General features: G+C 41.1%; 3 protein-coding genes across 4 annotated transcripts; all 3 read right to left on the bottom strand.

Annotated features, from left to right (window-relative positions):
* Positions 1 to 424: 424 nt before the first annotated feature.
* Positions 425 to 2263, bottom strand: LOC124408783. Its single transcript, XM_046885972.1, has 5 exons — positions 1779 to 2263; positions 1381 to 1682; positions 1159 to 1280; positions 865 to 1036; positions 425 to 724 (listed from the first exon to the last, which is right to left on the bottom strand). Exons 1-5 carry the CDS (start codon positions 2230 to 2232, stop codon positions 572 to 574), a joined length of 1203 nt encoding a protein of 400 aa, XP_046741928.1. The 5' UTR covers positions 2233 to 2263; the 3' UTR covers positions 425 to 571.
* A 7257-nt stretch (positions 2264 to 9520) lies between these two features.
* On the bottom strand, positions 9521 to 32775 carry LOC124408782. Its single transcript, XM_046885971.1, has 6 exons — positions 32395 to 32775; positions 15193 to 15584; positions 14353 to 15062; positions 13698 to 13852; positions 10256 to 10475; positions 9521 to 10160 (listed from the first exon to the last, which is right to left on the bottom strand). Exons 1-6 carry the CDS (start codon positions 32425 to 32427, stop codon positions 9826 to 9828), a joined length of 1845 nt encoding a protein of 614 aa, XP_046741927.1. The 5' UTR covers positions 32428 to 32775; the 3' UTR covers positions 9521 to 9825.
* An 8368-nt stretch (positions 32776 to 41143) lies between these two features.
* Positions 41144 to 71836, bottom strand: LOC124408712 (mucin-2-like). Of its 2 annotated transcripts, XM_046885849.1 has the most exons (15): positions 71575 to 71836; positions 69648 to 69747; positions 54845 to 57034; positions 54210 to 54269; positions 50367 to 51578; positions 50138 to 50287; positions 45874 to 49503; positions 44939 to 45208; positions 44785 to 44865; positions 44491 to 44685; positions 43910 to 44386; positions 43713 to 43787; positions 42194 to 43180; positions 41864 to 42091; positions 41144 to 41722 (listed from the first exon to the last, which is right to left on the bottom strand). In XM_046885849.1, exons 2-15 carry the CDS (start codon positions 69744 to 69746, stop codon positions 41654 to 41656), a joined length of 9723 nt encoding a protein of 3240 aa, XP_046741805.1. In that variant the 5' UTR covers position 69747; positions 71575 to 71836; the 3' UTR covers positions 41144 to 41653. The 2 variants fall into 2 exon arrangements, with proteins under 2 accessions (XP_046741805.1, XP_046741804.1); XM_046885848.1 differs by lacking the exon at positions 71575 to 71836 and having other exon boundaries at positions 69648 to 69810.
* Between the last annotated feature and the right edge of the window lie 253 nt (positions 71837 to 72089).

Raw genomic sequence — 72089 nt, 5'->3', positions numbered from 1 at the left:
TTTTCAAATTTTTTTGGAGAACTTCTTTCAGTCTTACAACGGAATAACTTATCGGACTAACAGGAATTTTTGCTCAATTCCAAGAAGCTTTAATTTTTTGTATCACAACATCTGTACTCTATGGAATGGTCAGTTTTAGCGAAGTATGATGGTAGCATACATATCGTTGTAATTTTTTTTATCACGCTATGCAAAAACTTGCGTTCGCTCCGCTGTTAAAGAAACTAATATGTGAACCTCGAGAAAAAACACCCGTTTTCGCTCTCGGTGTATGATGTACTATTTCAGTGCATAGTCCGCTGCGTTCATTTTTTAGGAGAGCATTATCATGTTAAATTGTATTTTCTGGTTGCGCACAAGCAACTCAACACGATATCGGTATATGTATGTATGTTGAGCTGAACACAGTCATGGAGTGCCGCTTCATCTGTCGTCTATACAGAATGTAGTATTGACCATCGCATCACAACATTGATCTGTATGTGTGAACTAGAAACTGCTGTGCCATAGCTGATAGTTGAATGTTTCAGCTTAATTGCTTGTTCAATCTTAGGAAGCTTCGATCTACATGTTACTTGGCATATTCCAGTAGAGTTTCCAAATGCGTTGTGGTCATGTCATTAGTCGGCCCAAATGCAATGCAGACCCAGGCCACGATGCAGAGTACGTATTTCCAAGTGTACATTTTACTTTGCATGGAGTGTTCAACATCGACAGTTCGATTCTAAGGTAAAAAACCGGAAAATTTTCGTCAAGTGACATGCAAAAAGGTCGCTAAATTTTTGAAAATATTTCAGGCATGCTCGTGGTAACACGAAATATTTCAAACCCCATGCCAACTGTGTAAACTACGCTAAAGCTCACCGTGTCAATTTCGGGTTTTCCATGATCAAGAGTTGTTGAATTTTTGTATTGGTCTGTCGCTGTCAAGTGAATACAGATCGCTACAAGGTACAGCAGGAGTGTAACAATGGACAACCAGCAGCGATAAGAAATCATGCGAAATTCGTCCAGGTCAAAATGTCCAAAATCAATTCTAAAATTCACAAGTATTACTTACAGGATCATACACGCTGCTGAAATGAAGGTCGACGTGGAACATAAGTCAATTTATACAGCGAACATACGTATAATGAATATTGTTGTACACTTTCGTACCTGTCCATCGCAGAGAGAAGACATATTGTGACGAGAAATAAAAATATCCCTGATATTATCTGGGGGTAGTTGGTGGCGTTTATTAGCGCAAGTAGACTGGGATCAGCCTCCATTTTTGCTACCTAGAATTATCAGATCAGCCGCAAAGTTATTTCCTTCTCTGCACATCTGAAAAATTTTATATCTAACGGTAAATAAACTTTAATCAACTTTCCTACTCACCAAGAGGACCTGAGTCAAGGCGATGCCGCCGAGAAGTCCCTGGCACCACATCATCACACATTTGGATAAATTGTGCATTTTGATTGCGACGTGTATAGGCTTCAAAAATTTTTCAGTGGCGTCTTCTACCCTATTAGTTTTCCGAATTTTCACTGCACTGAACCCGTTTCTCCCCTGAACGTAAATGGTGTCAGTTGTCAACTCCAGCATGGGCGATGGCTCCTCATACTTTGTTTTGTTCTTACGATTTTCCTGCGCATGTTGCAGTAATTCGGCAATCGGTAGTTCAGCAGCTGCTTCCCCTGGAGTATTTCAAGATAAAGAGAACGAATCGGCACCCGAGAAGCCGAATCTTCATTATTAGGTTTAATGAAAAAATGTGCAAACAGATCACTCACTTTGTCTCTGAAGATTTTCCACTCTCCTGCGGCCTTCTGACTCCGCATTGCCGTCTGTGGAAGGAGGTCTCCTTGTCGTCGTTTTCTCGTCAACATTCCCGCGATCATCGTTCCTGCTTTCATGTGTTCTTCGCCTCTTCGACCGTATTTGTCTTTTCCGGGGCTGTTTCTCAATCCCACTTCTACGAGTGCTGGGAACCTGTTGCTTCTTCAAAATTTGGCCGCTTCTCTGCCTGGGTAAAGGTCTCGGCACGGAGGTCATGACATCCGTCGACTCTTCCGAGTCACAATTAGAAGGGGCCGATATTTTTCGTTTATTTTGTACTGGATCGACTTCTTTCAGTGGGGTGCTGGTATATTTGATGTCGGAATCCGACTCATCGAAGTTTAGTGATCCGTCGTCACCGGCTTCATACATGATTTCTGAACTGTATCTCTGCTCTCTTGCAGACATTCTCTCTCTTCAATTTCTATCCCGTGAATATCGCCAGTCTGTGATACCTTGATACGGACTTGAAATAATAATACTCAGCCAGGTACATGTCTACGGAATTTCCACGAGGTGATCATCTCTTAGACGTTAAAAGCACTGCAACAGCCGCAGCGAGTCACAAGTTGAGATTGCTATCGGTTTTTCAACGTAACATGCTTCATTCATTGCCTGACTAAATTACTCATATACAGAGTGAATTGCTAACAACTGCATGAACCGTTGTCTGCTAAAAACCGGAGAACGGCTGCCGCAGAGCGACCAACCTTCATAAATGTAACCTGAAATTTTTTTTCAGTTATTACTGACAGTTGTGCTCAACAACGACAGCTGTCAAAATTTTGGAGACGGACACCGCGGTGAACTTTTGTATAAATTTATGACGGCTGGTCGCACGGGAAAACAGCCGCTCTCGTATGTAGAGCTTGCGCCTTAGACGACGGACCATGCAGTCGTTAGCAATTCACTCTGTTTACACGACGTTTACTTGCGTTATTAAGGAATCACTGCTACTGGATACGAACAAAAGCGAAAGCTACTGCATACTTTACCCAAACGCAGTATAAGGTTATTTCTCGTCAGAAAATTCACAAAATTTGGAATGTAAAATACGGGTTCCTCCACTATGTAACTGCGTCACATCCCGATCTACACTTGACGGCGTCGTTAGCAACGAGGCGCTGGCTATGTTGTCAGTTTCACCATGCTTAACAACGCTCGATAAGCTGTGTTCAAGTCTTACAAACGGCTTAGACCCGATTCCCCAAAAGTTAATCGAAGTTAAAACTGAGTTTGCCTATCTCCAAACCATACAGAAATAATTGAACGCCGTTTAAGCTGTGTCGAAGGAAATGGGCGTTATACAGGGTGACCCAGCCTCAAGTGCACAAACCGATAGGGGTTATAGAGGAAGTCGAACTGAGTGAATTAACCTAAAGAACATATGGTCTCCGAAGTAGCGTTCGCGAGATACGACCGGTAAAGAAAGTCCCGCTTAGCGCCGGCATGTAGGCAACTGAGTACACATCAGGCAGCGGTTTGCGGTCTTGTTGATGTGCACTTGACTATCAATGTGAAACATAACGCGTTCAAATTCACGAGTTTCAAACGAAACCGCTCCTGACATTGAATTTTGGCCAAACATGCCGGCGCTAAGCTGGACTTTTTGATCGGTCGTATCTCGCGAACGCGACTTCGGAGGCCACATGTTCTTTGGGTTAATTCACTCAATTCGACCTCTTCTATAATCCCTATAAGTTTGTACACTTGAGGCTGGGTCACCCTGTAGAGCTGTACCGGAGATTGAAATATGCAGGCACATAATGACATAAATTTTTGGCGCAGTGTCAGTTGATAACCTTCGAGTCGAAATGATTTCATTGTCATTTCTGACCAAATGGTAATACGATTTTTGCGATAATACTATATATTTCGCTTCCTGCAGCACTGGGAGTCTCCTCGTCCCATCTAGGGATTACAAAAGGAGTTTGCGGCAAACTTGGTGAGTAGGTGGGGCATTCCACGTCAGATTAACCTAACCGAAAGCCTGACCCTCTCAGAATCAGTTTAAATTCGTAAAAACTTTCTGTTACTTGCAGAGAATATAGGCAACTGTGTTTAAATTTTTATTCGACGACGGAAACCGAGAATGTCCAAAGTTCAATTAAGTATAACTCGAAAACTATTCATTATATAAAAAAAAAGTTACGTATAAAAAAGCTTCAGTTTTGAGCGAACTTCAACGACAAAATATCCAAAAATTTATCGAGGTGGCTGAAAGTTCTTAAAATCTCAAAAAATATGAGTTAGTGAGATTTTTCAAAGATGGTTTAATTTTTTTCGCTTGAAATTCAAAGGATATTTAAAAATTTCAGTAAATTTCATCATGGGCTGGGTTTGATTTCGAAGCTATGCATTTTTTTCTGAACAGTACTCTAAAAAAAAAAAATTTTTCAATGACGATCCGGTGCGTTGATTTCTGTCACTAGAGGCCTCATCGGACATTATATGATGCGAATCGCGGTGGTCGTTATTCGAGTTTTCTTTGTGCTGAGGCGCTGTTGGTTAAAAAATTATTGGTTATTGGCATATTTTGGTGTTAAAGTTCACTTAAAACCCAAGCTTTTTATACATAACTTTTTCTTATATAATCAACAGTTTTCAACTGATACTTGATTGAATTTCGGAAATTCTCCATTTCCGCATACATCAAGTCCAATGCTAACGTTAAAACGTCATCGAATAAAAATCTAAACAGAAATCACAATTACTTTCGACAGGTAACAGAAATTCCCCATAAAGTTAAAACTAATTCTGAAAGAATCAAGCTTTTGGTCAGGTTGATCTGACGTGGAATGCCCCAGGTGCTGATTTGGATTTATATTCTGCTAGCTGTCGGTGCAGTTAGGACTTTTTGCCTTAGAATTGTCTTACTTATATAGAGCGGCTGCAACCACCGCTGTAAAAATAAGTTACGATATAAGTGCATGAAGTACGTGATTCTTGCACGAGTGTAGTTTGTCGGTTAATCTAAGCAAGAGTGACAAAGCACGAGTGCGAGGACCACGATGCGCACGTGTATCGTATACTATTTTTTGTAATACTTGTAATGGGAAGTTCGACTCGAGAAAATTGTAAACGTAAACACAGCAGCCGCGGTTCTAGTCACAACTCATCACGTCTGTTAGCGCTTATACTTAGACCTGATTTGCTCAGATTAGCATGCCGGAATAAACATTACCTAACAATTTTGGAACTGTTGAGGAAGCCTCTTGGGGCGCAAAGTCGAACTATTACAAAAATGTTTATTGGGACACATATTACCTCGCAGCAGTCTGCTGAATTCCGTTTTTCCAATCGAGACAATTTTCTGAAGCAAATGTACATGTAGGTATCTTTACTCCCACCTGGCAATCCTTTATTTTTATTTTTTCAATTTCACTTTTGTGTGACCTTGTGAATCCTTTTCGACTGTTTTGGGCATGTGAAAAGGTGTTACTTAAAAATTCTTTCAAGCCACCTGCAATGCAATTACTGTGAGTTCAGTTATTTATTTTATCTAACGAACACCTGTCTTTCTTATTTTAGCTCCCAGATTGGATAACAGTGATAATTAAACAGTCAGAAGCTCAGAATGGTGGGCTTCAAACCGATAGGTACATGTATATAATATACGTATATACACCGTACAAAGGGTGGATGGTGGAGGTATATAGGAATGGCAGCTTAAACCGAGTGTCGATAAAGCCAAGTTGAGACCTCGAATCTCAGCGTCTTGCGAGCAATGAAAGTATAAATTGCAAAAGCCGCACGGTAATAAATTTACCGTTTCGTAGATAGAGATAAAGATGCAGATGTGTAGTAGTGCTGTAATGGCTACAGAACGGTGACCATACAGTTGCACGTTGAACACACGTATTGTGTGCAGCCTATACCCTAAGTGTAGATCGACGCACACTAGGAGGCATACGCTGTAGAATGTAAATAAATGCCGGAGGTATTGCGCCCGTGTCGGTTCTGCAGTGTAGGAGGGTTGCAGTGTCGATCCTGCCTGCATACAGTGCCGATTGTAGAAAGATACGTGAACTATGCACTCCTTGTGCGTAGGTATACTGATATAACTATAGCTAGCAATTAGTTTCGAGGAGAATGTTGTCGTCCTTGGTGGAATGGATGCCGGTATCGCGGGGGTGTAACTCCACACGTAGGTGCCGTCGCACTCGCGATCCGCAACCCGGTAGGTAAGACCCGGGTGCAAACGACACCTGGACACCGCGACTTAGAGCCCATTAGCAAAGTCGAATTGACGGTAATTTTATTCGCTGACAAAATCTCGTATGTCGAACCCATTTCGTGCATCAAAAATCAGCAGACGTACGTGTCTATACGGTATAACTAAAAATGTTCTTTGAGAAACGAAGACGGTCGAAAGCATCTTCTCTCGGGCATTTCACGACTCTTATCTCTTCGTCGACGGCATCTCCTTTGCATCTTTATTCTATGCAATGCTCGTTGTTGATGGCGGAGCTCTGCTTGCAAGCTCAGGATATATTGTATGTATTTGTAATACCGGTTTGTAAGCCTTGTTCTTGGTATGATTTCGCTTCGATCATCGTTGCGTGGTCGAGAGGTGTTGTTGCAACAAGCTATTAGATTAATTGTCCGATTAAATCCTCGTAAATCCCGGGTCGGTATCTACGAACCGAAACCGCCCACAAATCGCGCCGCAGAGTTATGGCTATAAACTCGATTCTTTTATTCGTTTCATTTTTTTCAACGTTTTTCTTTTTCATCGCGATTAATATCTCATTCTCCTCACCGTCTGTATAACTATATTCCGTTGAATTCCTTGGAATACGAACAGCATCTCGCAGTTTCTTTCTCATTTAATTACAGTCTATGTGCCCATACCCATAATAATTGATCAACGATTTTTAACGGCAACTCGTGCGACAATTAACAAGAATTTGATGAGGCAAGGTTTGATTTCGCAACGCGGGCAGGAGGAAGAATGTCTTACGTCAAGGCTAAAAAGACGCGTCTGCGTGAGACGACGGCGGTGATTCACGCATTCGAGGGCACGCTTGATCGTGTGCGTGTGTATCCACGTCGTTATGTCTTATAGGACGATTATGATTCATCAATACTTTCACCTGAAACAGTTCCAGCTATTCAGACTTTCACTCCGTATTCGAGTATCTATTGAATGTCACATTCTTGTAATATTTTCCAATCAATTTTGTATCTGCACACACGGACTATAAACAAATAATTTGCGGGTCTGGTATGAGACCCAAGTTTTTTTACTATAGGATATTAGTGGACTCCAAAAACGAAAACAGCAGTACCATATTTCGTTGTTTTTTTTTCTTCTTGAGTTAGTATTCATTATAAATATTTAACAATATTCAAGATTAATGTGTGTATTAGTTAAGATAATAATCTCAATAGAATACATTATATAAAATACATAAGTGTTTACAAATATATAGTTATATATTTAAATAATTAAGAATTCAATTATTTTTGAGTACGTATATAGACAGTAATAAACCGTCGGAAAGTGGGGCAACTGTACTAATTATAAATATATATGTATATATATACATATACATTCACAATATTATACCAAGAAACTCCGACACTAAATATTGCGGAAAGAAAAGCTTATTTCTTTAATCGATGCTTAGGTTTTTCCGAGAAGACGTTAACAATTGGATATTGCAACAATAACGTGAAAATTTATTTCCACTTTAACATAGCAACATCTCTTCGGCATGTATCATGGCATAGTCATACATGACACATTATACACCTACTTGATTAAATAACTTTTACATAAAAAAGTTAGATAAAATTTATAATATCTCTTCAAGTACACAAATTGGCCACAAATATGCACTCGCGATTTTAATATATATATATCTAAAAATTGAGTATAGATCATATAATTGCGGTAGACTGATAAAGCGTAACAAGAAGCTATACTGTACATGCAAAAAGCAGGATAATAAATATAATTTTGCCAGTGCATACATGATGTGTAATACCTAAATCTACAACTATATAAGATGATTGAACGAAACTGGAGCGTTGTATCAAATTGATATATATCTCATATTTCTAAAAGTTTGTTACTACCGCGTTATGCCGCGGCAAAATCAAAAAGAGTATACCTAACACTAAGTATATAGAAAAAAACGACTCGGTTTTTTCAAAGGTACCTTCTACACGTTCATAACTATTAATTAAGTTATATTTATAATTACTGGTAGAATAGATATTCTCCGATAGAAAATTGTTATACATATACATAAATATATATACTTGCATATATAAAACTAAACTCAGATGCGCGCACATCTTATTTTTACATTAATATAATCTAACTTTCAATGTCGGCTCACGTGAGCCTATATCCTTAATTTGTAAATCCTTAAATCCTAATCGTTCATGGAACATACAATGTTGAATATATCATAGATATATGGGACCAAAATCACCAGACTGCATCGTGCTCATAGCTGTATTATATCACCTGCTGTTCAACCCCTTCTACATAATTTCAACGTTTCCAACAATCCTGAAGAGGAAAATGGCAAATAGTGAAAACATCGGAATGTGGATACCGTTAATCAAGGATATAAGATTGATTTCGATGTTTATTTTATTTCCTTAGAACCGTATTTCAAGACTACTTCATAACCAAGTATAATCGATTACGTAACGAAATTTTTAACGCGCGAACAATTTTTCACGGCTCACCGATTTAAAAGGAGCCACGCGCAAATCAGTTTTGAGGCTCGACTAGTGTTCCAAGAAAAACACGCACCTGCAACAATGTGCCACGCCTAGAATTGTATGTCTGTATTTTTTACTTTTTATTGCACAACTTTTTTCTATCCAATTTTTTTCCAAATTATTTCATATTTTCTTTTCATTCGATTTGAGGAAGACAGCGAGACCAGCCAAGCAGCAGCGAACAGTTCCACGCGCTAAGACTGGCCTTTGGTGACATAACAACCGACGATTCAGTCCAGCAAGCAAATACAAGAGGAGGCTTAAATATACATACGTACGTTTTTACTTAAAAAAAAAATTTTTTTTTCGTTTCTTTCTCTCCTTTTTATCTAAGAAAAGGATATGAAACTACCGTAGTAAGAAGAGGATAAAAAGTAAGACGTAGAAAGAAGAGAGAAAGTAAATGTTGCTACATATGTAAGACATCGCATTCACGGGACGTTACCTCCCGGGCGATGCTTATTGCCTTTATATAACAGATTAATTAGAAATCGCCCAATGCGTATGCAAATAAGAACGCGAGAGAATGAGAAAAAAATAGCGTCATACTGACGTTGAAGAAGACAACAACAGAGGACGAAGCTACAATATACAGGACAAAAGGAACAGTAATATCTTAATTAATCGCCGTAATTGGCGTACAGTGATTCAAAAAACACACCCACCTCGACACGTTTCAAATTATTGTCCGACAAACAATAACCGTAACGTTTGATGGATTATTATGGAAGGACTTCCGGTTTTAAACTCTTTACCCTTCTTAACCACCTTTATCCATACGTGATCGGAAAGAGTTGGAAGTCAACCCGACTATAATTTTGCTCGACTCCGATCGAATTTCGAACATACATCAACGTTTCTGCACGTATCAGCTTCTTTCTTGATGATGATGATTATAATTATGACGATGATAATGATGACGAAGATGACGACGATAATATTATTAATAATAATAATAATAATAATAATAGTAATAATAGTAATAGTAATAATAATAAGGTTAAGAATACGCATAAAAATTAAGATAACCGCGGAACGAAGATTCGTCCGATCGTAAGTCGAGCACAAATATCATCGGTAATTCGGCACAGTATACTTTGATACCGTACCTGTATTCTACGCAATAAATCTAAGAAATGAACTATACAGTATACGAATTAATGTGAGGACGGAAGTGTAATTGATTGACTTACGCATACTCGACACATCAGGCCAAGGTATGCGTAAGAAATTTCCTCTTTCACGCATCTCGTTCGCCTAGAGGCAGTAGGGATGGCAAAATTGATAGACGAGTCTCTGACTGCGTTCGGTCTTCTTCATGATGCCTTTCTTGTAGTACTGTCTTATGCTACGGCTGAGCTTGTCGTAGTTCATAGCCGGGCGATTCTTTCGCTTACCCCAGAGCCTGGCGACCCGCACGGAATCCTCGATCTTGAAGACCCCTTTGCTTCGGTCCAACCACCGGATGCACGACCCGTGTAGTCCAGGGCTCTGCAAGAGTTCCTTCAGGAACTGCCAGAGATGAATGTGGGATCCACCGTTACGGATCTTTCCACCGGCGGTCTGCGCGGGACTCGGATCTTCTTCCTCGTCTGTTGAGAGAATGCAATTTACGAAGGCATGTTAGAGGGTCGCGAATTGGGATCAAGAGGAACATTGCACAATTTTGCCGTCCCTGCTAGCTTACCTTCCGAATATTCCTGCATCGCGCATCCCGAACCGCTACCCGCGGACGCTGGTCCAGCAGAGTTTTCAGAGGCCGGCGTCGAGGTAGCGTCGCCTACGTTGTTCGCGGGTGCCGCTGGAACGGTTCCAGGAGGACTCCAAGAGGCCGCGAGGGTGTTTCTCGGGGATTCCTCGACCGCCGCTTTCCAGATCTCGAGTTGAGCGTGAAGCATGCTGCCGCACTGTGGAACATATAAGACGATCGATCAAGAACTGTATTATGCATGTAGTGGAGAGGTGTTATAATAGTGCTAGTCCGTTCGGCATACAGGTACATTTGAAATTGTAATTTTTCGATACCACTTTTTCCTTTTTTTGGTCGTAGCAAAGGGTCATAGGTAGTATAAATCCAGAATTTCAATCAGATTCTGCAGTAGCTTTGGCCACCATCATAAACTTATGAGGGAATAGGTTTTTGGCAAACAACTCACCCTTCTTAATATTTTTACTAAAAATGGCCAGAATCAAACTTGTAGAAAATGGTAATAACAACTTTTTGTCTATGATCGATGTTTCCGGACATGAACCGTAAATTCAAGATGGCGGTCAAGCTGCCGCAGAATCTGGACGAAATTCTCGATTCAGACAATAGTCAGACAGTAAACAAAAAAAAATACTAGTATTAAAAAAATTTCAATTTCAAGTGTTCTTCTATGTGCATAGTGACTGGGCTATACGGGCTGGTGGTAAACAGACGCCGAGTGACTCGCGGTGCCAAAGAGAAAGCTGTCGGCAATAATGCGCAATGCGTGTGTGCGACCCACTTCGGCGTGCTGTGCGTTATGGCGTCGGTCTGGCCAATCGGACAGTCGGGAAGTTCATTACTCGACCAATCCCGAGAAGCCGGAACAATTTCAATAATTTTCTCAGTTAATTATTCACAGAACGAGCAATCACGTGAGAGTTGGATGGACAATTTTTATGTATGTAAATACATATGGATGCGTGTGGAATTGTTTTTTTTTGTTCGCTCTCTCTCTTCCTCAATTATAACTGTTGATGAAATCAAATCAATCCGATTGCGCAACGTTGTGATATCCGCGTGTGTCACGACAGACGTGTCCTTGGTAGTAAATTGCCATTTACCCCCGACGAAAAATTCTCCTTATAATTTTTTGCCATTTCTAAAGTATTCATAGGTATTATTTTTTCATTCATACATACAGTCCTACCGACAGACACATCTATCCGGATGAATCACAAGGTGCAATCTATTCTCTATTGCGGGGCTTTGCGCAGTATTTCGATTCTATTTTCTAATCGTTTCGCGAAAAAATTATTTATCACTCCAACAACGAGAGAGCGTGCGTCCAATTCGTAGGTACCTTACTTTTTTATCCTTCTTTCCTTATGTTGCATATTCTCATACCTAGTCGTAATATATTTGTTTCAAGTGGCAGCCTTTTTTTAGACACAGTTGCAAAGAAAATCATTCTGCACTGCCGGATAGATGAAATGAGAATTTGTACAGAATTTCATGGTAAATTTTTTCCAACAGTTAAAGTTGCGATTGATTTATTCTTTATTTATGTCTCGTTTTTTCTACTTTTGTTGCGAATACTCAGAGTACTCAGAAACTATACAACGAAGTGATGTTGTGTAAATTTTTTGACAATCGCATAGAAAGTTCGTTGAATACATACAGTTATAAAAGTATACGCGCGACAAATAATAATAACGAGTCGAGTCCGCGATTTCAAGGCATGTTCCGCGAATTACTGTAAATATATATTTTTGAATTTCAGTCGCGTATCGGCTTGTCAGTTCAAGTAAATATTGTTACAGCACCGACTTTCTCCGATCGAGCAGGTATACAGGTACATAATAATTACATTGAAGCAAGTTTATGCGAAATGCAATTCAAAGATTATTATTAACTGCATATTATGATGGAAATAAGTTTTATTTTTTACTCATCCAATTTTGTCGTGTACAATTTCTTCTTTCAACGTGTCATGGGTATAAATATTTAATACCCAACTATATGCGAGACTCATATCACGGGCAGCCGCGGTGAGACGTAGTTTTACCAGAAAACCGTTCCACCGCATCATTATAAAAGCGGTAAGAGAAAACAGATTTTCGTTCTTGTAAATTTACACTGTAAGTATCAAGTTACGTGTTATGTATACCTGTAGCCAGCAGTCGTAGCAGAGAGCGAGTACAATTTCCCAGAAACTCACTTTCACTCCTAAGCATATCACTGGCTCATGGCTTATAGATCAGTTCCGAGATATTCTTTCCCGTAATAATCAGTTTCCTTATTACAAACTGTACACGGAACTCTCCGGCAAATATGGTATTATATTTCCTGAGCATCTACAAGTTTGTTAACCGCTTGACGTCAAAGTTACGGACGCATCACGTCATTACTCGCGTGATAACCCTGGCGAAAATAATTTTTATGTCAAACTAGGAAAACTTTCGGGTCGTAAGAAATCGTAGAAAATAGCAGAAAATCGTATAAAAGCGTCAAAGATTGGAAATAATTGTATAAGATTGTAGCAATTTTCTTATAATTATATTATAATTTCTATGTACGTACAGTTTTTTAGGGAGTGAAAACCCCTACTGAAAAGTCCGATAATCTACGACGAATTCTACGACAAAACTATGAAACTGTTTCAAATGACGTACAAAATCGTAGAAAATTGCAAAAAATTTTCACTAGGCAAGTTATTAATAATTGTTATATCTAATTAGTAATGAAGTATCGAGTTTCCGGAAAATGTTAGAATCGGTATATTATGCGGCGGGTAATTCATACTACAATTTATACTCAGTTACAGCTTGATGCCGAGTTAATTTTATTTCGCACGAATATCTACGGCTCGAGAAGAATAGAATTTTTCTAACGAACAAGGTTCATAACTTCACATTCTTTGTCTTCTTCTTTGAACGTATCGATCACATGACGTTAGTTATAGAGGCAAACTGTATAGAAAATAAGGGAGAAGAGCAGATTCTTAAAATGTGTTGTACAGACCATATATCATACATAGGTATATCCGTCTATCTCTTGCGGTCCATTATAATACTAAAATTCCTACAAAACTTTTAATCGCGCAAGTCGTTGGTTGCGTAAGAACGCAATTATCTAAGCGCCATTTTTGACAAATATTAGCATACCTACTGAACATCACGCGTCTACGGATGATGCTGCGCATCTATGTATACTTATACAGACTCCGCCTCTGAGAGAGGAGTCGAGTAAATATTTCACTGTCCGAAAATCTGTGACACGATCGCAGTTTCTTTCCTATCCTTGTCAGACGAATACGCAATCACAGCTCGTGTAAGCGACCTGTACCTATGACATGTGTACACCTATTTCCGTGTATTCGATTCTTCAATCGAGAAATTGTGAAATTGTCCTCATCTGAATGTCAATTCGCGACTCTCACCTGCGGAGCCCTTTGGCAAAAGTCTTCCTCGGTGAGGGACGCGAGGGTGGCACCATCGATATTGAAACTCTCGAGCGGTACCGACGGTAACTGGAGCTGTCTACGAGCCCATTGGACCCAGGCAGCAACATCAGCGGCGCTCCACCGCCTCGGTTCTGAAGGAGGAATTAAAAAATGTAAATAACAGCAAGAAGATGGCGATGCGTCGTTTGAAAAGCCGATTAGTTTTTTCTCTTACAAAATTGACAGGATTGAAAGAAAATGGGGATCATCTATGCATACCCATACGTATAAATTGAAAAAGCAAATTGCACTAGACACGGCCATTGGTGCGTAGGTTATATTCCAAGGCGTGACGTCACCGCTTAGACCAATAGATGAGAACCGGTCTCATCGCCATTAGAAGCAGCGGCACGTTCCTATACCTATATAGATAGGCATAGAGGTATAGCTATTTGGCTCGGGGCAAGGTAGCCGTAGGTATGAACGTACGGGCAGAGAGATGAACGTGAAAAAATTACATCGTTGTACCGCATGTCTGCAAGCAGGTGTATGTCGGATGCATGTGTTCCGTAATGAACGGGAACTCAACGATTGGCGGAACTTCCAATTTTTCGTACCAGTCAAAAAAAAGTTTTCCGCTTTCTCAACTCACCGGGATGAATGCCTAGAGCGACGCAGGTATTGTCAAAGTCCTTCTGAAGCTGCTGTATGGCGAGGCTTAGTACCGGCTCGATTTGCTCTCTGGCCAAATCACCGACGCACTCGCTACCCTCCATGTTCTCGACGAAACCCGTCCCAACGCCTCCAAGGTCTACGGGTCTCAGGTTGTACTTTCTCTGAAAGCTTGTGTCCCTGAGAACCTCCCGGAGAAGCTGGTGATCGTTCTTCGAGTGTTCCTTAAATATCGCCTCTTCCCTTAGCTGGAGATCGCTACCCGCAGGTGAAGCGAGGTGGTGATGTTGCTCCTCCTCGAGCCTTCCGCCAGTCAAATTTTCGTTTATATCACCTGGCTTATTCTGGTGGTGTTGTTGGTGGTGCTGGTGGTGGTGGTGGTGCTGCGGCTGCTGATGATGATGATGATGAAGACTACCGGTTGTACCTCTAAAGAGGAGTTCGCGAAGGGGAGAATTCTCGTATTCTATCGCAGTAGTGTTATGGGATAACGGTGAGGACGAATTCGCCGAAAGCGGTTCCTCCTTAAAGAGTATTTCCTTCAAGAGTGGGTTCGATTCCTCCTCCTTCTTGGCAAAGAAGTCCGTGTCCAGCGAGTTGTATATGTCCTCTTCGGTACGCGGTGGTGTGCAGGGCACCGTGCAGTCCGTCGAGTCCTGATCCTTGTATCCAAGACTTTCGGCGAGAAGCCTAAAAAAGACATGGAAAACCCCAGCTGTCCAATTAGATCCGCCTATTTCTTAAACCATTTCGGTCAGCTATCAAAAGCCAATTTTTATCGAATTTGTGGACCGCTTGCTGGCTGGCGTTGGAAACTTACCTAGACTCTTGAAGGATAGCCAGGAGGTCCAAGCTCTTTTCTCTCTTGACCGGCTGTTTAGAGGCAGGTTCGGGACTCGTCGGGTAAAACTGGGCGCTGAGAGGACTCTGGGGCACGTAGTACGGGCTGGTGGGGTACCCTGGTGATCCCTCGCCGGCCGAATAATTCGGGGAGAGCTCTCCGCAGAGCCCGGGATAAGGTGGGCTCGGGTAGGTGTTCGGCGATCCTGGTCTAGGGGAGCAGGCCTCGCGCTTTATCTGGGGTGGTTTCAACAGGCTACTCTGGGGGTTCAGGGAGTCTTGGTCCTCGGGAAGTAGCGAGAGGTCGAAAGCGAACGGGCTGTAGTCGAAAGACGCCGAGAACCCAGCCGCGGACGGTACTGTCTGTGGCATCTAAAAACAGAGAGAGTGAGGAAAACACTTGATTAATCATCCTCAATTCCGGACGAGTAATTGCATGAAAAGGTGCATGTTTCGCGATATTTCCATTACTTGATGATACATGTACGCATATGCTGTAATGAATATTAATGACAGAGATCAGACCTCCAGAAAGGAAGGAAGGAAGTAAGGGTTAATGATGCGCCTTATAGGTATTTAAGGATAAATGTCAAGTCTGCCTCTTCCTTCCATTCTCCTCCATATTCCGCGTGCTACTCGAGGATCGGGTACAACACTCCGTTTATCTCGCTCCGTGTTTATTGCCTGTCTTGTCTTTGACCTGACTTCACTTTGTTTCGCTTTGTGCGCCCCATTACGGCTATACGTTCCCCTGAAGCGAGAGTACACGTCCAACTACCAACTCTACCCCGATAATAGGACCGGCTCGGGTCGGATCGGGTCGGCTCTGACATCTTGACGTAGTGCACAGCAAAGATCGGAGCGCAATAAACGATAATATACCTTGCACGTAGGTGAATTATAGCTGTGTATACCACGCACACTAAACGCACGCCTTTGGTATTGAGGCAAGCTTTTACTCATTGACAATATATAACATCATTAATAATAATTATCGCGATAATAATGGAATTGAATTGAAAACGGGTGATTCATATGAGTGTAGACTTTATAACATTACCAACAAAAATTTAAACCATAGTGACACGAGAACGATAAAATTATTACATAAACATATATATATATATATATATATATATATATACATATATTAGATTACATAAATATATTACATATTAGATAAATTACATTCCATTTGATTTTTTGATTTTTCCGGTATAATTGCAGAATTTGTTCTTATTTTCATTTTTCACGGGACTCATTCTCGTCGTCTGGTACGTTAGAGAAACAACAAGACATACGAGAGATGGTTTTTTGAAAATGAGCGGCTGCTTAACGTACGAAATATGAAATCCAATTTCTGGGATTAGGTACTTATCGACGGTACATATCCCCAGTAATAAAATACGTATGAAGCGCAATTGATTTCAGTGATATTACAGCGAATCGCTGCATCTGCATCGCCTCGACGCGACGCGTTAATCCCATTGAACAGTTTTTCGTCGTTCTTTTAGATGCTTCAGCATCTCCCCCGCTCTCACAGCAGCATCTCGTTGCCGGTCCACCATCTCCTTCACACGTGCTTCACACGCTTCTGACGTCACGAAGTTCGCTTGTATCCTGAAAATCTCTTGATACATCGTCAACCACATACGCCATGATCACATTTGTTTCTGTTCCGCCTTCCTCGGTTGACAATCATTCTTACACTCCACGTGCAATTCATTCCATTTCTCAAGCGAGGCTTAATAAACGCAGGGGGTATTAATTATTCTACGTAGCAGCATGAGAACGTATTATATGTACATGTGTATATACCCACATACGCACCAAGCGGCGACTGCACGCAGTATGTCGAAAACATTTTCATTAACTTTTAATATAATTTTTATCTTTTTATTTGCATACCAATCTACGGACCTTTCGAATTTATAACGTTGCATGGCATCGAACAAATTATACTTGGTGATTTCACCGCAAGCTTGCGTATATAAGTCGAACGTTGTGAATGATAATCTATTTCAGACGATATTTGTTTTGTTCCAAGCTTTATAAATAGAACAACGCTCAGCTTCTCACGGTTGTATTTAAACTGCGTGCCAGCTTTCGCGCACCCGACTATCAATTTCGTTACCCCAACGTTCGGCCACCAAGAGTTCACATTTATGTATACCCATACCTATGCGTACGTACACACATTCGTGCGTATACTGTGTAGGGATGCGATAGTATAGAGATGAATGAATCTAGACGTGAAACATCTGCCAGCTTCCAAATATAATACCTGTATCATATCTAACGTATACCTGCTACACGAAAAGAAGTGTTCATTCTGTACGGCCATACAAATGAAAAGTGAGCATACACTGCGCGACAAGTATACCGCCAAATAAGTGACATAAGGGAGTCGCAACGAGCATTATCCGAGCCACGGTTGCATAAAGACGCTCGATTCAATTCGTTACATTAAATAAATTGTCTTATAACAATATTTTATACGCACTCTGCCTGACTGGCGAGGAAGCTGATACGGAGAAGGAGATCGGCGATAAAGAGAAAACCGCCAGGGCGCGGGGGGCGGGGGGGGGGGGGGGGGTGAAGATAAAGATCAGTATTGGTATTGATATTGGTATTCGTATCGACATCGGTGAGCTGTTATGTTCGACGGATTCGAGACAAGGCAGGGGCAAAAAATGTAACAAAGCAAAAAAAAAACTCGGTAATAAACGGAATAGGAAGCAAAAACCAGCCACGCCTGTAAAAGTAGACCAAAACAAGATGGCGTGCGGAGGGAAGCAGGGGCGTTTATTATAGCGTGTAACACTAAGGACTGCGACGCGGTTGTTTGTGGGCTGCTGGCTGCCTCATCGCTTTACGGCGTTCGTCGACCCGCGATATAATAAAAATTGAAACGGAAAAAGGTATAAAAAAGAGCAAGCCGAAAAAGAAATCGAGTGGGGAGGGGAAAGAAAAAAAAAAGTTCAAGGACGATGACTTGTACCGGCTTCTTCTGGATGTGACGTCGCAATGGACAGATTCCTTTCTAAATTTAATTGCGTCACGAACTCTTTGTTTAGGCAGCGGCACGTGGACCTCCTTCAAATCTGCGTCCTGCCTTCGCTCGTGTCCACCTTACAATTGTTTTATATGATACAATACTGCGGCCGATGTGTCCCCGGATTACCTATACTATATTATAACGAATTAGTAAACGAATGGAGCATCCTCTGGAAAAGTTCATTTCAAGTACCTGTAAGTAATATCCGCGTGACATCAATGCGAAGATTTGCCAATAATTCAGGTGGGTAAATTTGGATGACGTCAACAGCTCTGGAGTGTAATGACGGTGTTTGACGTCCGTATAATATTATAATATGTGTACACCGCCAATGCCCGTCAATCTATGTGTAGGTATAAATGTGTAGCGTATATACGCAAGGTACCTGTTATGTGTACGTCTTTATACACATTGAGATCCATGCGCCAGTAAGTTTTTCGAATGCAAGGAAAAAATAAGTAGGTATGTATGAAAGATGTTTAAAACCAGATTAAACCGCAATACCCGAGATACTTGTAGTATTAGAAAAAGTGCCGAAAACCCTATTTAACAAAACAAACCCATAAAACCTACGACTGCTTGGATTTAATTGTCACGATAACCTACGTAGTGACATCATAAAATTTTTACGATAACATGTTCAACTCGTGCGAGCAGAAGAAATAACAAACAGATAAATTAACGTATCGTAATCGGAATAATGATCTTAAGTATGAACCATCGTGCAGGCATTAATTGAATAAAAGTACTTTTTTCACGCCTCTAATCTCTGGAGGCTGGTATTAACTTGAGCATCACCGCAAACAAATAATGTTCGAAGTGAAATTGAAGCTTTTGTACCAATTCACACGTGACACAGGCAATAATTCGCAGATGCAAATTTTTTATGCATCTACATTTTCAACGTGAAACAAAATTATATTGCAGTTGAAGTAAACAACTGAAGTAAGCAAACGGGTGTAATACGTACCAAATTAGATGTGCAATCTCTAGCCCCGACTTTGCGTTAGCCACTTTTATTTCCGTGCGTTCCGTACGTATAACACAAGACGAAGAATTTCTTAACCGAATTTCACAAGCTCAGGTACCTTTAGCACACGTACGATATTTGCTTCTTCTTTACGCACGACATTATGTAGGATTACCATAACAGCTATTGTCGTTAATTGCACAAACCGATCAAATTTCATACTGCAAATCACTGTGGGTGATGTGACCAGATATGGTTATGGCATCTATTGCATATATACAGATATTATACGTATAGACAAGTGGACACGTGGTTGATTGAACAAACGATATCTTCAAGCATTAAATGAAAAACAGATGAATAATTGTAGAATGAAAAATAAATAATTTATGCAAATAGTCACAAATATGTGTATGATAGGAATTTGATTTTTGTATTCATATACTTTTGTTTATCACCTGGTAGTTCTATTTGTCTTAGAATTTCTTTTCTCCCTATTATCACAGAGTAGGTTTTGGCCTCATGAGCTTGATACGCGCTCCAACAAATGTGCGAAGAAGAATCTTGCAACTGATTGATTTTATTCAAATTTATTTTACACTGAGATGAATTTCGTAAAAATCCATTTAAAAGCTGCAGGTTTTTAACGTTCAATTTATTTCACTTTAACATTTAAATGATCCTTCTAGTTCAATAAAGTAACGCGACTGAGGGTGCAAAATATCGCGATAATTATCACACGCATGACACATATCGTAGAATTAGAAACATTTTTCCTTAACAGAAGCCACGGTCTATCACACGTTACAAACTACACGCAAGAAGAGCTATTTCTTTCTGAGTTACTTCTTTTGAAATAAATAAGTGAATGAATGGATAAATAAATAAATAAATAAATAAATAATAAATAAACGACTTATAAGACGAACTTGTCGTTCAACTCTCCGGCGTCACGTGTGGCCGCCATGACAGTTGCGTGTCTTATGGCTCGAGGAGCGTGGTGTTGGTTAGTTTCAGCTTCTTCTCTCCCCCCGGTTCAAAAACGAAGCATCGCACCGATCTCTCTACCTATCACTCTCTTTCTCTTTCCTTCTCTCAGGTAAACCAGCGACTCGTCCTCCTCTCGTTACCAAAATCCTCCCCCTGACCCCCCCCCCCCCCCCCCCCTCCGTCCCTCTATGTTGTCACCTTCCCTCGAGCAAATTGTAGCGACGGCGTGGTCCAGCGGATCGGTACATGAAAGAACTGTTCCTGTCCAATTCCCCGCTCGACTTCGCGCCGTGTTCAGCGTATCGCGTTTTCGTCTTTGTCTCTGATTTCGAGACCGAGAGGTGCGCGGATGTGAAGGCGTAGGTACGGCGATTTTACACCATCACTTCTATTCGTCCTTACAGACTTCTACATGCTGATTCGTTCAATAGTTATGCTTGTATCTGTGATTCCCTTTTCCTTTTCGATTTGCACAAGTTGTACGTCCCACCGTTCGACGATGGCGTTGATTAAACGGTGATTGATCACTGGGCCTTGACCCATGAAATATTTTTTCTCCTTCCTTATTTCACTCGCATTTCATGTTTGAGTCAGTTTCCGGTATCACGTGACGAAGCGGACCCCTTGTCGATTCACGTATTATATAATATAGACGTGTAACAAGATCGACTCGCGGAGGATTGTTTAAAAATGTCACAGGTTCACGAGGCGGTCGAGAGAGGGTATGGGCGCCTACAAAATCCTTGAATTTCGATATTGCAAAAGCATAGGCGTACGTAGTATTACATATATGAAGCAGTCTATCTACTGCCCACGTATATAAACGACGTTGTCCGGATGGGTATCTCCGTCGTGCTTGCTCGTATTTCATTCAGTTAAAGTTCAAACCGACGACGATTATTCATAATTATGCTGTTATCGAATTTTAAAACATTTTCTTAATCATTCGTTTCAGACTTAGAACCAGGTACACGTTTTATCAGTTTTAATCGTCGAAGGAAAATAAAAAGAGCTTGATATGGTTTCAAGAAAATAATGTTAATAATAATAATATCAATAATAATAACAATAATGATAATAATCGTTGGATTCAATCGTATTATAATAGGTTCGCATTCCAAGGTTCAGGCCCAGGGAACCGATCGAGCGATAAATATGTACGATGCGCCGGTTTTTCCAACTCATCATTTTATTTCGGAAGGAACGCGCGGTGGCGATTTGCGAGTCATATACTTGCGTAAGGTGTTTGCGTCTTCTTAATTATATGCGAGAGAATCGAGATACCGAGGCGTGTGTTCAGCATACAAGCATGTTACACGTATATTAGTATTGAAAGACAAAGTTTGTATAAACAGTTAAAATAAGACGTTGTTAGCCTGCAGGGTTTCAGAAAGTCACCGTTTCACACGCAATAAGGGAGATGGAGGGAGTCAGCCATCGAAACGCGTTCAACAATTACCCGAGAGAAGTACCTAAGCGTTTTGCGAGACTGTAAAACATTTAATAACGGCAAAAGCTCATCGAGATGTTCGAGCACTGATCCTAATTTTCCTCCTCCAGCTCGTAGAGGAGCGAGGTGCAAGGTAACTGCCTACCCGAAGCCTCGATATGCTCCCATTACGGGAGGATTAAATTGTGTTACTATACTTTTACGCAATATGAAGCAATTCTATCCGTGGCACGTACAACATCCGTCTCGTTTATTCGTCTTCCTCGAATTCCCTTCGGTGCAGCCGCACCCTCGTTTTCTCTGCATCTAGCACAATCGTTTCGAGCTTGACATAATGTCCGAAGCAATGAAAAAGTACTTCAGCACTGGTATTCGCGATTGAGAATATGTGTGTAAGTCCGGAAGTTTATCGTCGTGGAAATTTTTATAATTCTACAATTTCTCAATTCAATTATTAAATATTCGATTAAGCCGGGCCGTGGTACAATAATGAAAATTAACTCTTACAGGGTGCACACAGGTATAATGGTAATAGAAATGCGTCAGTAGGTACGTTATGGTGTGTGAAGCTAGGCGTTACGCCGCGTTACCTCACTCCGCCTGTCGACACCTACACAGGTATAAGGTGAATATCTCCCAGAGTGGCCAACTCATTGTTGAGACATGGCCCTCGACGGCCCGCGTTCAGAGACATTCACCGGTCATGAGATGCAGACGTGTGTCAGCCCCACAAGCTGGTAAGTAAGAGTGGCTTGCCTGCACATAGAGCCTCGCTTCACCTTTAAACCGCCGCGATCTACGTCAAACCTTCTTTTACTGCAGTCTCTATCAACAGCATTAACAGCAGTAGCTGCATACGAAACTTCGCCGAGAAATATCATGACTATCATGAAAAGTAGGCCCAATTGCACCCGACGTATTTCGCCCTTTCCAGCTTGCATTTCTTCGTCACGAAAATTCAGTCGTATGTACAGGTATCGGGTGTGTATAACGTGTGCACTGCCAGGATTCTGTGAGTCTGTCAGTCAGTCGGTCAGTCAGTCAGTCATCGTATGGATTCGGAGGATGAACATGGTCACGGTCTGCACGTGCAGCTGGCATCTCGACGCATGTTTTAAATTGGAATGAGATTGTTCGATTCCACCTTCTCTGGTCGCGATCATCGTCATCTTGTTGGCCGTCGTCGTCGTCGTCGTTGTCGTCATGGAGAGAGAGAAGGGGCCCACGGCACATTGAATTCAAGGCCGTCCACGCCGTTGGGTTTTCCAAACCGTGCTCGCGGGTCTCTCCGGGCCAACAGCTTCCTATCTCCGTCTTCGTCGTACAAAATAAAGACGAAGAAGACGGAGAGAAAAAAAGTAACGTGCCTCAGACAGTCGCGGCGCGAGTGTCCGACCATCCACGGGGAACTACTACTACTACTACACTACTACTGGTACTACTACTACTACTACTACTTCTCATACTCACCGCCTTATACATTCGTATACATATATCTGTAAACCCACATTTGTATGATGCACACATATGTATTGCGTATAAGATATATCGATGTCGCATCTTCTTTTGCACGGCTCGCGGAGACGTCGACCAAAAAAGACGAGCTGCATTTAGCATCGATTTAAAGTTTGCTCTTATTTTCATTATATTGCTAAAGCATTTGACATTTGAGTGAAACGAGACGAATGGCGTCGCAGAAACGTCACGGAAAGGTAACGGTCCATCGCCGGGCTGCATAACTATACCATTCTATTTTCGAATTGGAGATTTCCAGCCGCTTAGCTATATCAAGGTATCCGCGAAACGCTTCTGCTGCTTGGACAAGATAAATTTAGTTTTATTATTGTACACCTGCACGTAGTATGCGTACAATATCTGCGTATAGACTCAGAATCGAGTTGCGTTTGTGTGGATAAAGCAATCCTACCGCATTCCGATCTCCAGCTCGCTAAAAAACGCGCAGCGCGAGATGAAAAAGAAAAAAACACAAAACCCGAAATAAAAAATTATCACTATCTTGTGCGCGTTAATAATAATGAAATAATTGACAGCAAGGCGATCAGGCTGGTAAAAGAAAAAACAAACGCCAATACAATTCGCCTGAATTTTTAACCGTCGATGATCTAATTTATTTACAAGGATCGTGACGTGTGTATAATGTACTCATATACGTGTAGTATACGTATACATACACCATACACGGACACCCGTTATTATAAATCACGAAAATTACGTATCGCATGTATATTGCTCCCGGCGTTGTGTTTATTATTATAGCCCATAATACCCACTCACATGTAGGAATGAAATCACTGATATGCTTGCTAAAAAATACCTTATTTAAAGAAAAAAAACAAGACAAAACTGCCTCAAGTTGCGTCACGTGTCAACTTTGTGCGCAAAGGCGTTTGTTCGATATTGGACACTACCTGCTACACGGTTACTAATGCTTACCACAATGAATAACGTAAATAGTGAAATGTAAAAGAAAGGCTTAAACTGAAAATAAAACGCATAACGCGTATCGCGGTTTTATTAAATGTGACAAGTGCGCGATCGGTTAACTTTCACGCGAATATACAATAACATATCACATGTATAATATACCTATACGACGATAAGTCTGGCGGTAGTTTTCCGATGTTTTGGTACCAAACCGCGTTGCTGCAGGAGTGGAACCCGCGGGTGAGTCTGTCCCGGGGGGCAAAGCGGCCTCCAATTCACTACAAAATTACTACTAGGAATATAACTAAATGCGTATATAACACGCACGTATGTACCGCGGCGCCTCGACTGGACTAGCCTAGCCTAGCCTGGGCTAACTTCGATTCTTCAAACGGTACGGAGGCAATCAAATATTCTCGGGGATTCCCCGGCATACCCTGGTTGGTGGCTGCACCTATAGTACAACCTTACACAAGTCTCTGACTATTCTCCTGCCCCATACACGTTCAAGTACGCTAATCGTATCGTCGGCTGCAGACAGACTTGTACCTCGAGCCTAGACAAACATCGTACTATCATAATTATGACGATATGTCCAAAATAATCCGCGAAATGGACTCGCTGCTTACCGCGCGATACAAGGTCGCAATATGGCAAAGTATTTGTATGTACCTAAATGTTGCTCTGTAACTTCCTCATAGAATGTAAGTAAGTGTATTATATACAGTAGTTCCACTATCTGAGAAAAAATTACCGTCATCATATCATGCAATCGCAACGAATTGCACACTCTTGTAATCAATTCGTCTAGATTACCTGGTACGATGATGTGAATTTTGTGTGTTCAATATTTTTCCAGATAATAGCACTAATGACCACTAAAACCTCGAAGTTACAGATTTTTTTCAACTTTATTACTTTTATAATCAAATATATGCTGAAACCGTGTTCGAAATACGTATATTTTAAACGAGGCATCCACGCTGTTGTCGGGACGGGTTAGAGTTGATATAAGAATCTGGAAAAATGAGGAAATTGTTTTTGAATTATTTGGTATTGATTTGGTGGGTATGCTTGAAAAATTTTGTCAACAGCTTAAACATGGGACACCCTAAGATACAGACATGTGAGCGCCCCACCTCGCGATACGTTCATCGTCATTTTTCCGTTCAACCATTGCAGTCGCGGGTGTGAGGCGTTCTTCACCTAATACTTATAAGATACTGCACATGCCGTATATCCACGCTTTGAGCTATGCACATAATACCGTGTGGGCACGTATAACCCCATCCTCCGCATCTCGAAGCTTTGCACGGTATGAGATTTACATACGTATGTATAATGCAAATACGATACGTGTTTGTGCATGTGTGACCGAGTGATTCTCGGAAGAGAAGAGGAGGCCATTACAGTATGTGCCGCGGTGTGCTTACCTTATACCTACTCCGTGACCGACTGATATCTCAATACGCGAACCCTTCGGCTTGAATCTATTATAATACCGAACTGCCAAGCCATACGAGTAGTACGACTCGGTCCTAGCTATGCGCCTAGGTACACTCGTGCATGGATGTATGACATGTATATATACGGCTCGAAATACTTTCGTCTGCTGTACCGATAGGCATGGCTATACATAATATGTGTGGGCATTGTTGGAGAAACGTTTACAATTTGAGATTTCGTGAGGTGTGAAATTTTTCTCTCCTTCTACCCATCCGGGTTTCCAATTGCAAAGAGATGCGTCAGACCCGAAGTTGGGTGTATTACCGATTTTTCCTTCAAGTCGTCGAATATGGCTGTAGAAATTTTCTTTCCGTGTACCGTAATTATTACCTCACTATCAAATAATAATATGATTTATAACGTAAAAAGTACAAACACCATTGTAAGTACGCCAACGCGCAAGATTTATGGCCTGAACCAATTTTGATCGCCAGTCACTGGCCTTGGTGTAAGGTATCGATATAATCCCGAACAAACCGCCGTGTGAATGAGACATGATCATAACCAGAGAATAATTTTCTTTTAGACGAAATTTACCATTCGTGTTTTACAACAAATAATATTTCCCAATAGTAGCCTGTGTTTAATAAAAGTAAAACCATTAAAGTTTCCTCGAAAGTTTAATTCTTGAATGCACAGGATGATAAGAACCAATTTCATATCCCTACAATCTTTTAACATTTTTATTCGAGTGCGTACCATACATTAGTATGCATGTAACCATGCCACTAAATTAAACCTAAGATTAAGAGGCAATAATAAGATAGTAAAAATACAGGCGTTACCAATAAATATTGTGTGCATAGACGTATATACAGAGTATACGGGTACGCGAAACTTGACTCTTAACGGAATACCATAAAACCGTGAACATGAGTATAATATAATTTATACAACAACATGTATTTAAAAATGTGCCTGCTGGGAGGACAAAAGGGTGAGAAAAGATACGCCGCACTAACTATATATATATATATTCGAAATAGGGAGGTGATTTTTACCGACGAAGAGACCTGTTTTATGAACTGAAAGGCCTCGTGGTATCGCCATTATTCATTGAACCGATGCTTCAAATTTCAGTAGTGGCATATGTTATATTAGAAGGTAAAAACATGAATGAAAAAAGAAATGAAAAACTGCACTTCTTGATTTCTTAAAATATTTACCGCCATGTTTTTTTCCCACAACGCGAGAAAACGAGAAAAGGTGCGAAGAGCATTAGATGCAAATCGGACAAAGGAATAACAGAATAAGGGATGATGCGCATTCCATATAAACATGTATGCAATGCCCCTAGTTAATTTCATTGTCAGTAAATTTTTATCTCTTGAAACTCGTCCATTAGCTTGGTGACTGACTTTATACTTTTAGCACCACACACGTGTAAAGTTGCAGAGAAGCATCATTCCACGCACAGTCAATAACGGTTAAACATACCGTGCTGCCGTTCTGTATGACGTTTACACATGATACACGTGCGTAACGTTAGAGCCCGCCTCTCTCAAACTTGCAATTTTTTTTTTAAATATCATCATAATATATTAATGAATTTTACAACTTTAATTTCATTATACTGATAACTGAATTATTGACGACAAAAATAGGGAGTTGAAGGAAACATAAGTTCCGCTGGTCGTCTAGTACGAATACATATATTGCATATCTTCATTATCGGGAATGTCGAAGAGATCGGTAGATAATATATGATCTGGGTGGAATATCATGAAAATCTGCTGAAACAAGGCGGGGTAAAAAAAAAAAAAAACAGCGACCTCGCAGCTGTACGGCTGTAAAATGAAACGATATTTTTGCAGCGACCTTTCCGTGGATAAAAGAAATGGGGATGAAATATCAATCATTCATACAGCTTGTTTTCCTTCGTTATAATTACTATCTTCTATTTTCGTTTTTCCTCGATCATTTCGTTTAATGAATTTTGCTGTAGGGCGATGCGGTCAAGACATTGCAGTTTCGAAATTGAATGCCTCCGGGGTAGAAATACGACTTCAAGTTAAATTTACAACGGCCATTATGCGCTCATTCTTTGTCTTGTCTCTCAAGCGTGCTTTTGCCGAGAACTCCAGTAACTTACCTATACCTTGCGCACACGTATACGTCTTTACTTTCTATTATACGTATATGCCAACACGCGCATGTATGCGTGCGTTTGTGTGGATGTGTATACAACGCGGGCTACAGCTCTTGCTCGTTGCTTCAGGGAACTGCACCGCGTTGTTCGTCGCAATTCGCTGATACTGTGGGTACACCGAATTCTTTGTTGCAAACCAAGTTGCCCGATTATACCTACGAACCCTTGCTCTAACATAGGCGAATACCTATAAGATTGTTTCTGCGTTGCAGCGTATTCTCATATAACTGGTCTAATTGCCTCTTACCCGTTCGTAAGTGAAAAAAAATTGTTTCAGTCATGGGTAAAGAAAATAGTATATTGTGTAATAAGGAGGCAAACGCGGTTTTTTCTTGTGTACGAAAAGACCGTTGCCTCCTTTGTGCATACGATTTTCCACATAACAAGAGTATGTTACGCGTTTTTTCACGAAGCACGAAATTGAGGATAGGATCGCGTAGCGTCAGATTTGTTCGGGACACCGTATGCGCGGTACAGAAAAGACCACTTTTAATCCTAGGACTCGGAAGTATAATCTTTTCGATACTCCGCGAATGCGCACTCACAGACTCACTCATGCAAAACATGCTTGCGTTATATAAATGAATTTTTCTCGCAAACAATGATGTAACGGATCGTGTGGAATATGCGCGGAAACTGCGAAAACATTTATATTGTAGTTAAAAATGTGCGGGATATTTTCGAAATCCAATAAGATTAATAGAGAAAAACACCAAAAAACTCTATGTTTGCCAATGTTATTTTTTCTGTAATTGTTCGCTGTATAAGATCTGCATTTCGTTAATTGTATTCACTTACTACCTATAAAGTGAAGTACATATGTGAAGTATATAACGTATGTACCTATAATACAGCCTACCCCGAGGGAACGTGAGTAGTCTTTTAGTGAAAGTCATATCGAGTGGCCTGCAGTACGTGAAGGAATAGTCTACAAGCCGCCAGGTCTGCACTACGTTTATTGCTCAATACCAACTAGGAAGATGACGGGAATATTAACATTATACGTACGCCGCTTTTATACTGCGATCTTTCTGTATGCATATTACGTATGTAGGTGTTACATGTATACATGTCTCGTCCCTCGGACTCGAGTATTGTTACGGGTGGGTATGACGACTGTACAGATAATAAAAGTGTGTTTATTTAATAAGATTTTTCTACCTCTCTTTCTCTCTCGGCGTCGGGGGTCGGGGAGGACGGGGGTCAAAGTACGTTGATTGATATCGCGCCAAAATATAAACCTGTCATTTTGTAATACGTAGGTATAAGTGTATAGACAGGTGTAGGTAGGTACATAGGAGCAAAAGATCGAGCCATCGAACACGGGAATGACGCAATAATGCGAGAGTCAATAATTCATTCAGCGCGGGATAAATGAGCGAGTATCGAGCATACACTGCAGGTATACATATTATAATATACATATATAATAATGCACATATTATATTGTACATGTTACTCTGATATATCAAGGTGAACTATATTTATATACCGGTATATCAACTCGGGCGAGCGCGAGTGCGAGCGCGCGTGAAGGACTTTCGAATTAGGAAATAATTATACGCAGCTCTGATCCGTGGCGGCAGCGACGTCGCGATGCACGAGGACCGCTAATAATCTTACACCGAAATATAAATATGAGTATCGAGTACTTGCGTACATCGAATGGAACATAACGAAAGTTGCGTGTGCAGGATTCGGATGTTCCCCGAGGAATATGCCTCGGGGATGGCTGGCGGTGTGTCGCTGATGTTCCTCCTACTGCAGGCAGAAGGATGCGGATCGGAACGCAGGCCGTCGTCCTCATCCAGCATCGTCGAGCGGTTCATTCTCATTCCGAGAAAAGGCAGAAGGTCGAACCAAGAGGCAGGCAACCAGGTAATATGCGAACTGCTCCCGGACAGTTGAGCTCGGTACCGCACAGTACATAAAAGTCTGCTTAAAAGCTCTTCTTCTCCATTGTCCAGCGTCGAGGGATATCCTATCCGTGCTCGCGATTGCTTTCCGTGCACCAGTCGACACAGCACTGGTCATACAAGTGAACAAGTGAAATAAATACGGCGAATTGCGGCAGAGAATTGGCGGAGTACTTGAGCGGCGCAAATCGTCCCTTCAACGGCGTAATTTTTCCGATAGAGATTCCGAAAAGTATCGCTCGGCGCTCTCGTCGGGAACAATAAAATTCTTGTCGTTTTATAGGGGTCGATGTAATAGGAACTTAAGTACATCCAAGCCGGTGCACGTAAAAAGGCAACGAGTAACGGGTAGAGCGGTCAACGCCGTCGCGGCGATATTTCGTGGAACAAAAACCTCAACGAACGTACCGCGCGATCATGTAACCACTTTCACCAAAATTTCTCGTCTTCCTACCAGGTACCCGGCCCGCCATCTTACAATCGGTACAAGATTCGTTCTTCTTTGAGGTAGTGTTCACTGTACACGGAAGGTATCATAATTACGTAGCTACTCTCGTTCCACGCTTCTCTGATTCTCTGATTTCGCGATCAATGCCGTCTCAACTTATTGTTAGAGCTACAACTGCATCGAAAGTCAAAGTCGTAAGAAAGCAACCATTCCAAGAGCAAGGCGATTAATCGATTCTCCATCTGATCGCGAGTCTCTCGCTTCACCCTTGAAATCGTATCGCAATGCGCACTAAGGACAGACAGCGCATACATTGTTGTACGCCTGCGGCGGGATAGATAAATTATTGACTTGAAAATGTTTTGCAGAATTACGGAGGAGAGGTTGGTAGAAAATTAACCAGGGCAGGGTACGTTTACAATGTAATATATACATAGGTTCATTATACGAACGCTGGCAAGGACGTCAACTACATAGATACCCATATACCTACGTGCAGTATGGATAACAAGCGTGCCGGCACAAAGCGTGCCTTTTCTACTGATCGCTTGCTGCACCATTCGCGAAAGCATGTCCCAGGAGCAAGTCCGACCGACAATCACCCGCACTTCATTATTCATTCACGCGTACAGCGATAAAGAGCAAAGGCCCGTTAAATGTGGCGGAGGTGGTGTGCGGGGGATTTTTCCATTATTTCGATTTTCGCAACCGATTTGTGTGCCGCAACTCTTTCTTCTTTTCAGACTTGGATGAATAAAACAATGTTCCTATATAATTGACGGTTAATTGATATTTCTCCGACCTACCTCGCAATATGTATGTACCTACTCACGTAACGCCGTGTCGGCTGGCGGTCAAAAAGCTTGCCAAAGAGCTTGCAAATACCGCAGCTCCTATGTGGAGTGTAAGGTGAGAAACGCGGCACTAACAGTTTGTAGGGAGATTGTTTTCTATCGATGAAGGAAATGAATGGGAAGTTCGGATTCTGCGGGTACGAAATGTCAGGGGATAAGGAAACAAATTTTCTTGAAAAAATTAAAACGGATCATAGCAAGAGAGGAGTAAAGTCTTACCCCGCAAAATTTTCCATCCACAAATGCGTTGATACGTGTACCGGTACACGTTCTGCGTCTCGATTGAATTTCTAGACACACGCTCGGCGACGTGAAGAAGCAGTCGATTCGAAAGTGTGCTGACGCGCTGGCAGCTAGGCCGGTCTTTCTATGACAGGGGCGTATTTACTCGCGCTGAACCCTGTGTCAGGTATTACACGTATGTTATACCTATAACCGGCCCGAGGACCTAAGCGGCGCGATTAATTACTGGCATTTGATGCTGCTTTCAGAGATCGAGCTGAACAAACGTCGCTGACTCTTCACTGACTAATCTGCCCTTCGCTTTTATTGCGTTTTATAGTTCAGCTAGCCATTGCCACAACGCACGCGTCTCTCTTCCATAATCCTTGAGCGAGGCGCAACATCTTATAATTCGGACAACGATTACGAGAAAATCGTTAACTTCGCTAACCTCTGCTGGAGATGAGGACGGAAGTCATTGTTTCGTAGAACACAATGACGGTCAACTTATTATAGTTTGTATTATGTGTTCAAAAACGAATAGTTGGGTGTTTAATTTCTCCTTTAGTCCAAATTATGTAAAAGAAAAAAATGAAATTGAGCAACTCCTCCGAGCGATGCTCGACTCGCAATCAAGCGGTAGCGCTAGCGCTGAAGGAACGGTAAGTAGGAAATTTCTCGTGACCGCAACTCGCGTTGCCTCACTTCATTCAAGTCAATTTCCAGGAACGAGGCTACGTATAAGGCAAGTATAATAAATTGTTCGTACTTCGACGTTTTCTCTTGATCCCGTAAAAATATTTAGGAAAGAGTAAAAAAGAATCTTGAACTATGAAGTAAGTTGGGCCAATGTATTCGTACCTTTCGTACAAATGTTTTTTTTTCTACCCCTCAGAAATGGTGATAATTAAAGCAGGTCTTTACGTTCGCAAGTACGCGTGATACTATAGTATGTAAAATTCGAAAAATCCAAGAATAGTTTGTAGAAAACAAATGTTCGATGTGCGATGACATTACTCTGCATTGCATTTTGTGATCGATGAAAGATTCTGTAGATCATCGCCTCCTTATCCCTATTGATTGCGTTGGCGCAGAATGTCGACGCTTGAAAACCGACATGCTTCAATTGTCAAAAAGAAGAGAAATAGAAAAATGAACGAGACCAAAGACTTACCGAATCCATGTCGAAGCTACTGCCGTACACCATGACGAGATCTGTCACTGACGATCGTGTGGCGCGCGTACAAACAATTGGGTGATTCAAGATTTATGTATCACTCGCGAATTTCTGAACACGAATGAATGAATGAATGAATGAATAAATACATAAATAAATAAATAAATAAATAAATGCGGACCCGCAGAGAAAGGAGGGATCGGAAAGGTCGAAGCGTGGGCGACGTGCACGCAGGTAAGTAATAATAAATAAATAATAAAAATAGAATCGCGCACTCGTCGGTCAAAACATGAATGGCCTATCCCTATACATCTGTTGCGTCTCGAGAGGTCTCGGCGTAACTGAATCAGCCTGCTCGCGATACAGCCGTCGACTCGCAGCGCGGCGAACAGCGCGCGCCAAACTCGCAAAGCATCGCGCCGGCGACGACGATCGCTCGACCTACAAACTAGTGTCCACGCATGCGCCGCGCGGCAATCTCCGCGAAGCGAGCACCCCAGATCAAGATATAATTGTTTACTCGGAGTTTTATTCTTATGTAAATGTTGTGGATCGGTCGCGGGGGAGGGATTTGTCCAATTGATGGTGTAAACAGGCGAAAATTTTCTGCATACCATCGCGCGTGATGCAACTTCCCAGCGCGGTTTCAATTTCGATTTTTAAATCCATTAACCGATTCCCGTCTTATGAAGCTAAGTTTTCTCGGCGAGTTCGAATACGTGTATCTTGTCGAAATTTTCACGAGAGACGATTTTGCTGGGTCGTTAATTTGATTTAAAATGACTGATAATTACAATCGTTAATATGAGGTATCAAAGTTGTGACGAGTCTACGTGTTCCAACCCACAGATATAGAGACGCTTGTACCGTGCTCTACAAGATATCGCAATGCGGTGGATGCATGTAGATGAATCAGCTGCGATTCGACAAACTGCTTGACCTTTCCAGAACGATAATTATGATGTTATCAAAGTTGGAGGTACCGTAGCGAATGATGCCTTAATTTATATCTATACGCATACGCAGAGATTTTATGCGACTATTGAACCCGTTCAGAAGATAAATGATTGTTGCAGACAGTTTATTGCAAGGCGAATATCTCTGATCAATTATTTGAGTGCTTCGTACATACCTCGCGTAGGTATACGGGTATGCACAGGAGAGAAGAATCTAAGAAACTTGGATGCACTCGTTGATAAATGTGCGTCATTCAAAAGTCGCGTAATCACTCGAGTTCTTCGTTCTTCGGAGTATAGTACCTATACATGTTGTACAGTATAAAGGTGCGTATACGTGGAAATTCCAACCAATGACCCGTGAGATATGTAATTAACTGACAATATTGTACAGACATAAACAAGATGTATGGGAGATTACTGGCTGCATGTTATCATGAATGATGCAGCATTATAGATTATTAATCTATCACTCAAAACCGGCAAATATAATATGTCTAATAAATGTACAATGAGGAACGAGTTATTTGCTTGGGCGGTAGAATATATTAGATCCGCGTTGGAAGGTAGGTAAATTATGAAACTGTTGCATCGGTTCACGGTGGGCTGATTGTGGCTTTAACGCCCGAATGTTAAGTCGAGAGGGATTACCGTTAGTCCTGTTGTTATAGTCTTCGGTAATTACAAGTATGCAATTGCCAATAATGAATTGCAGAATTTCAAACGAAAAGTGCGTTTTTTCTTCCTAATTCAACACTCATACTAGCGTTATCACGCGGAGCTATAATGGTAATGGTAAGTGGTAATTCTAAGGATAAGTAAGTTGGTAAGGAATGTCTCATTATCGTCCCGCAATACAAGAAACGTATTTACGCATGCTGCATACGCGTAGTATGTGGATTTCGTTGAACAGCGATGTGTGTGTGTGTGTGTGTGTGTGTGTGTGTGTGTGTGTGTGTGTGTGTAACAGGGGTATTTTATACGCGTAGTAGTACTACATGTCGTATATCTAATTCCACCATGGTATAGGGTAGGGAAGTGACGCGGCAACGAGAGGAAAACCCGAAATCTCCGTCACTCGCTAAGTGGCCGACGTCGATCATTTTGTACGTATGTGCAATAAGAAATAATTTAGTAATACGGCGGTTGGCCGGGCATTAAAAATAGATTTACGCCATTGAAAATTCCGTAATTAATTATCACGCTTCTGTCAAGTGACGGTCACTCGAAGCGTTATACCTATACCCACATGCTATTGTACATACATCTAGGTTTGCCTAGGTTGGATTTTCCAATTTGATAGATCGTAAATTAAGATATACGATACATTGCTAGATATATAATAAATCCGGACAAACACTTCGTAGAATGTTGACCGCATTAGCATAATATCTACGGACACGTAATAAAGGTACGCGCACGTTATTACATACATATGCAGTTGTTAGGCACACCTTCATGAGAATTATCATACAGCGACGTGTGCTAGCGAGTATATGCAGTCTTGTAGTGGCGATAAATTATTACATGTGTGATATACCGACATACCACAGAGTTCCGCTGATGTATTGTAAAATTAATTAGCATTGATAATGTTAGTCGCGTCACGGGATATTGTCCTGCTCTGACTGTGATTGTGCAAAATTGATCTACATCCTTGTTTGCGGTCGTTTTGAACAAAAAAGTTACGCTCTCGTTTATTTCGTAAACTTATTTGACAATTCCATTGATTCTTAATTACGCAGATGATCCCACCTCAGATTGTTGAATAAAATATTAGTAATTACAAAAATAACAATGATAACCATAAATAATGAAAAGATTGATGCACACGGGATTAGTGACTGTATAATACAAATATCTTTCAGTAGTAAAGAAAAGGCCGTAATGAAAGGAAATAAAAAAGCAAGTAAATGGTAGAAAAAGCTTTTGCGCGCGGGGCGCGGATCCTGCCTGGTATATAATGGTCGATGCCGATGAGAAAAAATGCTGGATTGTGGCAGTTAAGGGAGCCGCGATGGGATGAGGGGGGGGGGGGGGGGATTAGCTTAGGGAACCTAATTATAAATGAGCCCGAGGTACATATCCGGATCTTACATAGTATATACGTATACGTAAATGTTTCCCGACTGTTTTTCCTTACTTACTTTTTGGGTTTCATCTGTTTCTTTTTCCTTTAGTCTTTTATGGACAAGTCTACACTTACATTAGTGTTCCTGCCAGTCAGCGAATCATATTATACTCGTAGTTCCGTGACTTTCATTCTGTCGGCGCGGTATTATGTGCATGGATACATGGATTACGCCACAGCGACATACTGCGCCGCCCTGTTTTTTTGGGAGACACCCCATATTTAGAGAGTACACGACATGGTACAGGAATTGCGAGATTATTAGAGTTAGCGTATGCGGTCTTTCTGACCTCGCCAGATTTGCAACCTATGGACTTGCATTGTTCGAGTACCTAGACTATTCAGATTATTCTATACGCTTTCACTTGGACCTCCGGCCTACAAGCCGTGTCAAATTTTCTAAACTTTATCTCCGTGCAAGGTGTAAGAGTAGGCGCTCACTGGTGACTTTTATCACGGTGCTTCATAGACTCTCGTATCAACGTAACGAGCACTGCTTCATAAGCTTCTACAGAAAGCGTGCGAAAAGATTTTTTGTCACCGTGACAAAAGTCGGCAGTGAGAACTTACCGTAAGGCTAGGAATCCCGCGATTTCGAATTTTTGCAGTTACGTATTACTGCGCGGAAGAAAAGTCCGGTTTTCTCAGTACGGAAAAAATAGCTGTCGCAGTGGGCCTTATCCTGTAATCGCTCTGTTTCCGACCACCTTCCCGTCCACCTTCCCGTCGTCATTTCTACCATATCTATCATTTTTGCGGTAACTATGGTGCACTTATCGTTCGTAGCCTACGCGCGTACGCTCTGTGGCTTTAAGTAGAAGCGAATAAATTATCCTCAACAATTGTTTGGATTCGTCAAGAATTGTATGTATGCCTGTAGAGCCCTGGCACATCTGAACAATACTGAGTATCGATCTATACATCGATGGTAGGAGTTACATGTAAACCCAAATACATGTTTTCCCTTCGCTCGCCCTCCACTCTCTCCCTCGCATGTTCCTTATACGAAGGATAAGTTTCGACATTTACGATTGCATTCTGGAAGTGGAACAATTCATCCTAAACTTGCACCCCAGAAAATTTATATTTTTCGTTCATGAGTGATCAGTATGTAAAAAGATCAGTAATCGAGATACATGGGTGTCGGTGACTGCAGTAAGTAACACGGGGAAAACGTTAAGTGGTATACTGTGTATGAATGTAGGGTATACTACGTATACATGCTTATACCATGTGTGTGCACGTAAGCAGCATAAGCATAACTATCGACAAACGGACGCGTAGTTATGAATGAACCCGTTTCTTTCAATCTATTACTTACGTAACGGGCGAGGCTCCCAAGTCGTGAGACACTAAAATGAAATACAAGACGTTGCGTGGTGACGCACTAATGTTTTGTCTCGTTTGTCTGTCGAAGGGAGTTGTGCTGCAGGATTTGGGGTGAAACTCGTCGGTAAAAAAACTGAGCTACGAAGAAGAGTAAAGCGAGATAAAAAAAAGTTAATACACGCTTAAACGCGTGTGACTGAAGGCCCAGTTTCACATTTGACTCCCCACTCTTCCTCTTCTTGTTCACTTAAGCTTTGCTTCATAGTACGCATAATGCGTACTGTCGTGCGACGCACATCGCGGTTTTCACGACCGATTATTATTACTCGAGTTTTACGGCGTTAAAAGTGTATAAATACACCAAGAATTTTCAGAAAGGCTATAAGCATAATGCAAGAAAAAGCCTTGAGCAATGAAAAAAGCTCCTCTCAAAAGTAACAAGTATACCTCGCATTAACGATCGGATCCCAGATAGATGGTGATCCGAGGTATATACCTTGCGTTTGCTCACCTGAGTATAATTATTTGATCGGACATATCAAGCTTGTCCGCAACCACTAAGGTATTCCCCATTGTCCGAAGATCTATTGGCCGCTGTAGAATCCACAGGTTATGCCCGTCGTTTATGTACCTACTGCACCGTAGGAAGCTGAGATTCTCTACGTACTCTGCAGTTACGACTATCACGCAAACATTTTGCTTCCTGAAGGTCTTCTTCGAAACAAATGATACGGACCAAGCCCGACAGTCGGTCAGTGGAAGCTGAACGAAAGTCGGATCGAGATAAAATAGTTAGTGGAAAAATAGTGTTCGTTAACCTTCTCATAATGATACATACATAATGATTGAGGAAATTGGAAAAACGAAACAAGCAGTGAATATCGTGGTGGAATGATACGCCTAACCGAATAATGGAACCCGGGGAGCGCGGGTGATCCGCACCCCACGAGTTCCCCAGGACGCCCCGGGGGGTCAGGCGCGATGCCGTGCGTAAATATAGGGCACCGTCTATCGCCAAGAGCAGCGGAGCATCGGTGACCCGGGTAACCTCACCCCGCGAAGGAACGCAACAAGTATCGCAGCCAGGCGAGCAGGCGAACCGCGCAGGGATAAATGAACCAAAAGGAGAAACGCGAGGCGAGGCCCCGCGCGACTCAGCATCGGGGGAACTAAAGAGATGTTCGTTCCCACACGAACCCCCAAGATGCGTCCCGGCGCGCATTCAGGACCACGAGATCGCAGGCCCACCGCGGAACGCCGATCCCCAGAAGCAGATAAAACAGCTACAAAACTTCCTACCGGTGTTTTCTACCTCTTGCTCCTGCGATATTATTTAGCCTCGGATCCCCCGCAGCTCGAAGCCTCTTTCCTCCTGCCCGCCGACTTGTCATACGCGGAGATGTTGCACATAGGTGTTACCGCTGTGCGGGGCACGCGACTCTACAATGACCCTTGAAATCGACTATAATAATGATAAGCGTACCGCATGTGGCGGATATCAACGGTTCAAATATACCTAAGTGTGCCGATTACGATCTAAATAAACAGTTTTGAGTAGATTAGAAAGAAAAGTACTCATAAAATAAAAAGTTTGTACAGATAGACAAAAATGTTCCTCCTTTATCTAGGAATGTAATTTTGAAGATCATTAATGTTGAATTTTTTGACACTGTTTTCCGTTTTAAGGCGGGACTCCAGTAAAATTTTGATAATACCGAGTTGTTCATTTTTGAAATTACTAAAAAATATGGAATTAAAAATTTCTTCCAACAAGAGTTATATTGTGTTATTAGAAATGGTACCATAATCTAAATCTTGCAAGGAAGAATTTCTTATTACATCGTTTTTAGTCATTTCAAAAACGAAAAACTCGGTATTATTAAAATTTCATTGGAATGCCCGCTTAAAGCAGACTCAGAGACAAAATAATGAATATTGTAGTAATGGTAATTGCGAATATATCGCTCAAAAAAAAGCACTTGGGGTGTGCTGGTAATTCGTCTTGTTTCACTCTCCTGCATTTCTCATACCTGCCAAAGTTTGCTCCGGGGCCGCATTCTCTCTCTCTTTTTCTCTCATCGTTTTCTTGATATTAGGTATTCGCAGCTTCCGAGGTTGGGACTTAAAAGGTATAATTACGATACAGCGCGAGATCTATGCCAGTTATTTACTCTCCGCTGTTGCAATCCTGATGTTACACGGTACAGTACGTCCAACCGTGGGAAACGATTCAACTAACACCTAATAGTAAGTAATATTGTAGTACACGGGATGGTAGCGATACATGCACGTTAGCGTTTATGCTGATGCGTGCGGGGGTACCTGCATGATCAGATCTGCGGTCTTCTGTAGAATGATTTTTGGCGTCAATTTGGCGCTTTTAACATTCAAGTTCTGAATTGACCACGAAAATTGTCCTATAATGGTCCACATCGGCCATTTTTGATCAATTTGAACACCGCCAATACTGTACAATGCATTATGCGTCAAGGTGATCCGTAATATTCCGACGAGCCGATCGTTAATCAGCCCGACGATTCGTCGAATAAATGATATATCATTGACGTATCTGTATAATTCACGGAGCACCAGCCATACCTGCCCCGGTAAGTGGCTGGACCGAAGAGCAGCGATGCATCACGGTTCGGTGCAGGGCTCGAATGTCTACCCTCTGCGACGACGTGTATCCCGTAACCCGCAACATGCGCCGTGTACCGGAGCCGTAGCGCAGCAAGGATCGCGCATTCGCAATGCGACTACCATGGTGCCATTAGCTGTAATTATCGGAGGTAAAAATCGGAGAGGTACACGGGCGCAGGACCGTGCAGGCGTGGGTGTCCCGTCACCGATTCCCTCCCCCGCCCCGCCATTCGCCGTTTGCGTTAATTTATTCGCAAATTGCTCGAGCTGGAAGCGGCCTCGGTATTCCCCATCATTGTCGGTCTGCGTTCCGCAATTAGATATCGGTATGCGTTTCGCTCAGCGCTTTTGTTTCACCTGTAAACTAATCCCGTATATGCATGTCTTACAGACCGTACGTTAACGAATATATATATATATATATATATATATATATTGATATATATAGATTTGTATATATATATATATATATATATATATATATATATATATATATATATATATATATATATATATATATAGTGTTCACATGCATGTGCATCGTATCATCAAGCGTATGAAATCGCTGCTGAGACTAGAAGAACTCCGCATGGTCTTGGTAAAGAAACGCGGTTCCCCGAGGGCAAAAAAAAGTAATGGAGCCGTGAAGATTCAGGACGTTCACCCTCATCTCGGATCTGGATATGTCTCTGTCATTCCCAGGCGACGAGACTGCGCGTTATACGTCAAAGAAAAGTCGAATCGTCCCACAGTTGGAATCGCGGGAAAGACGGAGTGTCTCCGGACCAGTACGATATTCTATACTTGTGCTCGGTATTATTGAGATGTTTTTCCGTCACGCCAGCCACCCGAAAATAAAAAAAAATTCTTGACTGTAGTAAAATATTAAAAAAATATCCGTCTTAACTTTATTTTACAAAACATAGGGCACGTGCCTATTTAGGATTGGATGAAGTCATATACATGCAGATTTGTATACAATACAATTTAGGTATGTACCTGTACAATATATAATATATAATATCTATAGGTGTAGAATATACCTATAGGTTCGTATAACTATGCACATATGTATACGTATTTTACACAATACCATACAGTATGATGTAAAATTTTTTTCTCTAATAAACCTTCCATTTTTCGTAAATATAATATATTTTTATTATTGTGCACTTCTTATCTTCACATTATTGATAAGATTGTTATATCGTTTGATACCCATATGCGGCCAGTTCCTTTACCTGTACAAGCGCGCTAAAAACATCTACCGTATATTGAAATAATCAATATGTTTAACTTTTGAGTATCCTGCATAAAGATACTCCTGTTGATACAGAAATAGATTTCCATACCTATAGAGTGTGGATATTAGCGTAATTACATGTCATGCTTATAAATAACATTACAAATGTCTCAGGAATATATCGTTAGCGTTAATAAAATATATACCCTAGAAACGTTTGCAAGGTTTGAGACGATATTTCCACGTGCTGAACATTGCAACGTATCATAAATCGCATATAAATTTAATAGTAGAGAGGAAGATACGAAAGCGTTACCTGTATCTATAATAAATTCATTATATACATATGTGTATTTGAGTATTTCAATTATTGAGTTTGAGACTCAAGAGCACCGAGTATATCGTTTCTTTTATCAGATTTTATCATAATTATACGATCATTTTTTACCCATCAATCGTTCTCAATCGGAGATTAAGACATTCGATTTGATGGCTAAATCATGAAGTATAATAATTTACAGTCTCAGTTTTCTTCCACTCTATGCTTTTCTTACCAGCTACTGCAGTCTCGCTTACAATGAGGCGTGCCAAATTTACAGTCATGGAAAATCATAATTACGTCATGGTGCTTCTGATTGTCATTTTTCTACCTATATTCATCGTGCTTCTGAAACGATGCGCAACTGCTTGTAACCAGAGCTTTTATTAATTATTATTAGCCATAATTTTGCAATATTTTTTTCCGTCTTCACTTTTTGCAAAACCATTTATATTTTGTTACTGATAAAAATAAATGGTTACTGTGTAATTTTTGAGACCGATGGTTTTGGCGATGGGTGCTGGTTGTGGAAAAATAACATAAGATGCCTGTAGAATTGTACATGTTCGCCGATCATGATCCAAAAAGGATTCATAATAAATACTCTAACTGAAGTACCTCTTTTGGTGCCCACGATATTATCCAACCGCCTCGGACACGTATCTAGTACCGTTTCTTACAAAGGATTGAAGCTGCTGCGCTGCGCCCTGAAAATAACATTTTACAATAAACATCGTAACGTGGCGTTGCACTGTTCGGTGATATCAACAGAGATATATGAAAAGCTTCATTTAATTAACAACAATAATGATTATGTATAGTTGGTAGAAAAAGAATTCCAAGCTGACCGTTATTGCCGCTCCGAGAAAACGACTGAATGCCCTGGTGGCTCCGATCGCTGCATTAACGACCTGATTTCTGACACTGCCGTCACCTGAACCGCCGGTCAGCGTCGCTTCTGTTGAATCTTTCGGCCTTTGCTGGCTCCCGAAGCTCCCAAAGGACTCAAATATGGACGGTGGGTAGGTCGAGCTGGGTGACCAAATCGTCGTTGTCGTCGGGGGTTTTCGCGATGTCTGACAAAAATTGTACGACACTCTGAGTTTCGAACTTAATCTCAATGCCTGTCCACACGCATCGCGAATCAAAAAACTGAATGACAATAATAAGTTACTCACAGTGCTCCCCAGCTGCGCCCGAATACCCTTAGCGGGTGTCAAGGGACCGATGTTTTGAGATTTAAGGAGTGCAGCAAGAAGAGCCGCGTCGTTTCCACTGCTGGCACCAGCGGCAATGGGAGACGCCGGCTTTACGCTCGCCTGGCCACTCAAAATCGCCCTTAAAAAGGCCTCGTCGTCGCTTGAGATTCCCAGACCGGGTTTACTGGATGGAGAGCCGCCGCTTTGCGCCGAATTCAATAATGCAGCCAAAAACTTGGCATCTTCTTCGGGTGAGAAAGTTGATGTCGACACCGTTGGAACCCGTGGGTTTGGGTTGTTCAGTAAAACTGTAATCCCGTTTTTTACTGGCTGCTGCATTGAAATTGGAACGTTCGAGCTTCCAGAGTGCATTGGGTCTCCGGTACCTGCTGACGATTTTGACCCCTTTAGCGATACCGTGGTTTGAACCGGCTTCTGCGTTGTTGGTGTTGGTTCCGAAGTTTGGACGTATTTCGAAGTAGTTGTGGCCGGTCTTTTCGGTACCGTTGGTACGGCTGTTGGAGGAGACGCGAAAGGATTGCTTCCGAAAAGGGCGGTTAACAGACCCGAGCCGAAACCTTGATTTGCCGGTGGGTTGGTGGTTCTAGGACTAGGTTTGGGTGTGGTAGGGATAGGTGATGCTGCTTTTGAATATGAGGCGGAGTTCTGAGTAATTTTCTCCGATTTCGGGGTGGTAACAGAGACTGCTACTTCCTTTCTGGTGGTCTGGACGACGGGAGTCGAGGTGGTTCTGACAATGGGAATCGGTCTCCACGTGAATTGAGTAGTGGGTTTTACCGTCGTTGGCTTCTGGGTCGTGGACGAGGGGAGCAGGTCGATTATTATTGGTCTCGATCGAGAATTCGACCCGATGGATAGGTCGAACGAATTCGGTGATGCGTTTGAGGCTTGAATCGCTTTTGGTGAACGTGTTGGTCCCGTGTTTCCCAAAGCCAGAGAAAGTATCTGAAGTGGAAAATGAAATTAGAACATTGAAAGTGAAAAAAAAAAAAACTGTGGACTAGTGAACTGGCGTCACCTGGTATTATTTGAATAATGTAAATAGAGAAATAATGAGCGGTTCAGTTCTCTGGCGCGTTCATCGATGAACTATTGCCAATTCTCTGTCCCTGATTCGTGATGGGAACAATTATGACGATTTTTTCCGAACAAAATAAAAGTACTGCTAGTTCAAGTTTATTAGTATTTTTGACAATAAGTGCTGTATCAATTTTCTTGCATGTTCATCTGCAATCTAAATTCTTTCAGGGTAACCAAGAGTTTCGATACGACGCAATTTTCACCGATTACTGTCAGGAAAAACCTATATGCGATACGAAGTCATTCAGTAACTGGATGGTCTTATCTCAAGTAATTAATCAGTCGTCAGTACGTAATAATTACCAACAATCATGCAAAGGCACAATCCATCTAAGAGTTATACTTATGTTTGCAAATCTCTTTAAGATCTGGCCGATTATTATTTATATAAGCTCACCTTGTTTGTTAAAAACCGCTCAGCCTGCGTCAAAGTCTTTGATGTAGACGTATCGTCGCCAATAGCTGGCTGTATCTGAAATATCAGTCATAAATGAAAACAAGTAAACAACGCATTATGTTATAAATGAATGAATTTAATAGGTCAGCAAAAATTTGGATAAATGTACACTCGGACAGTAGCGGAGAAAAACTCACCAGAGTGTTAAGGAAAGCCAAGTCGTCGAAAGTATTACCAAATGCGGTCTGCTTCGGGATGTTGAGTCTTTGTTGCGAAGGCCCTTCTGAATTCAAAGATGTCGCTATGTCTGGCGTTGATGGGGTAGTTGGGTTGGCAGTAGTCGTTGGAATCGTTAGTGCCGGAGTAGTTGAAGTCGTACTTGTAGTTGTCGACACTGGTGTTGTCGTTGTCGTCCTCGTAGTCGTCGTTGTTGTCGTCGATACCAAAGTAGATGTGGGTGTACTTGAGGTAGTTGGTGCTGGGGTAGTCGTCGTCGTTGTTTGTCTCGTTGGTTCCGAGGTAGTTGCAGTAGTTATTGTTGCTACCGCTGCAGCATCCGTCAACGATGCAGATGAACGAGTTACGGCTGTATCAACGGAGCTCGATCCAGGGGTGAAAACTTCAACGAAGGGATTTATAGGCCTCGGCAGTATAGTTGCGCTGTTCGCATTATCCTAGAAAAAAATTGGGGAACAACGTCTTATCTTCCAAAAGTAACAGCAAACAATGTAACGCCAAAACACTTGTGTTATTCTCAACTTGACAATGAATCACTTACCAGAAGCGTATTCGTTGCTACAGAAGCAGTGATAACGGGGGAATTAGTTGTTACACCGAGTATTTCATCGAGTGGATCTAGCCACGGAAAACCTGGACCAGCCGTTACTGGGTTTACGGATTGACTACCCGGTAATATATCGAACGAAGGTATTGAAGAGCCAACTGTGGACGCAGGACCAAGGTTCGAGGAGCCCTAAGAAAAATTATTTCTTCAAGCAGATAGTTCCGAGAATATTAATATTGTAGTATTAAAATAATATCAACGGTAATTGATCAATCCTTCATCACTTACGGCGACCGAATTTATCCTGATGTTCTGAACTCGTGGGCTAGTGTTTGACGTGCTGTCGCTCCAATAATTTATAAACTTGTCCTGTAAGATTTTAAATAAATTGCGTTGCTACTGATGTAAGGAAGAGAATATTTTGTCCTCATGTTCATTTTACCTGTCCGATGTACACAGAACTGCGTTCACCATTGACCACCCTGGTTCGACTAGCCTCATCGAAGTCGGTATTTTGCCAAATTCGTCCACCGTTCTGCACCTTCGAATTCGAATTTGTATTCATGTTTTGAGGTGTGACGATTGTCGCGGCCCCAGGGATCGTCGAGGATGATCCAACGGTATTGGCGTTCGGGGATGGAGTTAGTAAATCCGAAATTTCCGATGCGGTGTTTGAGTTAGTTCCCATTTGGGTTTCTAACAAAATGTCACTCTGAAAATTTATTATTATCCATTAAATCAAGGTAAAATCGAGGTTGGTAGAATTTTGCGCTACACGTTTCTGTAACGATTCTACAAATATATATGGTCAGTACAACTCAACGAAGAAACCCAATTGTAAGCCTGTTGGTTGCATTATGTGCACTGATGCTTGAAAAGTGCAAAGTGAGAGAGCGAGAGAGAAGTAGATAATGTGAATATTGCTACTTGAATACTTTCGTAATTAGTTATAGGTATGTGCAGGTTTGTATTTACTGTTTTATTACCTGGAAAAATATGGATTGATGGTTCTTCGTATTTCTGATAATACAATGATTTAGTACACCAAGAATTAAATCTTGAAAAATTAAATACGTTTACAGAAAAAGAACACGAACATAAGAGCACATAAATAACATGAGTAGCTATTTCAAAATTAATAGAGTTAACACAATGTCATTAGTTTGTTTATCTACAAGGCTCACACGTTGAAATGAAGTACCAGGGGTAATATGAAATTGAAAAATAAGCTAAATCAGAAGGACCAGTCGCAATAGTAGAATTGCTGATTTTGATTTTCCGAAACCATTATTCGACCAGTGACACGAGTGTCGAGGAAATCGCGAGTCTTTGCCTATCAGCGATTCATCAAATCGTATTACAAAAAGAAGCGAGTACCATTTTCTTTGTGGCGCTACCAGCGTTCGATAAACCGGAAACTCCTCCAGTGTTTCCGGCAATCGTGTTACCGGTAAGTCCAAGATTGACGCCCGGAAAGTAATTCGCGTTCTGGTTGAAGATACTCGGTACAGGTCGGTTATTATAGATTGCTGGTATCTGGTTATGATAGCCTTGGTTAGCCTGGTTATAGAAAACAGGGCTGGGCCGGTTAGTTGTGGTAGTAGTACTTAGTGAGAAGACGACCTCGACAGGGTTCCTTGGAGGGTCCGGTATAACGGTTCCATTCGGAAATTTTCGTACCAATTTTCCATTCGGATAAATCCCAAATATTACGTATGGACTGTTGACGTTCCTTCCGTCGATTACGTTGTCCTCAGGTCGCTTTCGAACGATCGTTTTGTTCGGATAGATTCCGTAGACGTAATAATCTCGCAACGGGGCCCGAGTAGAAGAGCTGGGACTAAACCGAGGGGCAGGTGTCAATCTATTTCCGCCGAAACGCCCCATGACTAACGGAGCAGGGGATGTTACGATCAAACTCAACCTGGGGTCAGGAGTGTTCTGCACTATTGGGGATTCAACACCGATCGCCTTATTTGTCGATGTAACTTGTGGAACTGTCGAGGACTCAATCGTGTCAGCAAAGGTCGTTGGTACGACTTGAGAAGAAGTCGTAGGGGCTGGGGAATTAGTTGTAGTCTCCACGCTCGACGTCGTCAAAATCATCTGCTCATTGAATATTGTCGTTGAATCATCGATCTCGTTGAGTCTTTGCATCACGTCTGCAGAAACAGTTTCTGTAGTAGCTTCGTTTACAGTTGAAGCGGTAGTTTCTGGATCTAACGAAATCAAGTTTTCGTCAATGCCAAAGGTCGTCTGAGGCACTGCATCTGTCGTTGTAGACATAGGCGTAGACGTAGTCATAGTAGTAGTCGTAGTCGGTGTCGTTGTCGATGCTAGAGTGGTTTCGACAATGGCAGTTGTGCCGATTATGGGTGATTGAGTTGTGCTCGTTGCAGAAATTTCTTCTGTCGTTGTGGTGAAATCGACACTCGTTTGGGTGGACACTGTTGTTGGTATGCTAGCATCGAGTAAATTCGTGATCGTAGTTATGGTGAAGACGTTTGGGTCGGACGTCGAAGCGTCGTCTGATGCCTGGGATGTGGATATGGTGGGTGATTGGGTGATGGAGGAGGACGAGGTGGTTTCAAGACCGGTGGTTGATTCGTTCGGTCGAGTGGTTATTTGCACGTCGACACCAGCCGTCCTTTGGGCGGTTACGGTTGCAGTTGTAGTTGCGGTTACATCCTGTAAACGGGCAAGCAGAGTTGGCGTATCGGTTAGGAGGCTAGGGGTGGATTCTGTTGTAGTACTTGTGTCTGAATATGAGTTGGTGGTGATTTCGTTTGCCGTAGATTGGTTAATGGTTAGCTGTGTTGTGCCATTATCTTGAGTTTCCAGAGCTTCTGAGGCAACTTCAAAACCTACCATTGTTTCGGTATTTAAAAGTATACCTGTTGTTGATGCAAGATCTTGTGTTGTTGTCGTTTCAACGAGTGTATCATTTTGGATTGCTATTGTCGTAACGGACAGTGATTCGAATGGAGTCGTTCGTTCTAATGACACATCATTCAGTATAGTTTGTGTTACGCTTTTCTGCGCAGCTATTTCTGAGCCTACGTTATTATCTAAGAAACTTTCTGATAATTGAAGTGTGCTAGCAGAATTGAATTCCGTTGTTGTCTCCAGTGACCCTTTCGTGGTCACCTCTTCATCGAACGTAACTGTCATGGTTACTGTCGGTATCACGGTATCAGAATTTTCAGAGATCCTAACCAAAGATGACCCTATGGTCACAGGGACCACTGCATCTGAGATCAATTGAAAACTATTCTCAACGGAATTTGGTGTCGTAGAGAGAGAAAATTGCATAGTGGTTGCTGCTGGTTCGGAAGCTGTTGGTAGTGTTGTAGATAGTGAAAGATCAAGCGACTCTGGAGTGGTAGCAAAAACATTTGGTATAGCCGTCGTTGACTCTGGCAAAAATCGTAAAAGCATATCGTCCACCTCAGCTGTACCATTAGATGAATTTAATTCGCCAGGAGTGTTAGTTTCTTGCCTAACTATATTCTGACTGTTTTCTGTTGTTGTTATCGATGTTGGTGTTGCTGTTGTAGATTCATATTGGCTGGTTAACTGTGTGGATGTGACGGTCGTGAATTCTAAATCTGTTCCAGTTTGATCACTTACCGTGATACTACTAATTAATCCGTCCGACGGAGTGGTTGAGGAGTTTTCATTGGCGGCCTCTGTTTCTTGTTCTACTAATCTTTCAAAACTTTGTGTAGTGGTTGTGTCTATTGTCATTGCAGTGCCAGATTGACTAACTGACTGTGTAGTTGTAAGCTTTGCCAACTCTAACTCCTGACTAATTGTTTGGCTGGTTTGTGTGACAGCATCAGAATTTGATTCATTTATTACCTGGCTCACGATTGTAGTGGTTCCAAAGAGAGCCGTTATTTCCTGGCTGGGTGGGGTGGACAATTCTTGGGTTGATGACGCTACAGTCGCTACGTCTGGGGTTTCGGAATCTGAGAGTCGGGCCAAGATGGAAGGCATTGTTTGGGGGTTCTCGGTAGTCGTACTGATTTGAAACGATTCGGAAGACAGTGTAGATTCAGAACTTGAAGAGACTGTTATTGACACAGGCGCTACAGTTGAAGGATCCTGGACAACATTGTCCACTTGCATTTGCGCTTGCAATAAAGAAATGGGAGTTGTTTCGGAAATTCGAGTCGACTGAACTTCAGAAGATACGGTCGATATTTGCGGAAAGTCGATACTCATTTGCATCATTTCTTGTAGGGAGTCGGACGAGCTCGGTTGGGCTTCGGTTGTCAGCGAACCAGTGGTAGTTTCTAAGTTTTCCGCAGAAGTTGAAGTGAAAACCGATGAGAGTGTAGTGATGTCTAATAGGTTCGCGAAGGCTCCAGAATTTCGAGGTGAAAAAGTTGTCTCAAGCTCGGAAGTGATGGTAGTGTCAGGCACCAGTGTGGAGTTTGAATTTGAGTTTGTGTCGTCAAATGGTGTCGTCGAAGGAACGTCAAAGGGTTGCATGGTAGCCCCACTCTCCGTAGCGCTAGTTCTTACTTGATCAGATTCTGTCGCAGATTCAGCTATAGTAAGAGAATTCGGGGTGGATTCGAGATTCATGTCAAGTACGAGGTCAGGCTGTACAGTGTTCGTTGTAGTTTCAGAGATACCGAAACTAGCAATTGTGGTTGCATTTAATGGTTGGGTGGTCGTTACCAGATCTAACGTAGTTACCGGTTCTGTTGCTAAAGTATTTTCAGGTGTGCCAATGTTTGTTACTGTTTCAGTTAATTGGCTATCAATATTTGGTGTTCTGTTAATGTTGATATTAGCATTGTTCGTCTCGTTAAGGTCTGTAACGTTATCGTTTGCGTTAGTTCTATCGTTGTCTACCTGGCTAACCCTCGCGGGTTGCTCTGTGTCAGTTTGTTGTTGTTCGTTGTTAATGTTGGCCGTTTCCAATGCTTGATAATATGTCAGAATCTTCGGTTCTCCAGGATTCGACACATCCAATGGCGATGGGATTGCAGATACCTGAAATCAAAAGGTGCAACCCGGGGTGCTATACAGTTGCAAAATGTGCGCAGTGATAGTGCTATGTGAACTTTATCAGTGATTACCACTTGATGGAAAAAGAGAATATTTACACACATCGAAGAGATACCGTGCAGATGCTATCAACGATAATACATGAAAAAATTACAAGACAATTTACAAAAAAACTAGTAAAATCATTACTGAAATACAGGATGTTTACAAATAGTAATCAATAAATATTATTTCAGTGCTACTTAACATACGACTGTAGTTTCACAATGAGACCTATGTTGTGACTTGACCGGTAAGAATAATCGCGTAGTTACTGGTTGTAGGAAGCATGCCATACACGCGATCGGTAAGTATGGTACGAAGCTGGTCGGTCGAGATAGACGGCAGCTAGTAAATGACAAGTTGTTCATTCGTTCGTTTACGAGGCAAATTATATCGACAGTGCCGCCGATAAACGTAAAACCGAGTCGCAAGTCCATCGGTCGTACGAGAAGTTTTTATACCTGTTCAAAATGTGTTCCGTTCTCAGAGAAAAAAGCATCACGATTTGATATAGCTACCTCTCAGGAAATATGTTCAATTATTGGTTTCCTCAATAATTCTCCGTTATAACTCTTACCTGGAGTGGTGTTAAAGGTGTTGTTGAACTAAGAATGGTAGGTACTGTTGGCTGATAGGCATTCGGACGTCTCACGAACAATTCAGCTCCCTTGTATCTTGCGCTGAACCTGGGAGGCTGCCCACTGGGAGTGACTCGGATGGCCGAATTCTGAAATCGTTGTCATCAAAAAGTTATTAATTGGATCGGAGAATGGAAATGAGTATATAGATTGGGAAATCATGCATACCCCACTCGTAGTCGTATTCCTATAAGCTCCAGCGAAAATAGGAGACTTAATACCCAGGCTTGACAGAAGAGGTGCCACGGTACTCCTCAGCTGCTCGAGGAGTGTTTTATTCCCGTTCATCAATAACAAAGCTCTCGTTGGGCTGAAGACATTGCTTGAACCGATATCGGTCCCGGTCTCCCCGTTACTACTACCAACAATCCCAGCGTTCGAGAAGGATGCCGATTCGTTGTTACGGTTGGAATTTGAAGCAATCTGCACGTTGAAAGTTTTATTCGCGTTTGTTTTTGGCAAGGTGGAGTCAGATTTGAACGTGGCATGGAACTTGGGGGTTTTGGGTGTTATCGCAATGCTAGCGGATTCCGCTGGGGGTGAAGGGGGTTCCGAATGCCTGCGGTAAGTGGCAGTCCTTGGGCGGAACTCGCGCCTCACAGGAAGCGAAGGCTCCGATACTTTAGATGTTGTCGGTAGCGGCTCGATCTTCTGGAAGGTCTTGGATTCCGACTTGCGCCTTGTGTATCGAGCAAAGGGCTTCGAGGTTGTGATAGGGTCTGACTCCGGGCCGTGTGGAAGCACGGTTGAAATTTGATTCAGTGTCTTGACAGATGAATGCTTGTTTGTCGTAGACAAATTTTTTTCCATCGGAGGAAGTACGCTAACTGCATTCTTGCTTTCGTTGCGCAAAATTCTTCCTGCTCTATTGTATTTTGATATGATTTTTTTTTCAGGACCGATCGACGATGGGACTGCGATGAAATCATTGACTGTGCTGTGGTTCTCATCGTTTAGGACACTTCTGCGTTTGGCAAAGCTAGGGCGTTGTTTCATTCGTCTGGTACCATCCAAAATTCCGTTCTTTTTTTCAAATCCATCACCGGTGGTTGGAGTCTTTAAATTATCGTTGATAGGCACCGATTCATTAGCTTTTTCAGTTTTTTGAAAATTTACGCTCCCATCAGATAATTTATTTGTTCTGTTTTCCTGAGGTTTCTCAGTCTTTAATTCAGTACTTCTTTGCGATTTCCGGCGATTTCCAAACCCAGATTTCCGCGTTGGCCGAGCGCTTGTAAAAGAAGATACAGTGGTCCGTTCGACTTCGAGTACGTTTTCACCAGAATCTGCAGTCGGATTTACCAGCTTCTTAGCCATTTCTAGTTTGAGTTGCGCAGCCGTCGAGAACAAGATCGGCAATGGTTTCTTTGAGTTATTGCTCTGTAAACGCAACATTAATTTCAATTAACAAACTTGATATTATGATCGGCATTCCAAAATGTATAACGAACGAAAGGTTATTGGATAAAAGGCTGTTATTATGCATGCACTGTGTTTGTCTCTGCGTCAATTGCATCACCGCAGAGTAATAATTATTAACAGTGGGGTTGCGATTTTGTTACGATTATTACATGCGCGTTTTGCAACTTGAATTTGCACGCTGATATTTATCATCGGATCAAAGCGACGCTTCCTTCTAAATCCTACACGCCGTCGTGAGCGAAATAAATTCATTTTAATACCTGATATATATGTGTATACGTATATACATATATTGGTAAATCAAATCACTCTCACTCCGTAAATCAGATTACGGTGACGAGTGTAGGTATAGACGTTAAAAATTCGCCTGAAAACTGCCCAGTTATTTATTGCTCCATGTGGATTTAGCTCGCGTCTTCCTGCTGCCGCACACTTTCTCCGATGAGTTGAAAAATAAAAGCAAAGTAATAACACGTCCGTGCGACGTACGATACAACGTTTTTGTTCTGTTTCTTTATTTATTTTTGTTTTACTCATTCTGTATTGTTGTTTAAAAACACTCGTAGTATTCTCCCAACTTTTCTCTTCGCGGTGGGAAAAACGTACAGCATTCGTAGAAATCTCTAGGAGTAAGTGAAAACTTTGGTATGTCAATTTTTTTTTTTTTGCCTGATCGGACAGCACACAGATAACGACAGTTAAACGCGATGCCAGAATGATCCACACACATGTGTGACGTACATGTATATAACAGAAATTAAAATAATCGCGGTGGTGAAGTGACTTTACGCAATCCGGCTTGCAAGCCTTGACTAGTTTGCAGATAAATGGAAGTTTAGGTTTTTTGCAGAGTTAAATACCTGTTCCGATTCGCTCAACTCGTAGACATCTACGTAACACTTTGAACTATCATGCGATCCTTGACGATCACTTTTCCTCTAAGGAAAAGTGAACGACCGACAGTACTTTAATTACAGATTCTCTATGTATAATTAAATATTCTCCCAGCAGCATTCGCAAAATTTCACTTTTCTGTTAACCGTGAGTCATACGTGATCTTAGGAAGTAAAATGTTAACTAGTAAATCAAACCATGTTACACTAATCACACGTGCGTACCTCAAAACTTGTAAACTAAAAGTGAATAACATAAAATTGTAGGAGTGATTAACTTAACGCTGGACGCATATAATAATTGCTTGACACCTCAGAAACTGCAAATCATTTTGGTACTAACTTTAATTAAGTCAGTACTTCAGTAACCGTAAAGTGATTGTGCATGCAATTATAAAACATCACGAAATGTAACTCAGCATTGAAAATAAAAATATGTGAAGTGGTAAAAAAAAAAGTTCGTATCCTTATAAGTATTGAATAGACTGTCGGGTCTTCTTTTTTGCTGAGCATTGGTTTCGTGCGATACGACGTTTCAGGGACACATTGAAAAATTTCACGGTGCTAATTTTACCTAGTTTCATGTGGCCCCAAGACAAAGCAGCCAAAGAGCCGGCATAGCAGATGATACCTACTAATTGCAATGCTAGTATGCGGATTCCTCATGAATGCGGGCCATCCGCCCGTCAGATGACACAGGTGATATGCGCAGACGCACAATTATACGTATGTGACATAAAAGGCCAGACGACTCGGTAGTGTGATGAAAGTAGATCTCTTAATCACGAAGAGAAACTTTCGAAAATTGGATTTAAACGAGTGTTTGGCCAGAGAATCTAGGATTGTTATTAAAATGGTAATATCGGGTAAACGGGTAGGCGCGGCAGCAATTTTATACATTTTTACAAGTAGATTGCATACGATCGATGCCAATTTTATAAATTTCTACCTTCAAGATGCTGAAATCTAATTATTTCAAATCGAATACACTTTGTTGTGGAGGTAACTAACAGATTGATCCATTTAGAAATCGTTACCTATCACCGTATACAGCTGCAGCAAGAATTTGTAAGTGCAATAACCATAAAATTGGACAAATAATGCGAGAGATGTTCTATACTCTAAACTGTTAGAATCGTACGGTATACCCGGGAAGAAAGGTTTTCATATGATTAGAAAAATGCATATGAAATTATGTCTTGAATGACCTGATAAAATTATATAAAATTTTACGTATATAACTTTACGTAATCTTTTATGATTTCACGTAAGTTTAAATAAATTTAAATAGTTTTATCCAACTTCATAAAATTTTACAGAATCTTACGAAACTTTAAAAAAATGTAAGTTTGATATGATTTTACATGTTTTCACGAATTTGAATAAAATATTATAAAATTATGTGAGAATATATAAAATCATACAAAATTATTTAAAATTATATGCGCACAATGTTATATAATTTTATCGGCTCAAATTCGATATATAATTTCACATAAATTCATCTGATCATATAAAAATACTTTTCCCGAGTGATCAGTTTGCAATTGCCGATAAACCATATAACGTCGGAGGTCAACGTGTTTCAATATACACTTAATTACAAAAGCCGTCGACTTATAGGTAATAAACGTGTTCAATTTATTGCAAGTACGTAAAGATCAGATGCAAGTATAATTTTCGATAAAAAACTCACTTGCTGTTTGAGTCCGGGTGTGAACTTCGGGGGTGCGGGTATCTTGGATTCGGAATTTTTCTGGAAAAAATAATGCAACATTGCAATTTGAAATTGTACAGATTTTGCGAATAAGACCGGAATGAAGAATTGTAACCCATGGACATAGGCTTAATTCCTATGTCCATGTTGTAACCCAATTCTTATAGCTAAATCCGCGCTTTAATTCCTCAGAAAAAATCGCTGCGCTTTCATGACATTTGCAACACAAATAACAGCTTGGGCAAATTGCTGGTCAACAATAAGACCTCCCGGTTATTATCCTGCAGAAATGTAGAACGCAGTAGATTGTACTTCTGAAGCTACTTTGAATTGAATGGTAATTGACTACGTGTCGGTCACGGTATTGGTATGGCTATTATTAGGCTACTGCAACCATGTCTCCTTTTAACTTTACATCGTTACTCGCTTATTAGCCACTATCACTTAGCTACTGCAGGCTCGCAAGTAATGACACTGCCTTGTATATGAAATTTTACACCAGAAAAAATGGGGTTGTGGGGGGAGGGGGGGGGGGGGGAGGATGTTTTTTAGAAAAATCTTGAGACTTTTTCTTATCTACGCTATTGCGGAATACTATAAGATTTCAGGCTCACCAATTCGGCTAACCGAGCTTTGAACTCTGGTGGATAATTGTCCTCCTCTATTGATTCTATGACTACTTTCTCACCAGCGCCGACCTCTAACTTTCGATTGGGCTTTCCCGATCCCCGTCTCCTTCCTGCTTCGTTCAACGTTTCGTGTGTTCTTATACTCGAAGCTGTACTCAGTTCCTCCTTTTCGTCTTTCGGCTTAATGTTCAGTTTCTTCATGGCCCGTCGTTTTGGAATAATTGTCGTCGACAGTATCCTTGATACTATCAAGCTATTTTCAGTTCCGTCAACTGTGTTTCCGACTGTTTCCGTCACTTCATTATTCTCCTGAATATTTGCTGAAGGAGTCTCGCTGGTACTAACCGGCGCAGCCGTCGATTCTTCCCTTGTGACGTCATTGGTAACTCTTCGTCTGTGACTCGGCGCGTTGTTTTTCTTAACTAAAGCCGTTCTAGTTCTTCCTCTTGGAACGGTATGGGATTTATTTCCCATATCAGTTTCCGCTGTGATTGACGGCTTTCTGTTTCTTGAGGAGCGGTTGTCATGAGGTTCTTCTTCCTTCTGAAGTTGCCTCGTCTCTGGCTTCGTTCGGATTCTAGCTGGGGGATTTTTAGCCTCTGATTTTACCTCAGGCGGTTGTGTCGTAGACTTCAGTTTTTCGAAGACTGCCGTCACCGTAGTTGTAGCTGCAGATTCCGTCGCCGTCTCCACCGGTTCCGTGGCCTCGAGCTCGATAGGTTTTCCTACAGCTAGCGGTTCGAGTGTCGTTATTTCCGGCAATGAAGCAAGCATCTCGATCTTTGATTTATCGTTTTGCACCTGATCATTACCGTATGAAGCTCCTTCGCCAACACGTGAACTCGATCGTTCCACGTCTTTGTTCATTTGGCTGATCGAACTCTTAGATCCGGCATCGAAAATTCTTGTTTGTTCTCTGGGATCTGTAATTCCGAAGGTGAGAGGTTTCGAGTCAAATTTTCGGGATACAAAGGACTCATCAGTTTTTTCCGGTTGTTCGAATTTTCTGCCCCTGCCCCGTCCTCCTCTCAACTTAGGTCGTTCATCGTGTGTCTCCATCAAACGCTGCGGATTTTCAGAATTTGATTCCAATCGACTCCTGGACCGGAAAGTAACACCCCGGATCGAACCGTCATTTGATGCCCCGCTAGAATCAGCGAACCTGGTACGCCCCCCTCTGGTGATGGGCCTCGACGCGCGCGTTGTCGCCTCAAAAATATCTCTAGTAGTGGAACTCTGTCGAGATCGGCCACTACCTCTTCTTGAATGCAATGACGATGGTGTTGAAAGCTCGGTAGTACTGGTAAAAACCGTGGTATCCACAGTGCTTGGTGACGGAACGATCGTTCTATCGACGCTCAAGGGGATGGCAACTCGGACGCTTTCGGTGCTGGTGAGGGTCTCAGGTGTCACAGTGGTGTCGGAATTTCTTGGGCTCGGCCTACTTACAGATCTCCCCCTAGTTCGCATCTGCGGGTCCTTCAATTTGGTGTTCGCATTATTGGATTTTGACCTTCCAGAATCAGCTAACGTCTTTTCCTCCGCCAGAGCTTGATTCTGTGTTTTCCTGCCTGTCCTCGACCTGAAATACTCAGCGGTTCCAGAGAAAACTGAAGGGCCAGTTTTATCCAGGATCCTATCGCCGTTCATAAGCCCAATCCTAGAACGCGAAGTCCTTCTCTCAGGTCCTTGGCTTCGCCCAGCCGATTCCTTCGGTACTTCCAGCTCAATAGTATCAGATAATTTACCCATCTTCACCCTGGACCTTTTGTCTGGCAGATATCTCCTATCCCCGGTGTTCCTTCTCGTCGTCGTTTCTCCTTCATCATTTGAGCTGGGAGTGTTTCTTCTCGCGGTATTTTTCACTTCGACATTCTGAAGGACGCTTTCTTCCGGTCTAATGCTCTCAGTGCTCGATCCATTCTGTTGAATCGTTCCTGTGCGGCGCCTCGCGATGGTGGTACCCTTGGCACCCGACGCCTCTAATCCGGCTTCCGACCTTAGGCTCTTCTTCGATCCAGGGCCAGATTTCAGCCTTGAGGGGTGTCTCGAGGAGGGAGTTGACGAAGCATCAGGACTGATGGCCTTCGAGCTGCTCGCGCCGTCCGGGACGGCTACCTGGTTAAACCTGGCACTACCTCTCCTCCTGGTCGTCGTTGGCCTTTGTTGATCAACCTGCAATACAAGCGTCAGATTACAAAAAAGTAACGTAACAGGTTTCGGCTTGGTTGACAGGCAATTAAAAATTTCTGAATAATACGACCCTGAATCTATGTTAATACCGTACTGTACCCTCACGAGTGAGAAAGCTTTCGCTGAATCTGTAAGATACGCTCCTCATATGCACACATATAATACATATATTACAGCTATTGTAGATAGCACACGTATATGCGTTACGCCGCGCCGTGGTGGCTTGCGCAATTTTTTCGGTAGGTATTTCTTTTCTAAAACTGTTATCTGCCCGAGGTGATCGCGATCTCCACACTGGATTACAGGCCTCATGCCCGCTTTATGTCAGCTATACATCTTTTTTCACGCATAAATACCTACATAGTTGGACGCAATGAGACAGAGATATTAAACGAAGACAATATATTTTCAGTGAAGAATTGCTTTCGCACTTAACAGAGATTGTAATTTATCCACACTCGCCATGCTGCTTCAAGTGGGGCAACCTATGTTAATCGTAGAATTCGAAAACGAATCGCTCGCTGACTCCATCCCCAATCGAATTCGTACTGAATCAGACTCAGCATACGTTTATTAGCCCAGGAAGTGAATGGAAATGTGACTAATTGGATTGTTCATAGGAGGGATTTGACTCGGATGTGTCAGCTTGCAAAAGATGGATGAGTAGCTCCCTACGTTCGGCGGTTACATAACTCAACATCTATTGCGGGGCAGGATGCAGCTACATTATTATATTTTATATAACCAACGCGGATGGCCACACCACGTTTTACCTGAGGTGATCCAGTTCACCGCAATCCAGCATCTCTCATGTGAGTATAAGGTAAGCACTTTCGACAAGGTGATCCGGATTCGCCGATCTCACAATCAGTTCAGCTCCAGGCGCACGCAATTCTCTTATACCCAGAAGTTCTTTTATACAACAGTGAATTGGGCATTGGCGCAGAGATGTTCATATATATTCATGTAAAAAATGACGACGGTAAATCAGCCCGTTGGCGCCAAAACCAATACTATTTTGAAGCATTAAACAAAGTCTGATCTCGGCACTAATCTATCGAGTATCAACATGAATTTTTAACTGTCGATAGTAAATCGGTATTCCACGTATACTTTCAAAAAATTATGAAATAATCCTACTGCAAACGTGAGAAATTGAAACTGACGTACTGTTGAAGGAAAAATTAATTCTCTAAACAGCGAAGATAAAAGTAATTCAGCGACGCCTGGCAATGTGTATATACGCTTAACATACGTAAGCGTGAGTAAACTGGCTCGAGCTTTAAGCTAGATAACGAGTTGTCAAACCAGATTTAATTATGCATAAGATTCAGAACAATCTCGCATCACTCTAAACGACGGAATTGTATTGATACAGACATCTACAATAACGACCATTAGCTACCATAGAGTATCGAATTAATCTCTGCAACGATGACAACTCGAAGGTCCTTTAAAACGATTGTCAGTAGCGAAAATAAGTTACGATGAAATATTTGTCGCTGTCGAGTAGCCTGTATTTTTTCGAGTTTTCCTTTGCACTCGACGAAAGAGTTTTTCTTTACAACGCTACATGCATCAGTTTTATAAATGGAAGCCTGGTTACGCCTCAGCGTGCGTAATGGTCTCTCGTTTGGAGGTGCAGTGGCAGAGGCAAAAGTGGTCCACTTTAAAGTAATCTCGAACCAGACCGGTCCAAAGTAGATTGTTTGAAAAAAAAAAACGAAAATATGGCAAGGTGGGTTAACTAAGGCGTAGGCCAAGCCTATCTGTAACAAACATCTCTATGAATATTTTAAATCTAATGAATGATAATTAGCACGGCAATAGTCAGTGGATTATCTTCCATCAACTCAATAATCGTCGATTGCGTATCCTTGAAAATGATACAGATTCAATGAAAGAACTTGATATAATTATAACCGTCAGTCACCCCACGCGTATTTTTGTGTGCAATCAATTTTTGCAATTTTTCGTTTGAGAGTATATTGTGAACCGGGTCAATTAGACAGCACCGCAATTGATTATGAAATCGCTGAAAGTTTGCGTAAAACTAATGACCACATGCCGAATTCAAGCGGTGGTAGCTGACGATGACTGATCAGCCCAGTAGCACTATTTGCTCGTATAATAAGACCAGTTGCGATGAATAAATTGCTATACATTATTCTTCTCTGCGAAATGCAATAAATGAATACATGTGCGATTAGTTTTGAATAATAAGAGCGAATTAGTTCATTCGTATTCGACCAAATATGTGTCACTGTGATACAATCGGCAATTTACCATAGCTATATCCAACGTGAGAACATGGCGCAGTCAGAATACTTTCCAATCTTTTCAATCTAATGCAACTTACTTTAATAATAATAATAATAAAGCAATGATAGTGGTGAACTGAGTCACTCTCGCATTATTTTGCTATCGCCCCCCCCCCCCCCCCCCGTCAGTGTCAGATACGTGAGTGAAACATTTTTCCCGCTTCCATCCAGGTTAAATCCATTACTTCATTCCATCATCATCCGCAACTAATATTTTCACAAAGTTCCAATTTAACTAAACGAAGAAATCCTCAAATCTGTCTTCCCGTAGATGAATCACGGCCGAGTTGTAGACGGTAGTAAGACTCCGATTATTTAATCATTTCATAGCTGCCGTGGTGACCCATAGATTGTGAGAAATTGAAACAGAGTTATCGGTAGGCAATCTTCAGTTGGGAGAATGATATTGCAAATTTATTAGGACCTTGTCCGTGCTTAGTGATGTGATTAACAATAAGTCGATTCGATAAGCGCCGTTCAGCTGTATAACCTTTCTCGAAACCAGCTGGTGTCACTGTGACTGGGAGAATTCGACCTAGTATACCAGGTGCAACAAGTCTGGCAAAGTGTTCGCGTCATAGAGCGTTATATTCCTTGGCGTTAATGCGTTGCAATCATCCATAGAAGGAATTACTGTTCGTGAAAGCGTGAATTTCTTCTATCGCAACGTGGACTTGAATAATGCCTGGAAGTTGAACCTGTACAGCTCTTGGTAGTCCAGCGACTTATTTCCCGTGCAATCAATTAATATCCTCTGAACACTCGTCAATTTACCTTTCGCTTTCAGTTTCATCGGACATATTTTCACGTTTGTCACTTCGAGAAAATGGGCAGAGACTGATCTCTCGTAGAGCAAGGCGTGATAATTGTTCGACCACAATATGTTTTACAAAACGGAAACCAACAAAACGCATGTTACAACGTGAAGTGTGTTATTTCAGAATTGGCAAGATTTTACCTGAATGCTTATGAGCAGATCTAGTTCGGCGTACACGGATACCGCAACTTGCGGGCGTAGGCAATTCTTCGCCTTGGGCAATACAAACTTTCAAACGGTCGAGTAAAGTCACTTAAGCCTGGGCACCGATTACGCCTGCGGCTTCAACGACTAGTTTAGTTGAATATAACTGACTATAATGAAAAAGTGGTCAACTTAAGAATCCCGACTTTTTGGCATTTCTTGCCTAATTTATATTCGTCCCGACGATGATACGGTACTCTACTCATAAATAAATGTTTGTTTCTGCATTCGCCGAACTTTTTGGAAGATTTGGGAGAAATGTTTGCCGCCGAACTTGTGTCATAATTAAACAAGCTGATGGGATGAAAGATGCTAAGAAAATGATCCTGGAGAATCACTGAATCATGAAAAATGTGCTGGTAAATCTTTCATTCTAACTTGTAATAAGCCAGCGCAAAACCTCGACATTTGACGTTACTTTGGTTACAGCAGTGATCCAGGTTCCTGTATGATAAAAGGCGAATGCTCCAGTTTCAACCCCCACGCAGCATGTTGCCGTAAACTCTTTACCTCTTGGTAGTATGTGCTCCGCTTACTTGGTAATAGTGAACCTATATAGTACCCACTTGCTCGATTTACGAAAGTAAAAGTGGGCGGCTGCATGAGTCGCGTTGCTGCACGTCGTACACGCCCAAGCTTACCGGAATGCCTGCGAGGTCTCGAGTCACGGCTGACCAACCACAATAAGAAGCGTTTCCCAGAATTGTCCAGAGCTTTTTGGCACTTTTACAGATAATACATGAAAGAAAAGTTCAGGTAGCTATCTTTTATAAAAATTTATGAACATCTCACCAACCGAAACTAACAATGTATGTGTGTAAGGCGCGCACAAATTGTGATCAATTGGAAATCCGTTAAATTACAAGTACCAACCAATTTTTATACCTGCAGCTGTTCATCGTTTTCCTGAAGTCACTCAGACACCCTGTAAGTAAGTGTAACGTATGTACGTACATACGTATGGACTTCGAACGATACTGTGGACGCACCTCAAACGCATTGGAAATCGCACTTTCCATGACCTTTGGCTTCCGGTCGTTGATTTTTTGCAGCGGCGTCTCGTTCATACACGTATAATTGACCTGTCTCAATGTAGGACAACTGCATCGTGTCTTCAGTGAAAAAAATTATACCGCTTTTTCATCATTGCAGAACCGTTTCAAGGCAGAAGGCTGAGCGCAGCAATTCACCGCATAAAGTATATCGACGGTTCATCTGGCACTGCAGCAGTGGTTGCATATTGTACACATACGTATATAAATATTTGCCGCGCATGTAAGTGAGAGGTTGAATTATCAACTCCCTCGAAGGTAGACCACTTCGCACCGGCCCGGACAACTGGGTCGTTATGTTTCTGGCGATATTATAACTATACTTTGTCAAATATTCCCCTCTCGTTTAGTTCCTAGTCTACGTAAATATGTTCATCCAACCTACCCGACTATGCCTTACAACGCAATTCGAAAGCACCGCCCTCGATTATAAAAATTACAACTAACGCGGCTCACCACCAATTGAAACCTTAGTTGAGTTTAAAAGAAAGACCTCCGACAGCCGACAGTACTCCCTCATCCTTTTTTACTTCATCTATCCAAGATCTTTGAAGCCGATCGATTGTTCGATCAGAGTTGGAAAAAAATTGCTTTTTCGTTTTTCTGAAGAAACAACACGTCGACCAGCGTCTGAAGGACCCTTGAATGACATTAAATAAGTATATGATTTGTGGAAATTCGGTGTAAGAATAAATCGTGTACGTTACCCTTATACAAGCGAAGGACACACCACTCACCTCCCGGAGCTGCTGATAAAATACGTCGCGGCATACGAACCTACAGAAATGCCTCATGTTCGCGAACGAACGGTCTCTACAGTAATCAAAATGAATCAACTGCCGCCCACCTGAAGGACGACCATGAGCCCAATCTGATTTAATCATTACTTGTTCCGTAGCCACCATGTGTTCCAAATTTGTTATCAAAAATTGTTGACGCATGTACTTTCGGACGCGTATTAACACAAAGCATGGTGTGAAGTGGTCCTGGAAGACCTTAAGGTCCTGGAAATGTTCTCAAATTTTGCTTGTCCTTAAAAAGTTGTGAAAATATCCTTGAATTTTTCTTGTATCCTGAAAATACTCTATTTTTAAGGTTTGCTGCGAATGATATATTCATTTGTGTTCACTGAGTAACGGTTTTTAAAAAGTGGGTTCCCGCCTCGAATCACATTTTTCGTTTTTCCTTATTAACAAGATGTAGCAGAAATAACGTATATCTCGTACCTCGCGTCGATTATGTACAGTGCCCCCCGTCCTCTGCATTCGTGTATTTTTATTTTTTCCGTAATGTAGTTAAATAACCTGAAATTGTCCTGTTAATGTCCTTGAATGTGTTCCGGATTTTTTACTGGACACCATGGCAAAGAGAAACCAATGTGAAATACAATCCAGATAAACTAGAGACAGTTAATTCTACGAGGGTGAAGCCCGCTGCAACTTTTAATTGGGATTATTACGTGGGGTAATTGACACGGTCGCTCTCTCTCTGCAAGCTATAATCGCCAGAATCCAAAACCCAAGCGCTACGTAACTCGTTGATGAATTTATGAGGACGAGGAGAGATTGCAAAATAGCTCAGGGGGAGCGGTTGGAGGATTCAACGATCAATTTTAAGAACTGGTTTACCATTTCTAAACGATGTGCCTTTATAAGCGTTATGCTTTCCCCAAGAATTGCATACACAGATTTTATTACGTCAGGATGTTACGGTCAACATACAAAGAAAAATTGAATCTGGTAGTTTGTGCAGACTGGCCGGTGAGTTCTACTCCGTCCCTAATTGATTTTTCGAAAATTGCTCGAGACAAATTGGCAGACGAGTTCTATGCGATTCAATTATACTTTTCACGTTCAAGTACCATGCGCGTGAATAAATGAAAATTAATAGTTTCAAACGCTGTTATTGAAATCGATTTCGTTTCGAAATAGTATGATTTTGGAACGGCAAACTCCTCGCGTCTTTCTGTAACTTAACTCGACAAACCGAGAAGAGCAAAATTGAGGACTCAACTTTCTACCACACGCGTTAACACCGGAGGTTCGTTGAGCATCCACCTAGGGAGTCGCGTGTTCTCACCACTATCCTTCTCCTCTCACCTTCTTCGTGTTTCACGCATCACGTCCGTGTCGCCTCCAGCCTTCGCCGAATCCACCAAAGTGATCCGTCCGAGATCAGAAACCCTAATTCCACTTCACCTCTGTAGCCGCATGGTGGCCCGTAACTTGCGTAACTTTGTGCTAGAGAACGTGGACAGGTTACTCCTCATTTTATTCTTACTTCTCGAGTTTACTATTCGGAGATTAGGAGGTTACACTCAACCTGAAGAACTGGATTTCACGTCTTTTGACATTCAATTGTTTGATGCAATCATAACACTCGACTTGGAATTAGGTCTGAGAAAAATCTGACGATGAGCTTGATATACCAGCTTTTTCATGCAATACCACTTATTTCTACATTTTTTTCATTCATTCATCCGTTTACTTTTTCTGTGCATCAGACTGATAATGAGTCGATTTAACGTCAGTTTGAGAGAACAGGTGATCTACGTATACGACTAATTGAGTGACAGATGGTACTTTCCGGGTCAGAGTTTCTCTCCACGTATAACATACCTATCCACACTGCACTTTTTAAAATGCAGCTGCATAGTGTTCGACAGATATGCCGTGATGAATCATAAAGTTACGTCATCTTTGAAAGTCAAGCTAAACAATCAAGAACTTTGCAAAAGTAATAAAATAAGAGAGAAAAAAAAGGAAGAAAGAGAGAGAGAGAGAGAGTGCGAGAGGGAAAGAAGGCAGCTGAGAGAAAGCTAAAGTAGACTCCGATGCAAATGTTCTATAATGTCGTACCCGAGGAATGTTCTGTAGGAATCATTATAGAATTGGGGAGCGGCGAACCTTGGTGAACTATTATGTCCAACGCGAAATCACACACCGAATAAAAGAAGACGTTACATTTCCGAAAGCAATTCATAGCAGGAACTTTCTGCGTGGGCCGAGATATTGGAACCGGACAAGCTGGCTGCATGTAAACGCGTTATGATGAACAATGTACCAATTATGTTCAAATATAATGCATTTTTTTAATGTGAGTACACCCGTGTTTAAATTCTGAATGAAGGCTGATCGTAATCTCTGCAGTTTATTAGACATCACTTCGATATAGCCAGCTGTTATAAAGTTGTAAAGTACTAGTGTAACAAATCGTTCTAATTTTTTACCCGTCAAGCAAATTTTTTCCTCTCATGTATAAAGTTAATAAGCTTCAATTTTTATTTTTGTTTGTCCGTAAGTGTCTTTTTTTAATTTTCTGCTTCTATGTGATTTTGTTTTGATCGGAACAAAAACGCGTACCAAAAAAAAGTCACCGAATTATGAATCATGTCACTCTATCAACCTGTGTCATATCACTTTGTACGTACGTACACTTCAATTTGTCTCACAAGCTGAACCTGAATAAACAAAACAAATCTAATAATCATCGTTCGGTCTGTTGTAATGGCCTGGGATTCAAGGCCGCAAAGAAACGACAGTCTCACTGGCGATATTATTGACACGATATCTCAGAAACGGGGTAAAAGTGATCATTTTATATGCAGCTGAATGAGTTACGGACGTGCAACCAAGCAGATATTGCCTTAATTAGACAAGTTTTAGCATGATCCTGTAGATGGATGAAGAAATTGGCAGAATAAAGTATGCTCCACGGAGAAAGCTCTTTCGAATCAACGTGGTAGGTAAAGTGTATACTCGTTGTGATGCGAAAATCGAATACCAACAAGCCCGAGGTTGATCATTTTACCAAAAACAAAACCACGAATACGTGGCGCTAATCCGATTTGGTAAGATAATGTACACCGCTTATTACAAATGTCGAGAATTCCATCAACGGTGATACTTCCCGATATACATATACCCGGGTGATATCGCAATCCAAAGTTATGATTTCGATCTGAACTCACTCGAATCCCACTGTGGTTAGCGTCTAAAATCCATCGCGGTAATCTTACGGTACTTGCAAAAATTTGGAAGAAAATACCGTGGCTTGGCTCTCGATGGTCAGATTATTCTGCAGCATACCCTGTTAATTCGGAGAATATTATAAAATCCTATCCAACGATACGATGGATGCTTAACACTACAGAAAAATGTACGACGGTCGGGTAAAAGGCATAAGGTTTCCTGCAACCTTGGACGCTGTACCCTGTTCCAAGAGTGGCCTACGCTCGGATATAATCGAGACACGCTATTGGCCAGCTATCAGGTGGTCGACTTCGATCAATTTTGCTGCTCGATCGACAGTAGATAATATGACATTTTTTCCAACGTTCTCCGCAACCATTGCCGCTAAGGTATAGGCGACTTAATGGCCCTTTGAAAGTACCTTATGCGAATAATCAACATCATCTCTACGTCATTTCATCCGGCATATCGAGCTCGGTGGTTGTTTTACACGGATGGACAGACTACCGGTCAGTCCATGGGAATAATTAAAAATCATCTGACCTAGCTCGTGGTTCTCCAAAATGCACTGTATATGTATATAAAGTTACGAAACCCTCGATCGACAAGGCATAAAGAAGAGGGCAACTGACCCAGGGCCATGGACGAACGCGAAGAACTTTCACGTTTCAGTAAGTTTTCAATCTTAGCTACATGCTCGTTAAAAGTCTTAGGCAGGTGGGATTTTGATGTTTGTTTATATGGTAACCAGATTTTGGGCTTAATAAATGAAAGCATGAAAAATGAATCAACCCTTACTTTCTTATTTCCCTAATTATAAAAAATTATAATAAATTTGTTACCTTAATTGTTAGAGTTTTTTAATAAGGCTGCATCATGTTACATATTCTGTATTATATCTGTGAGAATCACTGCAATTGCGCGTGCAATCATTGTGGCGTCAGGACTCGAAAGCAGCTCCTCATAAACTGTAACGCGTATTATTGGGATCCAAACTACATCCGCCTGTCCAGTAAATGGAAAGAGATTAGAAGGAGTTAAAACTAATTCGTATTATTGTACACGATACTCCAAATTTCACAAGACAAGTAATTTCATGATAGGAATCAATGAATAGGTGGTTCTTAATATTGGTAAAAAAAAAAAGAAACGGCAATGAAAGATTTTTGATATTTGTCTTTTATTTTTAATTTATGTAACTCTCAATATTCAATTGAATAAGAAAATAGTTTAAAAAAATGTAAATATTTTGTTACGTCAATAAGAATCCTTCAAAAATTTATTACGATTAATTACGAAATTCGGTGTAAAATAATCGTTTTCAATTAGATAAAATGAGAGATTATTTGATTAGAATTTAAGGAGCAGAAATAAGGTATGTTTTAAGGAAAATTTTTAATGTAAAGAAAGGTGAAACTTGTGCAGCAATGAACTGGAAATTAATGCAACATCTCCGAACATAATCATTGCCAATATAGCGTTGCGGTTTTGGATCCGGTTATTTTTTGAATTTCTCGTATGTATTTCATGTTTTTTTTTTTTAATTTCTTACCTTGACAATCACCCCTAATCGATTCTAACTCCTTGGAAGGGCCTTTGGGGCATAGGTTAATATTAAAATTAAGTGCGGATTTCCCGTTTAAAAATCATTTCTTAGTATTTCGAGTCGTCAATTTAAGGGGTGAGAGAATTATTTTTTGTTTCACCAATACTAAAGGCCACGCTAATATATATGCATATATGGATCATTCTATGTCAATTCATCAACGTTTTCTCGACAATCCCTTCGATTTAAATTTTTTTTTTTAATGTTTCATTTTTATTCATTTTATTATTTTTGTTCACATTAATAATGTGATGAAAAGGAAAGCAGTTAAAAGAAAAAGAGAATAATAATAACTATTGTAGACTCAATAATTTATATAAAACTCTTGAACTCAGCTCAAACAGTACCCAAATTTTAATTTTTTTTTTGCTATTATTCTATTTTGCAAAGAAAATGTTTAGAAGAAGTAAAATTATTTATTTTTTCATTATTTAAATAAACGTTTCCACGAATATACGAGAATAGATCAAAATTATGAAAGAAATAATGGAACAAAAAATTTTTTCAGAGGAAGTTATTTGAATCCCATCTACATTAGGGTCTGAAAATTTTTTTTTTCTTAAATAGAATTTCACAAATTTTTTTTAATAAAAATCGAAGATGTCCAATTGAATGAAAATCGACTTTTTTTGGCCAGAAACGGCTAAAGACGTATGTGTGTGTGTATATAGATGCATATATTTCGAATTATTGTTTTATTTCAACCTGACACTATCTTTGATAAATAATCCGATCTTGATCTATTCCTCATCGATTGTTTTGTATAAATTTGAACTCACCGAGAAGAAAATTCCACACGTTCTGAGTAACTCAATTTATAACCATTAGTTTTTGCTAGAATACTGTAATGCCTTCAATCCGTGTGAATCCGTAAATAGCATTTTTAGCGTTTTTCATATTTACTGTTGAATTCTTTTTGTGGTAATTCAAATTGCTGCGAATGTATTCCAATTCATGACTAAAGATTCCGAATGTTTTCGCGGTTCAGAAAACACATCATCAAACACTTTTAATTAGGTTCTGCTCCTAATTATTTGATCCCAGAAAGTATAACTGTATCTTGTCATTCCACTGCATTCATTGCCCATTTATTCGTAGAGAAGCATCTAAACCAAGCTGGTGTTTTGAACTATAATTTTTGGATCGCTAAAATGGATTCAATCCCGTTCAAATTTCTTAATAACTGTCTGAAATTGTTTTTAACCATTTTTCATACACTGGGTACCTATAGATCAATTCTCGGATAATTCGCATCGCAACGATACAGGCCTCAAAATTTGGCTGAGAAAACGAAGGATATTTCCAAAAGTTCGAGGCCAAAGGATTGGAGGGAGACTACCTTGTATCCGACATGAACACCTGGCCTTTACTGGCAATGAAAGGTAAAACGGTCAGAGATTAAAAAATTGGTATTCTCTTCGCAGGCACCTACCCATCATCACTAGCTTTGGCACAGACGCAAATTGCACACCTACCCAACAGATATATCTGTACGTATCCCACCTTAATGTTTGAGTATGATTGCTGAAAGGATGGATGTCTACTTGCAATTGCAACAGAATCCTTGGACTACATGTATCCTCTTCATGAACCCCCCGTCACCGAGTAATAATTATATTGACGATCGAAACGATTAGAGGTGTACGCTAGGTGCAAGGAGAAATTTTCTCCAAAGGTCCTCTGGATTTAGAAGGTTGCTTCCAAAAAAACTACTGTAGTGGAGTTTCGAAGGACTCTTTCGATGGCAACAGTGCTGCTTCATTACATTTAGGTATTATGCATGTGTAAAACGTCTATGTAAAAGCTTATGGCAAGACAGCCGCTTACCATTTTACAATGTCTACGTGTACTTTCCACTGACTTTTCTTTCAACCCGTCGACGAGCCATTCCAATTATCAGTACCAGAGGCACGGCGGCTCGGTTTCTGGAGAGTCCAGCCGTCGTCAGTGATTTGTGTTTATTTCACCATCTGACCAATAGTATTATTGGATGGCGTTCATAAAATCATCAACGTAGACAGTCGGAATGGTTGTCGGAATTGCAAAATCGATAATCGTTCATCCTTGGCAAATTCAGGAAAGTACAGTTCATCGATATTAACAACAGGTGAGGTGAGAACAGCACCAGTAAATTGCGAATGTAACCCAAGCTAAAGCTATGCGACATCTATTTTACAACTAATTGGCAACTCGATACGGCGAACGTAAAGTGATCTCAAGCCGGCCGAATTACGCACTATTTACGTATCACTTGTTCGGTTATACACAAGTCTTCGGTACGTATTCGTAATCCGATACTCATATCCGTCTTTTGCACGGGTATGTATTCGAATGGAGTTCAGGAACTTTTTGCGATAGAATATACACCGAATCGCACCCGAGCTGACAAGTTATCGGACCCAGATGTAACCGAATTTTGAAGCGCTGATTTTTCGTATTTCATCCTCATAAAAGTACAATAACATCCCGATGCTTACCTGCAGCTATCATTCCTACATATCAATCTCGTGCACCCATCGCTACTTAAGTTCCACTCGTATCGGAAATTGAAGGTAAACTTTCACACATACTGACTTATATTTGTATCATGTGTTATATACTCGTTTTAATAATAATCAACTGACCGAAGAAGGCGATCCACGCAGAGCATCAGTCAGACCAATGAAGAACACGATCACCAGTAGCGATGCCACCGAAGTGGAACGGGAAAGTCTCCACTTCATTCTGCAAGAATAGAAAAAGGAAAAAAAAAATAAGTAATGTAGTTCAAATGTTAAGAACATGTTCTGGAAGAGAGATACGCTTTTCGGTTTCAAATTGATGTAATTTCTTATCTAACGCAACAAGCATTAAACTATTCTAACTATTTCAAATTGAACATAATATGCACTTTCACCAAGATCCGACATTAACTAACGTAAGGAAGCGTTATATATAAGCAAGTAAAAGATAATTGTATGCAGGTATCAATTTTAATTTATGCCGCTTCACTTTCAGTTTTATCAATAAAACGAAAGAAAATTCTAAAAAATCAAACGATTAAAAGAGAATGTGCGAATGCATTTTTCTCTAAGGATATAAAATATAGGTTAACGGACTCCCGTAATAACATAATTATACATCAATATTTCACTTTTACCCGTAAGATTGCTGTGCGGGACGTGTAGGTAATGCAATAACAACGCTTGTGCACCGCACCACAATAGTATGTACATCTTTTCAGAAAAAACGGTCGGTACTAATTAGTACTACAACTGCTACTCTGACGATGCGCCTTTCAAATTATCTGACCTAAGACTTGCAAACTCAACTGAGTTAATCGTAGAAAGAATATAACCGTGAATTAGTATCAAGAGGATTTTTGGATTGCGTAGTATTCCAATCCAATCGATTTCATTTACAGTTAGTTAATGGATTTTTTTGCTTTGTAAAACAAAGATGCTACCGACAATGGTCCCCGAGATAAAATAGCGAGTTGTCTGACACGGATAGCGGATCGTAGACAAGGTCGGCGTTATCCGGGTGGCGCTGTTTTAGACAGATAGAAGATCGTAGTGTTAATGCAAAAAGTATCACGGATCAAGTACAGTGTATATTTATACTTGTCGGAAATATAGCAATACTTTACCTAATTATACTTTTTCAATTATTTGCACGCGTCATGCATAATATATTCTTCTAATCTCACTAGTCATATATCATTTCGGAGCTACCCGCACATTATCCTGTCCTCGCAACTACTGCAAAGTTCCTTTTAAATTTTACAATTGCCTTGAAAGCGATTGGCGGAAACTTGTACGTTCACGGAAAGTGCGTACGTCTACTACACCTTTGACGGGACAGCATAAGCAAATTTTTAATTTTATACAGCGAGTAATGGTCGAAGGGGAGGGGCAGTTACTGTTGTAGATTTTTTACCAATTTTTTTTTTTTTTTTGTACTTGAATTTCTTCGGTTATAATGGATTGATTATTTTTGTTCTACAAATTTGGACATTTCGTGGGCTTGAACAATCCGTGATTTATGTGATTGCTGTAAACCTGCTATACCAGCGGTAAAAATGTGTTGAGTTAAACGTGAGAGGCATCAGAGATGAAGATGTAAATTTATATTTGGTGTCTAATATTCTTTATATCGCTCGACTTTATAAAAGCTACGATTATTCTCACTCTCATATTTTACACCACGCGGCTGTACGTATGAATGTATATCGTTAAGGATTTACGTAAGAGACTGAATATCGTTTTATAGAAAGCGCTGATGCCGACGGTTATATATCCTAAAGGTCGTTAATCCACATCCATTAACTGTACTGGAAAAAATCTCGACTCTCCATATTGATCCAGTTTGGATTTACTTTGGCGATAGTTGACAATTCTTTTTCCGCAATTCGACGAACGGTAACTAGCGTAAAATGTGAAGAGTATTAATTAAAGTACGAGCCTCTATTTGGCGAGATCTCAATGTATGAACGAGTTGATGCAAGAAAAATAGTAAAACAAAAAGAAAAAGTAAAAGATTAATGAAATGTATTAGCATGTTATGCATTACCTCAGGATCCTTAGGTGTTTCTATTCCAATCGAAAATGCATCACACTAGAACACTGCACCACAGCATGAAACTGTCTGACAACGATCACAATTAATAAACACTAACGAACACTTATCGACAGTCAATTGTGGAAGTATCGCACACGGAGTGGCTTATTCTTGTTACAGTATTTCCAGGAGTATAAAGTAGTAGGAATTTGTAAAGGAACAAAGTCAAAAGGGAAGAAAAATAGGAAAGCAAATAACTACTGGCACTTCTCATGAAGGCTTTACTGTTTTTTACGGAGTTTACGGTGTAGTGTGTAATTCAGGTTCGGCGTGTCGCGAAATGCATTTTGGCTCTATAGCTGCAGTCGGTGGCGATCGGCTAGCGGTTGTCTGTGGTATGGTTCTGAGCTGGTAGTGAAGTGGTAAAGCGCCAGCGACAAATGAAACTCGATCCGTATCGACTGGTCGAAAAACAGGGCAGGGGCAAGAAGTAAGATGAAGAAAAAAGAAAGAAACAAAAAAACTAA

This window comes from Diprion similis, chromosome 8, assembly GCF_021155765.1.
Source record: "Diprion similis isolate iyDipSimi1 chromosome 8, iyDipSimi1.1, whole genome shotgun sequence".
Classification (NCBI taxonomy): domain Eukaryota; kingdom Metazoa; phylum Arthropoda; class Insecta; order Hymenoptera; family Diprionidae; genus Diprion; species Diprion similis.
This window is presented reverse-complemented; position numbering and strand designations above follow the sequence as displayed.

Coding starts and splice junctions, on each gene's coding strand:
- LOC124408783 (XM_046885972.1), bottom strand. CDS start 2,232: ATGTCTGCAAGAGAGCAGAGATACAGTTCAGAAATCATGTATGAAGCC. Junction 1,281..1,380: donor CCTTGACTCAGGTCCTCTTG/GTGAGTAGGAAA, acceptor TGATAATTCTAG/GTAGCAAAAATGGAGGCTGA. Junction 725..864: donor GAAAACCCGAAATTGACACG/GTGAGCTTTAGC, acceptor TTTTTACCTTAG/AATCGAACTGTCGATGTTGA.
- LOC124408782 (XM_046885971.1), bottom strand. CDS start 32,427: ATGGTGTACGGCAGTAGCTTCGACATGGATTCG. Junction 13,853..14,352: donor CGCTCTAGGCATTCATCCCG/GTGAGTTGAGAA, acceptor TTCCTCCTTCAG/AACCGAGGCGGTGGAGCGCC. Junction 10,476..13,697: donor TTTGCCAAAGGGCTCCGCAG/GTGAGAGTCGCG, acceptor TATGTTCCACAG/TGCGGCAGCATGCTTCACGC.
- LOC124408712 (XM_046885848.1), bottom strand. CDS start 69,806: ATGTTCTTAACATTTGAACTACATTACTTATTTTTTTTTTCCTTTTTC. Junction 57,035..69,647: donor TGCGTGGATCGCCTTCTTCG/GTCAGTTGATTA, acceptor CTTGTATTGCAG/GTTGATCAACAAAGGCCAAC. Junction 44,686..44,784: donor TCAGGATAAATTCGGTCGCC/GTAAGTGATGAA, acceptor AATTTTTCTTAG/GGCTCCTCGAACCTTGGTCC.